Source organism: Oryx dammah, unplaced genomic scaffold (genome assembly GCF_014754425.2).
Source record: "Oryx dammah isolate SB20612 unplaced genomic scaffold, SCBI_Odam_1.1 HiC_scaffold_26, whole genome shotgun sequence".
In the NCBI taxonomy this organism is placed as follows: Eukaryota; Metazoa; Chordata; class Mammalia; order Artiodactyla; family Bovidae; genus Oryx; species Oryx dammah.
The window spans coordinates 58,461,431-58,533,519 of record NW_024070210.1 but is presented as its reverse complement, the minus strand read 5'-3'; the positions used below and the strand labels follow the sequence as shown (position 1 = coordinate 58,533,519).

The window sequence follows — 72,089 nt, the reverse complement described above, 5'->3', positions numbered from 1 at the left end:
ACGCACTGACATGTCGTCTGTGGAGGGCTGTTCCTTAACTTAGTGTCATATCGCATGAGCAGATATTTCACTTCACATTGTCCACCATTAAACACAAAACTCATGTGTAAATTACATTTATTAAAATTCAGGTCTTTCTGAGTAAAAATATAAAGACTTTCCCAAGTACTGATTCTTCTTTCTCCATGAGAGAAAAAAAAGAGAGAGAGAAAGATGTGTGGAATAATTGTTCTGCAAGTTTGGAGGTCAGATCTTAGAAAATGATCACTGATAAACCAATCACATCTATTTCACATGGAGCAACAAAAACTCCCACGGGAGTCTGAAGAACTAGCAAGAATGACAGCAGTAAAAACATAACTAGACTTTGTGCTAAATAAATATATGCTAACAGCTGTGTTTTCATTGGATGAGGGGTTATAGATTCTAATTAACCTTTGAAGCAAGTCAGGAAATAAAATTTTAGTTGCTGAGGAGACTTCTAAATGCCTCCCATTATCTATCCTCCCCATTTTCTACAGTCATAGAATTTGAAGCTGGGTACATAGTCTCCCCTTGTGGCTCAGGTGATAAAGAATCCTCCTGCAACGCGAGAGACCTGGGTTTGACCTCTGGGTTGGGAAGATCCCCTGGAGAAGGGAAAGGCTACCCACTCCAGTATTCTGGCCTGGAGAATTCCACGGACTGTATAGTCCTCGGGGTCGCAGAGACAGACACAACTGAGCGACTTTCAGTTTCACATGGTCTCCCAGTTTGTCTGCATATCCCAGGCTCCCTTATAAGCCAGGTGTGACCTATGGCAAATTTCTAATCAAAAAGCAGGGAGAAGTGATTTGTGCATCTTCAGAGCTGTGCCCTTAAAGAAAAGGGGCATGCTCTCCACTTCCTGTGCCCGCTCTCCACTGGCTCAAATGTGGATGAGGATATAGGTTCAGGTGAGGGCAACACCTTAGTGACCAGGACTAACAAGATAGAATCCTGGGTCCTCGAACTGTGGTGTTGCCCAAGCAGCCCCTGACTGCTCACATACAATTAGAGAAATAAAACGATCTTGTTTTGGACTTCCCTGGTGGCTCACACGGTAAAGAATCTTCCCCTAGCGTGGAGACCTGGGTTTGATCCCTGGGTCAGGAAGATCCCATGGAGAAGGGAATGGCACTCATTCCAATAGTCTTGCCTGGAAAAAACCCAAGGACAGAGGAGCCTGCTGGGCTGCAATCCATGGGGTCGCAAAGAGTCAGACAACTCTGACTGAGTGACTAACACACAACACAACACATTTATATGATCTTTCACAGAAGTTAAATGCATATTCTAATAAATGCAAAGTATGTTTGTTAATAATGAAGAATATAGAACTTCCAATCCTCTACAAACAGGGTTAGTAAATTTCAGGCATAGGCCAAGTCTGGCCTGCTGCTTGTTTTGTAAACAAAGTTTTATTGAAACACAGCCATGCTTATTCATCTGGGTATTGTCTCTGGCTGCTTCACACTCTAATATCAGAATGGAGGAGCTGTGACAGAGACCATATGGCCGACAGGGACTAAAATATCTATTATCTGGTCCATAACAGAAAAATTATCCTTGCTATAGAGGGAAAGAAAAAGAAGACTCCATTCAGAATAAGTCAAGAAAGAGGGACAAACAAATCAAATAGAAAAACATGAAAAAGAGAATTTAACATATAAAGTCAAAAATATGACTAAATATACTAGTGGTTAAAATAAATGTGAGTGGGATAAAGTCCTCCACTAAATATGTTAACATTTGTCAGGTAAGACAATGAGTCAAGCCTAGAATTGTTAGGGAATTTGGGGCATTTAAATAAAAAGTGGGAGAATATCAGAGGAGCAACAACAGGAGAGATCTGTTGTGGATTAAATTTTCCCCAGAAAGGGAGGACTTGACTTTCAAGAAATTGTACAAAATTCCAGGTAGCTGTTAGGAATCTATGAGAATCAGAAATCAATTCAGCTAAGAAGGAAGAGACCAAGAGAAAGCAGCCTTGGGCCAAAGAGCACATGATGAAACATCCCCAGAGCCACGTGGTTGTAGGAGAGGTAGGGGTGACCTACAGGCTTCCCAGGTGGCACTGGTGGTCAAGAACCTGACCGCCAATGCGGGAGACATAAGAGACCTGGGTTTGATCCCTGGGTCCGGAAGATCCGCTGGAGAAAGGAACGGCAAACCACTCCCCTGGACATTGGGAATCCAAAGGACAGAGGACCCTGGCAGGCTATACAAGTCCATGGGGCCACAAAGAGTAGGACATGACGATAGCGACTTAGCAAACCCAGGTGACCTAAAAGTAGAGTCCACCAAAGAACACATGCCAAATTCAATTGCATGGGTCCAAGTGCTTGTAAGTCGTCTGATTAATATATACTGTAGACTCTACCATTCCCTTACATTTAATACAAAACTGTATGCTTCAGTATCTTATGGACACTGAGAAGGATATTAGAGAATTATAGAGAAGGACCCATGATTCCAATGATGAGTAAAGGAGAAACTTCCATTCTCTGATTCTGTGAGGAAGCCTTCAGTCTTTGAGCTTCTCTGAGCTTGTTCCATTTTTGTGCGGCCGGAAGGAACATGCCAGCATTCTTGTCACTCACTCCCGTCTGCCATGCCTTCTTTCGGGGGCCACTTGGCCGGACTTCCTTGTAATGCCAGCACCTGTTATGATGTCATCTCCCCAGCCTCAACCACTTCTACCAGAAAGGATTACACAAACTCCCCAATTATCCACAGAACTAAATAAGAGGATGCTGACATGAGCTGAGCAGCTGCTGAGGAGGGCATAGTGAGGAGGATGGGGATGCAGAGATGAGACTTCACCTCCTCTCTTATGTCCCTGTTAGACAAAGCAAAGCTCTTCAAATCCAGTGCCAGGGTGAAATTTTTTCTGGGATGTTAGAGGTTATACTTTGCGGAAATGGTCTTATTATCAGTTCATTCAATATGTCCTCAGTGTCACCTGTATGTAAGCTATTGTGTTTGGGACTGGGGATGTAAACGTGGATAAAAAGTGTCCCCTGTCTTTGATGAATCTACATCTAATGGAGAGAAAAAAAACTTCAAGAATAAGATGTATTTTGACTGTAATATGTTTTATTGCACTACCTTGGTAGCTTCACTGAGTCTTACTTTGAGGTTATAACCTTAGATTTTATCAAAGGTCAATATTATAAAATGGTTCTGGGGTGAATGATTTTGTATCTTTTCATAAGTTACTGTTGAAAAAACTTCATTCCTCTGTTTCTTACATAGAAGTATGTCTTTTAAGAATTTAGTATCAGAAAAATGTTTTCTGACAAACTGGTATCTTTCAACAGGTGATAACTATATAATGAATCATAATTTAAAAACTCATTTGACTTCAAGAAACTTGTAATTCAATCAATGTTTAAGCATAGTTTATTTTTTCATTTCTGTGGCTCTGTATTAATGGTCTGAGGATAAATGTCTTTTTTAAAATTATGGACCACATAATGTTTTCCTAGAAGCAAACAATATAAAATATAACTTTGATCAGAACATCTTATTCCTCCTAGAAGTATAAGTAATTTCCTAGAATCAGATGGAAGCAAGTGACAACACAAAGCAGGGGTTATTATGATAATCTGGGACAGAAAATAGCCTTGGAGTAGATTATTTTGGTTGGGTGGTCTTTTGGAGTCCACCGAAGATCATTCTCAGGGCACAGCTTTTACAGGCCTACCCACTGGCCTGGCCAGGGGTCTCTATCTGTTTTGGCTGTGGCAGGAAGACAGTTTGGCGAAAATCTCCTAGAAGCTTGGATAGTTATTCAAGATAAACATGAAAAGTATGTCATTTTATAATCTTGTCTAGCCTGGAAGGTTATGCAGGCTAGACCCCATAAGGGGAAGAGGAGGGGGAAGGAGGACTTATCAACAAATACCCTGGATATAAATATTCAAACCTAGTTTTCATTGGTCTAAATGCTATTTCTGTATCTAAAATGATGCCCTGAGGGAAAAAAATCAGGGCAACTAGGGCATGCCTGTGAACACCTGGGACTTTATAAGCGTTCTAGGTCTAACTAAAGGTTCTGTTTCTTTTATTCAGCCACCCCCCTCCCAACATAATTCCTGGCTGATTCCCACTTAACTTAGAAGAAAACCTGCATTTAAAAAGCACCTTCATTTTGGATCTCCTTTACGTGATGTAAAATGGCCTCTTTTAGGATTTAATTCTTGCACAGCTGGACAAGCAAGGGGTGGGGGGTGATGCAGGTTGCCACAGAAACTGCTGTTGGTGCTAGGATTCTTTATACTTTGCTCCTAAAAATAAGATGTAAAATGTACCGAGGGTGTGATTAGCGCAGCACAGAAGGGAATTTCTAAAAGGAGAGCCAAACCTCCCGCCCCCACGGGAACGGGGGTGTTCTTCATAGCTGGAGGCCAGGACAGAAAACTGGGAACAGATGTCCAACATGGTTCTTCCCTCAAAAGGTGCAGGGAAAGACAAATGGGAAAACTGGCTTTTGAAGAAAAAAACAGTCTTCAATCAGGCATAATTCATATAAATTTCAAGGTTGAGATGTCCTGAGATTACCCAGGAAAGAAATAGAACTGTTCTCTGTAACCTACATAAAAGCTATAGAGCTGCACATAAAAGCCAAGAGACAGGGTGAGACATTGTAGTCTGGTATCTTGTCCAGAAGAAGATGCTGTCACATGCGACCTTCGTCAGGTGGTCCCCCAGTCAGCTTGGACACGTTCAGTGATCTTTACTTCCTTTGGAGACGTCTGACAACTGGACTTCTCTCTCTAAATGTTGTTGCACTCTGCCTTTCTGTAACTTCCACCCATTTGCTTTTGTTTATTTTCTGCAGCAACCAAGAAAAGTCAGCTGCCACCTTTTTTTTTTTGGTCTTCATATGATAATTCTTCATTTACTACTAAATGGAGCAATCAGCCACTGGTCCACTCACAGCTTAGGTAGGCTGACTAAGCTGACAATCAGTCCACTTCATAGATCTTGGTGCAAAATGAAATGTCATTAAAACTAGCAACTCATGGTCACATACAGAAAATGTGTATGTGTTTCTAAGCACATTCAACAGCTACGACGGGCCAGGCACCAGGCTAAGTGCATATTCATCTCATTTCATCCAGTTATATGAGGTAAGTAGCTTTATCATCCCTGCTTCATAAAGAAAATCCAGTTTAGTCTGAATGGCAGCAGCCTCATGGGTGTGTGCAGAGTAGAATGGAGGGCACAGACTTCAGAGTCAGAGGGGGTTGAGCTTGAATGCAGTTCCTCCAGTTGCTATATTTGTGATATCCTGGAGAAGTTATGTAACCTCTTTAAACTGGGTTGCTCATCTCTGAAAACTAGGATAATAAAATGTCATGAGTTAGTAAATGGAAAGAAAATTATATGCTTAAAATGTCAAGCACACAGTGGGGGCTCAATAAACCCTAGCTTTCCTTTCTTTCCCCTGCAACCCTGGAGGTCTCTACTACTGTGATACAGAAGGGCTGTCAATCAGAAGTCACCATATGCAATCAAGCCTGGAGAAGCAACCTGTATAGGTATTCAATCGTCAGACTGAGCAAATGAACCATTAAATGACTAAATCCTTTGCAAGCAGAACATTGTGAAATGATATGAGCTGTTAATATATAAGAACTACCTCCCTCAAATAGATGATAGGGAGATCTCATTAACTATTAAAATGGAGGGAAAAATAAATATGTACATACTATCAGTTCAGTTCAGTTCAGTTGCTCAGTCATGTCCGACTCTCTGCGACCCCATGAATCGCAGCACGCCAGGCCTCCCTGTCCATCACCAACTCCCGGAGTTCACTCACACTCACGTCCACCAAGTCAGTGATGCCATCCAGCCATCTCATCCTCTGTCGTCCCCTTCTCCTCCTGCCCCCAATCCCTCCCAGCATCAGAGTCTTTTCCAATGAGTCAACTCTTTGCATGAGGTGGCCAAAGTATTGGAGTTTCAGCTTTAGCATCATTCCTTTCAAAGAAATCATACTATCAAGGCAAAGGCTTAAATGGTCTTTACGCTTGGTCCAATATACCCTGTTGTGACTGCTATTTCTCATCCTTCTGTCTTTCTCAGTCTTCCCTGTGCTGTGTCTACTGTTTATATCCCTAGAGGGACAGATGGCTGGTACCTGGGCTCAAAGCTCCTGGGTCCTTCTGTCCTCACTTTCTTCCTTCCTGGCTGGACCCCATGGAAAGCCTGTTCAGTGAGACTTAGACTCCTTCTCTCATGATCACTTCCCTGGACCCCAACTCTAGAGACAGTGTCATAAACCTCCTACTCCCCTGATGGACTCATTTCCCTGTTAATAAGAGGATAAGGGAAGCCTGGGATAGAAAGGCCCCCTCCTGACCTTCAAGGGAACCTAATGTATGTGAATTCTCAGGGATGACAATATGAGTTAGGACCTTGTTATTTTTATGTAAGTGTGAAACTTGTCTAAATAAAAAGACATTTAAAATTTGAAATTTACACATCATTCTATTGTAGACAGATTGGGTTAAATGCTAATTCTAACACCTTGAGTGTAGCCTTGGGTCAACTGCTTCATCTATCTAGGCTTCAATGTCTTCACATAAAAAAATAATGGGTCTAATACTAGCAAAATGTATACAGTGCTTAAATAGTATCTTTAAGCCAGGAACTGTTCTAAGCTCAGGTTAAAAACATGTATATCTAATCCTTGTGATTACTATAGTATTTAGAGTAAAAGCTAGAGTTGCTGTGATAAAGAGCCCCAGTGATGCAGAAGCTTAAAAAATAGACACTATGATGGTTAATTTTATGTGTTGATTGGGCTAAAGGATGCTCAGAAACATTATTTCTAGGTGTGTCTATGAGAGTGTTTCTAGAAGAGATAAACATTTGAATCAATAGACTGAATAAAGAAAATCTGCCCTCCCCAAATGGGTGGGCATCATCTAATCTTTTGAGGGCAAATTCTATAGAGGGCAAATTCTCTCCTTCCCTTCTTGAGCTGGAATGTTTGTCTTCTGCCCTCCCACACAATAGCCTGTAATTCTCAGCTCCTGTACTTATACCCCTCATCATCTCTCATCTCCCAGCCCCTATTCTAAGGCCTTCAGATTTGGACAGAATTACTGCAAACTGGTTCTCTGCTTTGCAAACAGTGAAACTGAGCATTCTGCAGAACCTTTCTTGGGTACAAAAGCCTTGCTATGTCCCCCATTTCTTGCTAATAGAAAAAGGCTTTACTTTTGGAACTTACTGATAATTAATGATGGAATTTTGTAAAGAAATGAAAAGCTAATTCACCTATAAATAATGATATTAGTACAGAAAACTATTACACACTAGTGCATTTCTTGTATGCCTTCTCTGGCCCTTCAGTGCCAAGTCTTTTGTACTATGCATATCTACAGTCTTAATTCTTTGGGGCATCATTGTCATGTAGGATCATCTTGAACTATTCATATTTATGGAGAAAAGTCTGAAAGCCATTCACATGATACTTCAGCCTTCCTCCTCAGAGTCTTGCTAATATCTACTAGGCAACAAATTGTTAAAAAGGCAATAAGGAAAAAAAAAAAGAAAGATAAAAAGGTTTTAATCTCCCAGGTCTTCCCTGAGTTCCAAACAACAGACACAAGTATTTACTAATTAGGGAAGTGAGGGAATGCAAGCAAAAATAAGAACAATCAAGCAAGAAAAGCAATGAGAGTTTAAACAATTTCAGCAATAAAGCAGAATCACAGGACCCCTAGTTTCTCCTCAAGGGATATCTATAACAACCTGAAACATATCTTTGAATTGTTCTACAGAAATTAAGACCTCTACCCAGGTGGATGATAGTGAGTACATACTGACCACGAGCATGTAGACTTCAGACTGCTTGGGACCATAAGGATGATGATTAAGATTCCTAAAACATACACCAGTTACCTCACCACCAACCAACCAGAAGAAAGTCTACAAGTTTATCATGCATGCTGCAACCCTCACTCTTAATGTTGCCTTTCAAAGTCTTGCCGTGAAAGTTGCTGGGGATTTTGCATCTTTTGAGCATAAGCTTCCCATTCTCCTTCCTTGGCACCTGCAATAAATGCTGCCTTTCCTTCACCACATCCTGGTATCAGTAGACTGGCTTTACTGTGTGGCAGGTAAGTGGACCCAAGCTTGGTTCAGTAACAACAGCATTTGTCAGTCTCCATAATTGTGTGAGCCAATCCCCACAGGAAATTTCCTTTGACATATCTCTATCTCTATGTATGTATGTATGTATGTATCTTTCTGTTGGTCTATCTATCTATATCTTCTACTGGCTCTGTTTCTCTAGAGAACCTTGACTAATACAGACACTGATTTCTCTTACAACACTGCAATGATAGTAGAACGGTTGTTCTGCTCTGCAGTCACCAACCTAGGTGAGCAGGATGACCCATCCTCGACCTTAAATTTCACCATCACCTTTCATCACCTATAACCACCATTTTCAAACAAGAGAAAAGGGAATAAAGAGTCTAAGTCCAGAATAAGAAATTTCTTTTTAACCCAGCAAAGCCAGGGGAGTGCTCATTGCTTCTGCTTTCATTCCAATGGTTAACACTTAGTGACATAACTGCACTGAGTTATTTCTAAGGGAGGTTGAAAATATAATCTTTAGTTGATTGACCATGTGCCTCAAAAGGAGAGAATGTATGTAGGAAAATAATCAGGACTCTCCACAATAAAACCCTGTATGATAGTCATATTATTATCTCCATTTTACAGATAAAAAATCTGAGGCACAGAGAAATAATTTGTTCAATGAAACAAAGTTAACAATGGTGGGGCCCTGATTTGAACCCCAGGCAGTATGGTTCCAAAGGGTATGCTTGTACCTAAAATACTCGTCTGCCTTCTCAGAGTCTGCTGTACATTGTGGTCATTTACTTTTTTTTTTTCTTTCCACTGTACTGCATAAACTCTTTGAGGAAAAGATTCCATTCATCTTTAAATTTCCTACACTGTAGCTTTGCATATTTTAAAGGGTATGTCAGCTAGTTTTTAGTTGCAAGCCACAGTTGCAAACTCTAGCTTGTTTAAGCAGAAAAGAAATGTAGCAAGTGATTTTGGTAGCACACAGCCCCTTCCAAAGGATCAGATAATCAGCTTTGAGTTACATAGCTAAGAATGAAACAGGAGGGAAGAGGGCAGGATACAACCTTTAAAAGAATGACATAGCTGTTGAAGATACCACATAAACTTCCTGTAGACCTTGAGCCTCATTATATGCTCATTGTGATACATTAGCATATGCCAAATGACATATTCACAGGCACCACGACAGTTCTGAGGCTGACCATAAAAGGCTAAAAAGTGGACATTTCCCTCAGATTCCTGGAAATCTCTTCCCCTTTCCCTGAAATAGATGGAATAATCCTCCCACTCAATAGCCTATGAAATTACCCAGCCCATAAAAACTAACCACCCCTTATTTCAGGGCCACTCTTGCTTTCTGATATGGACCGCATGGTCTATATTTGTATCTCTCTCAATAAATCTACTTCTAACCTATCACTTTGCCTCTCACTGAATGGAAAAGGTAAGAGAGTTCCAGAAAAACATCTATTTCTGCTTTACTGACTATGCCAAAGCCTTTGACTGTGTGGATCACAATAAACTGTAGAAAATTCTGAAAGAGATGGGAATACCAGACCACCTGGCCTGCCTCTTGAGAAACCTATATGCAGGTCAGGAAGCAACAGTTAGAACTGGACATGGAACAACAGCCTGGTTCCAAATAAGAAAAGGAGTATGTCAAGGCTGTAAATTGTCACCCTGCTTATTTAACTTATATGCAGAGTATATCATGAGAAATGCTGGGCTGGAAGAAGCACAAGCTGGAATCAAGATTGCCAGGAGAAATCTCAATAACCTCAGATATGCAGATGACACCACCCTTATAGCAGAGGTTGAAGAGGAACTAAAAAGCCTCTTGAAGAAAGTGAAAGTGGAGAGTGGAAAAAGTTGGCTTAAAGCTCAACATTGAGAAGACGAAGATCATGGCATCTGGTCCCATCACTTCATGGGAAATAGATGGGGAAACAGTGGAAACAGTGTCAGACTTTATTTTTTTGGGCTCCAAAATCACTGCAGATGATGATTGCAGCCATGAAATTAAAAGACGCTCACTCCTTGGAAGAAAAGTTATGACCAACCTAGACAGCATATTGAAAAGCAGAGACATTGCTTTGCCAACAAGGGTCTGTCTAGTCAAGGCTATGGTTTTCCCAGTGGTCATGTATGGATGTGAGAGTTGGACTGTGAAGAAAGCTGAGTGCCGAAGAATTGATGCTTTTGAACTGTGGGGTTGGAGAAGACTCTTGAGAGTCCCTTGAACTCTCAAGAGTCCAAACAGTCCAAGGAGATCCAACCAGTCCATTCTGAAGGAGATCAGCCCTGGGATTTCTTTGGAAGGAATGATGCTGAAGCTGAAACTCCAATACTTTGGCCACATCATGCGAAGAGTTGACTCATTGGAAAAGACTCTGATGCTGGGAGGGATTGGGGACAGGAGGAGAAGGGAACGACAGAGGATGAGATGGCTGGATGGCATCACTGACTTGGTGGACGTGAGTGTGAGTGAACTCCGGGAGTTGGTGATGGACAGGGAGGCCTGGCGTGCTGCGATTCATGGGGTCGCAGAGTGGGACACGACTGAGCGACTGAACTGAACTGAATTCCTTCTATACTGAGACATAAAAAACCTGATCTGCATTAAGTCCTAAGACCAGATGTGTGATCTCAATTAAAAGGCAATGAGTCTCAGCCTATGGTTCCAGTTCCAAACTGAGTTTTGGCTGGGTTCAAGACCCATCTGAGGTGTGCAGTCTCAGGTGTGTGTGTGTGTATGTGTGTGTGTGTGTGTGCTCAGTTGCCAGTTGTGTCCTACTCTTTGCGACCCATGGACTGTAGCATACCAGGCTCCTCTGGCCATGGGATTTCCCAGGCAAGAATACTGGAGTGGGTCACCACTGCCTACTCCACGGCTCTTCCCAACCCAGGGACTGCACCTGCGTCTCCCCCATCTCCTGCAGTGGCAGGCAACTTTTTACCACTGTGCCGCCTGGAAAGCCCCCGTGGTCCCAGGTTGTGTTATTCAGTCATTCAGTCATGTCTAACTTTGCAGCCCCGTGGACTGCAGCACACCAGGCTTCCCTGTCCTTCACTATCTCCCTGAGTTTGTTCAAACTCATGTCCATCGAGTCAGTGATGCCAGCCAACCATCTCATCCTCTGTCGCCCCCTCCTCCTCTTGCCCTCAATGTTTCCCAGCACTGGGGTCTTTTCCAGTAAGTCAGCTCTTTGCATTAGGTGACCAAAGACCTTGGCATCAGGTGACCAAGTTGTGGTCTCAGGAGCAACATGTAATCCTAACACAGGATGGTCCTGTGGAGTCACCAGGCGGAGGCAAGACCACAGACCCTGGAAAACAAGCTGTAGCTTGCAGCTGATCCTCAGTTCTGGCTGCCACTGGAAGTCCATGTCTTTGTGATTCACTTTCCCCGGAATGAATCTGTGTAGCACTAGCTCAGGTGGTCACCAGTTTCTGAACTGAGGTGTTGCATGAATGTGTCTGGTGGGGGTGGTCTCTCTCACATGCTGGTGCCTAGTTACATGGGAGGTGGGAGAGTTTCTGGCTTGTCATGAAAAGGACAGGACTCAAAAGATGAAGAATTTCCCAACATAGGAAGGGTGATCCAGGAATAGGTATCCCCAAATATATCAACTGTCTACGCCGTGGGGGCTTGAATAAAGTGTCTCTTTCCTTCTAAATTTCTTAAACCCTTTCTTGCCTGAGAAGTAGAGTGCCTGAAACACTGAGATGGCTTTCCTGAGGCTTCTTAAGAAGAAATGTTTAGAGTTCAAAGAAACCTCTGAACTTTTAAAATCTAGTTTTCAGACATTGATTTAGTAGGTCTCCTAGTCCATTTAGCTGCTGTAGGAAGTAATGAGCAACTTAAATGATGCCAGTGTGTTTAGATGGACTTCATTCTCTTCTATGTCTGCCTCATCTCACCATTTTTTTAAGCACTTATGTTTTTTTTCTTGTTTCATTTTAAAGGCCTAGTGATCACTACCTACTGATAAGTAAAGTTTCACTTTTTTTAAAAAAATTGGAAGATAATCACTTTACAATGCTGTGTGTTTGTCTGTCTGCCATACAATGAAGAAATCAGCTATATGTATACATATATCCCCTCTCTCCTCCCGCTCCCCCTCCAATCCCACCTGTTTAGGTCATCAGAGAGCATCAAGCTGAACTTCCCATGTTTCCCACCAGCTATCTATTTTACACATGGTAGTGTATATGTGCAGAGAAGGCAATGGCACCCCACTCCAGTACTCTTGCCTGGAAAATCCCACAGATGGAGGAGCCTGGTAGGCTGCTGTCCATGGGGTCGTGAAGAGTCGGACACAATCGAGCGAGTTCACTTTCACTTTTCACTTTCATGCACTGGAGAAGGAAATGGCAACCCACTCCAGTGTTCTTGCCTGGAGAATCCCAGGGACGGGGATGGTGGGCTGCCGTCTATGAGGTCGCACAGAGTCGGACATGACTGAAGCGACTTAGCAGCAGCAGCAGCAGCAGTGTATATGTGCATGCATACTAAGTCACTTCAGTTGTGTCTGCCTCTTTGCAACCCTATGAACTATAGCCCGCCAGGCTCCTCTGTCCATAGGATTCTCCAAGTGTATATATGTCAATCCTAATCTCACCATTTGTCCCACTCTCCCCTTCTCCCACTGTGTCCACAGTCTATTCTCTACATCTGTGTCTTTATTTCTGCCCTGGAGATAGGTTCATCTGTACCGTTTTTTTAGATTATTTTACTAATTCACAAATTCATCTAAAAGAGAAAATATGAATGAATGAAAGAATATTGAATTGGCAATATATACATATGTTAATATATACATTATTTGAAAACATTGTGATGCAAATAGCAATTACTGTTATTATATACAGTAGTATATAATCAAAGTATAATAAAATGCTATTTATTAACCAAATGCACTCTAATAATCTATCACATTGATCAGAAATTTGGAGATACAACAGACTTCTAGAAATCTGACTGCCTTAGTTTGGCTACCCTAATAGCAAAGATCATGGCATCTGGTCCCATCACTTCATGGGAATAGATGGGGAAACAGTGGAAACAGTGTCAGACTTTATTTTTTTAGGCTCCAAAATCACTGCAGATGGTGACTGCAGCCATAAAATTAAAAGATGCTTACAAAGTTATGACCAACCTAGATACCATATTCAAAAGCAGAGACATTACTTTGCCGACTAAGGTCCGTCTAGTTAAGGCTATGATTTTTCCAGTGGTCATGTATGGATGTGAGAGTTGGACTGTGAAGAAAGCTGAGTGCCGAAGAACTGATGCTTTTGAACTGTGGTGCTGGAGAAGACTCTTGAGAGTCCCCTGGACTGCAAGGAGATCCAACCAGTCCATTCTAAAGGAGATCAACCCGGGGATTTCTTTGGAGGGAACGATGCTGAAGCTGAAACTCTAGTACTTTGGCCACCTCATGTGAAGAGTTGACTCATTGGAAAAGACTCTGATGGTGGGAGTGATTGGGGGCAGGAGGAGAAGGGGACGACAGAGGATGAGATGGCTGGATAGCCTCACCGACTTGATGGACGTGAGTTTGAGTGAACTCTGGGAGTTGGTGATGGACAGGGAGGCCTGGTGTGCTGCGATTCATGGGGTCGCAAAGAGTCGGACATGACTGAGCAACTGAACTGAACTGAACTGAATAGAAAATGATGAATCAAATGAAAATAGTTGATTTGGGAGGTGAAAAGACAGGCACTGATAAAAGAGTAAAGAAACGCAACAAAGAAGGAAAAGTAGCCAATAAAAGGTGCTGTACAGCTAGCTCTCCATGTAAATGGTGCCGTCCTCTCCTCTGTGGCTCCATCTTCCTTCTCCTAGTAGTTTCTTTCCCTCCTCTTCTGTTCTCGTCCTTTCTTATTTTCTTTTCTCTTTCTTCTATTTCCCTCTGCCTTAGTTCCTCCCTCTTTCAATCATTCTATCTCTTTGAGGGTTGGGATAGTCCCCTAATCTGTTTAATTTTTTCCAGTTAATTTCAATCCTGGTAAACACCTGGGAGAACTCCCAGCTTAGTGCCAGTTGTTTTATCTCGGTTATATTCTCTTTATTGAGTAAAGCTGTTGAGATTGTTCCATGGCTTGGGCTTCTCTTCTCATCTTGGGTTGCTAGATAGAGCAGATAAACATACAGAACATGCTGTTAAATTTAAATGTCAGATAAACAGCAAATACGTTTTTAGTATAAATATATATCCCATTTAATATCTGGGACATACTTGTGCTGTAAGTATCCACTGCTTATCTGAAATGCAAATGTAACTGGACAGCCTGTATTTTATTTGGTGACCTAGTCTTAACTCACTTCAAAATTTGCTCTTGCTTTTATTCCATGACTGACCTAGCAGCGATAATTGTAGTTCAATGTTCATTTCCAGCTCTTAAGGCCAAGGAGATATAGGCATGATTTCATCATTTATGGTGACAACACAATTATTACAAGAAGTACTTCATTTGAGAAAGTTTCCCTCTGTCTTTGTCTTTTGAAACTGAAGCATTTCCAGGATTACATGGAATAATAAAATTAAGAGTACAATTATTATGTTGTTAAGTGGTAGACAGAAATTAAAAAGCTGTTACTCAAGGCAGTTCTCATCTACTGCATATGGCCTTTGTGATTACCTGGTAATTTGTTGATGTGAATATTTTGACATGCATTCAGGGAGTTCTGTACAGTGTCTGTTGCAATAAAGAGAATTGATATGTCTCATACACTGGCATACAACAACGATACATCTACATTTTCCCATTTTTATCTTGATATCTTTATCACTTTTGGGGCCTAATTTAGAAACTTAATAGTTGAGGGTACTGGAATTCTCCAGTTCTCCCCTGCTAACCATCCTGTCCTCTGGCCTTGTCCCTCTCATGGGTGATTCTAGAGAAGGACTTACACAAAGAAAAAAAAAACAAACAACAAGGCAATACTATCTCACTACCTGAACCAATGTCCCCACTGTCAACCTCTGGGACATTAAATTGACTAGTTTCTCTATCTGATACGCATCTCATCATGATTATTTTCTGAATTGGTCAGACTCTTAATAGTGTGTCCTATTTGATCACACAGAGTGTGGAGAATCTAGAAACCATGTAGGGCACAGCAACAAAATTGACTGCAGTACAAACGGGAGGATCTGTGTGTGGGGGAAAGATTTTTTGAGGGGAGAGGAGTATTTTTTTCAGGGAGGAGATTTTTTGACATTGTTTAGAATTGTCAAAGAATGGTGAATGATGATAACAAAAAGTAGACAGATTTTTATTCAGTTTTATAATTGTTTAAAAAATGTCTACAGAAAGCACAACTTCCTATTGCGTGCACCCAGGTGGTACGTTCCCATCTCTCTGTTCTTAGAAGATCAGTGATGCACACACAGGGCAAAACTTCGAGGTAAGGTAACAAGAATATTTGAGAACAGTGCTGTGCAAGGTAGGCATGGGCTATGTACTGGGACTGATTTGTGACAAGTACAGAAATTGAGCCAAGCCTTAGATTATTTTTTTTATAGCAACTTAAGACGCTTACTCCTTGGAAGAAAAGTTATGACTAACCTAGATAGCATATTCAAAAGCAGAGACATTACTTTGCCAACAAAGTTCTGTCAAGTCAAAGCTATGGTTTTTCCAGTGGTCATGTAGGGATGTGAGAGTTGGACTATAAAGAAAGCTGAATGCTGAAGAATTGATACTTTTGAACTGTGGTGTTGGAGAAGACTCTTGAGAGTCCCTTGGACTGCAAGGAGATACACCCAGTCCATCCTAAAGGAGACCAATCCTGGGTTTTCATTGGACAGACTGATGTTGAAGCTGAAACTCCAGTACTTTGGCCACCTCATGCTAAGAGCTGACTCATTGGTAAAGACGCTGATGCTGGGAAAGATTGAGGGCAGGAGGAGAAGGGGACGACAGAGGATGAGATGGTTGGATGGCATCACTGACTCAATGGACATGTGTTTGGGTGAACTCCGGGAGTTGATGATGGACAGGGAGGCTTGGTGTGCTGTGATTCATGGGGTCACAAAGAGTTGGACACGCCTGAGCGACTGAACTGAACTGAAGGTAACAGATTAGAACCAGATCACCCCTTGGGAACAGTGCTCACCTTATATTCCTTTTATGGTGCAGAATATAATTAATTGGAAAGCTATCAGGAATAAAATTAGTACTATATGGATGGCTGTGTGCAGAAAAGAGTAGGAGGGACTCAGGGATCAATCCCAGAGCAGTGGTAACTGGGGTGACTTCAGTTCAGTTGCTCAGTCGTGTCCGACTCTTTGCGACCCCATGAATCGCAGCACACCAGGTCTCCCTGTCCATCACCATCTCCCGGAGTTCACTCAGACTCACGTCCATCGAGTCAGTGATACCATCCAGCCATCTCATCCTCGGTCGTCCCCTTCTCCTCCTGCCCCTAGTCCCTCCTGGCATCAGACTCTTTTCCAATGAGTCAACTCTTCACATGAGGTGGCCGAAGTACTGGAGTTTCAGCTTTAGCATCATTCCATCCAAAGAACACCCAGGACTGATCTCCTTTAGAATGGACTGGTTGGATCTCCTTGCAGTCCAAGGGACTCTCAAGGGTGTTCTCCAACACCACAGTTCAAAAGTATCAATTCTTCAGCGCTCAGCTTTCTTCACAGTCCAACTCTTAGGCAGTGTATAATTGAATGCATTTTTGACTGAATTAGAAGATGAATGAAAGCGTCAGTCTCTAAGTAGCAGGGATTTCTTTCTGTCCCAGTTTTAGTTCTGATTCTCCCTCAATTCTTCTGTTGTTGAAATCTTAAAATGGTTTGGCATTTCCTTTTCAAAAATGCCACCAGTCATGATTCAAGTAGCAGCTTAACTCCAAAATGCTAACTTTCTCTATTTTAGAACACAGAGTAGAAAGAAAAAATATTTATCTCAGGGGATTTTAAACCTGTGACTTTTATCATTTCAAATGTAGATATCATGAGTTATAATTATTATCTTTATTATTCATCCATTCACTTCATACTTTATGGTTTATAGGAAATAATCCTTTGGCAAATGAATGGACTAGATGGATAGAAAATAGATTGGTATATATTTAATTCTGAGGAATGCAAGATGTTCTTGCCTGTGGGAAGGGGGGATTTTTTCCCTCCTCCTTGAATTTATTACGCTTGGAAACATCCATTGTTTCACCTGAGAAATCCATTTTTCTGGATATTCCAGCAGTCAATGGGCTAAAAAATGTAGGTATTTTGAGGTCCAAATGCTTTATACTTACAATGTTTCTTATGAACACAGGCATGTTTTACTGGGCTTTCTGAAAAAGACAAATCAGAGATATTTCTTACATAATCACAGGCACTGTAGAAAACATTTTGAACTGATAATCCATTATCCAACATTCTGCCTTAGTCAAATTGCTACTGTGTCATAAAGCAGACTGCAATATTTTAAATAAAAGTCATATTAAGAAAGATCTTTTTATTAGGTAGCTATCTCATGACCTTGTTCAACATCCAGATCCAGTGTATAATCAATCTTGCCTCCATGAAATTCTTTCCATGTCTAGCTTGAATTTTTCCAGTAATCATCAAATCCCTCTTTAGCTTCTTTCAAGAATTACTTTGGTAAAACATGGCTGTAGGACAGCATGTGGGACCCACACTCACAACCATTTGATAGTTTTTGATTGAACTTGAAATTTGGACTTTTCTTACCCATTTGTCTGATACAGGAGGCAAAGAGGGACTTTCTTCATGGCAGCAAAGCAGAACCTTAGGGAAGAGACAGAAGGAAATAAAGATGGTAGAGGCGGCTGTGCCTCCTGGAGCTTAGTCTGCATGGAAGGTTTTACATCTCCAAGGTTTCCTATGCATAATCCCCATACTCGCCTGGAGCTAATCACTTCTGCCTATTTATCATGTATTATTTCCAAAGGGAACATTGCTCTAAATAAATTCCAAAATTTATTAAAAGAAAGACCCAGCAAAAATGGCAAGTGGGTATGAATGTAGAACTTACTAATTACTCCTGGTGAGGTGAACTGTGGGTGAGCTTAATGAAGTCTTTCAACACCACATTTCAAATGGCTGATAGACTTCCACAGGCTCTGTGAACACAAATGCACATAGTATTTTCACTGATCATAACTCATGGAGCTCAACTTTGAAAAGCATGCAGTGCAATCCACTGAACATAAAACACAGGCTCCTTTCTTCCCGTGAACTAAGTTAGAGCTCTTTTATGCACATAGCCTTAATAAAGTATTCTAATTTTGTGGCATTAAATGGAACAATAAGCTATTATACAATTTTCCTTCTCTCCCCAAAAGACATTGAATGTTAAGTTATACCAATATTATTGATAGTTGTCACCAGTGAACTGTTGGTTTGAGGCTCTACAAAACAATTTATGTGAGATTTCTCTCCTTGCTGCTGCTACTGTTGCTAAGTTGCTTCAGTCGTGTCCGACTCTGTGCGACTCCATAGATGGCAGCCCACTAGGCTCCTCTGTCTCTGGGATTCTCCAGGCAAGAATACTGGAGTGGGTTGCCATTTCCTTCTCCAATGCATGAAAGTGAAAAGTGAAAGTGAAGTTGCTCAGCCGTGTCCGACTCTTAGCGACCCCATGAACTGCAGCCTACGAGGCTCCTCCGTCCATGGGATTTTCCAGGCAAGTGTACTAAAGTGGGGTGCCATTGCCTTCTCCAGGGGATCTTCCCAACCCATGGATCTAACTCCTGCATTGGCAGGTGGATTCTTTACTACTAAGCCACCTGGGAACCAGAATTCCTAAATAACTGCACTCAATTTTGACATGTAAAATCTCATTTAATCTTTGTGTTATTACTTTTTTGTTACCTCTATTTTTGTTCTTGAAAATTCAACCTTTAAGTCCCCTGTGTACTTGGATTAAAACAATATGTAAATATTATATTTTACTAAAGATACAGTATCTTCAATGATATCTCACTAAAGGATGATTACCATACATATATTTCTTTTGATAAATTTAACCGCTGTCTGTCACTATTGGTATTTTGTAATAGGTATAGAGACATTATTTTATTACATTTGTTGTATTTATAGAAAATGGTGCCATTTGTATTAGAAACTTCTGAAAATTTTAATGAAATGAATTTATAAAATACAAAATAAATTTCACTTCTCTATGAAAATTCCAAACAGAAAGAAGTATCAATGAAAACTGAGTTTAATCTGGATAAATTTCCTTTAAGAAAAATAAGTCCATGCATTTATCACATTTGAAGTCTGGTGCTTTTTTCCATAATGAGAAAGAAATAGTACTTATTTTTCTTGGCTAAACAATTTTGCATACAGTACTCCTTTAAAAAAAATACCAGAAAGGCTGGCTTCATGGGCATGCCAAGCCTCTGGGTGGTCAGCTTATAGCTACCTGTATGTGTTCCCTAGTTTCAATGGCATTTGACCTCAGCAGTCCCCTCTCGGTGAAAATATGGAAAAGTGAAGACTTCTTAAAGCCATGGAGGGAAAAATGTGCATCTCTCCTGGGATGAAAACCTCCATGCATCCAGCACACAAGACAGAAGGCTGGGAGGCCCAGAGTCACCTGCTGCCTTGATCCAGCCAGTCTCCCTCAGAAGGAGCTTTGCCAAAGGCAGCTCAAAAGTAGGGGCAGATCCTATGGCAAAAGCAGCTTTGTTCCATTCTCTGCTGGAGCTAGTTCCTTCTTATTCTTTGCTGGTTTTTTTTTTTTTTTTTTTTACTTTACAATATTGTATTGGTTTTGCCACACATCAACATGAATCCGCCACGGGTGTACACATGTTCCCAATCCCGAACCCCTCTCCCACCTCCCCCGCTACACCATCCCTCTGGGTCATCCCAGTGCACCAGCCCCAAGCATCCTGCACCCTGCATCAAACCTAGACTGGCGATTCATTTCTTATATGATATTATACATGTTTCAATGCCATTCTCCCAAATCATCCCACCTCTCCCTCTCCCACAGAGTCTTTGCTGTTTTTTAATCAAGTTAACATATGCTACACCAGTGGCTATATGGGCTGGTGGTAGCAGAGGAGAAGGCTGAGACAAGGGAGGATGAGTGAAGTGATGATGAAGGATTACATGTCCACTCTGTCCAGGAAATTATCTCCAGTGCCCTACTCAAAAAACAGGGATAGGCTCTGCCTTTCCTGGTAAACTGCTGATGCAAGATCAGAGACAGAACTCTGTGCTGCCCCAGAACTGAGTGCCAAGGGATGGTATCTTCTTGATCTCAGAATCCAAATTCCAGATTAAGAAAAATTACCATGTCCTTGAATCAATTCATATGACTCAATTTACATGTCTGCAAACTCGAAAGTTCCGGGTGGCTCAGAGACCTCCTTTGAGTGAGTGAATTTTTTTTATTGTTTTTCTTAAATATATTGAAAACATACAACGACAATATAACTTTAAGTTTAGGTCATTGGTGGAATTTATGTATGTTGGGAAAACAAAAGGGTAGAGAATTAGTTATGGTCATCTGAATACAAAGAGCCTGAGATGAGTATCGAGGACTTTAAGGTATCTTACCTATTCATCTTTCACTAATGTTTCAATTTGAATTGGTCTGGCTCCTGAATTTTAATTGTCACCATTTTCAGCTGTTTCATTGATTGTCTCTCATTTGTTTTCCAGAAGCCATGTTTTCTTCAAAAACACCTCATAAATCACTTTTTCCCATTCTCCTTTCAAGCAGGGTATGATCTTTTCTACCCATAGATATTGTGGTGCCATTTGTTCTGAATCCAAATGATATAAAATAGGCTGTGAGCCACTGCTAAAATTTCTATTTTTGTATCTGCCCCTGCTTTTTGTAAAAGATACCTCCTTTGAACACAGCTCAGATTTCTGTTCTTAGATTCATGCAACATCTTAAGCTTAATTTTTTTGTTGTTGTTGGAAGTATTTTTAGTTTATCTAATTTTCATAATCCTTGCATTTCATCAGGGTGAACCAGAAGTTCTGCAGAATCACATTACTTAACAAAGGAGTAGCTAACAAACCCTTAAAATGTTATTTTACTTCTTATGGAATGATAATTATCTTCAACGTTGATTGTCAGCATAGGCTGATGCCGCAAGAGGAAGCCCACTGATGCACTGGCAGACTGTTGTTGCACTTTATAAAGATGAGCAGGTCTTAAGTTTGGGAGTTTGGGTTTTAATTTATGCAGGGAGTGGCTAATGTGTCAACATCCATTCTATATACTGGCCAGTAAGAACTGCCCTTCCCTCCTGTGTGGGATCAGGATGGACTCTTGCCATGGATGGTGGCTGCTTGGCCCATGCTACCTGTCTCCTCCTTATCCTCCTCTCTCTACACCTCAGCTGCTGCTCCCTGAAGGCCCAGACCAGCTGTGTCTTGCAGTGGTGGTGGTTTAGTCACTAAGTCGTGTCCAACTCTTGCGACCCCATGGACGGTAGCCCGCCAGCTCCTCTGTCCATGGGATTTTCCAGGCAAGAATACTGGAGTGGATTACCATTTCCTTCTCCAGGGGATCTTCCTGACCCAGGAATTGAACCCAGGTCTCCTGCATTGCAGGCAGATTCTTTACTGACTGAGCTATGAGGGAAGCCCAACTGTGTCTTGAGGCCCATACTAATCAGATTGGAGCCCACAAAGCATTTAAATAGATGGACAAAATACTCTTCTCAGTTTGCCAGAACCCCAGGGGTCTAATCCCAGTTTCTAAGTCCTTTGCTAGGGGGAGGAGAGTCCCAGACTATGACTTGAATTTTGAGATGGATCTTGCAATAGATGTTCACAAACCAACAATATAACCAATGATGCTTCTGGTGTCTAGGACTATGAGCACATTATTACAATTTACCTACGTAATTCCTATGACAACTGGAGAGATCCGACAATGGAAAACACAGAAACTGTGCTCTATTTTCATGGAAGACTTCTATCACAAAGACATTTTCTAATCACACTGAGGATTACCAAAAGCTGTCAATGTATTAAAGATCCAGTTGCTCCTAAGCTCAATTTATATTTCCCAGCCTATTTCCTATGTCTAAATGGTATTTTCCCTTCAGAAAGAAAAATTATAATCCAATTATAAGATTTTCTCTGATATTTGTAAGGTGTTTCCTCCAGTTTCTGTCACCTGTATTTCAAGATGGAGAGAGCTACTAGTAATTTTCCAGCCTGTTTGAAAGACATAAGAGTAGCAGACAGATCACTCAGATAACACACAACATACTTCAAAAGCTATATAAAGGCTGCAAATGGTTCTACACCTACTCCCTTCAAAAGTATGAACAAGAACTTCTATGAAACAGAAATGTCATTCAAAGGAAGTCAAGACAAAGTAATACACTTTAGATATATACTACATTTGTGAAAGAATATTAAACTCTGGTAATAATACTCTTAAAATATTCTGGATTAGGATGGAAGAATCTTTTACTAATGAGATAATCTGATCTTTGGGAGATAGGATTTTGAGTAGAATATTGTCTGACTGTATTAGATTTTGTAGAGAAGATATTTTACATTTTGAAAGAATCATTCCATTGGATCTTATTGGTATAAAAGAAGAAGTAGCAGGTTTTATAGTTTTACTAAGTAAGTGAATGAAAAGCTTATCATACTCCTAAATATAATATACTTAAATCTCACATTAGACCACACCAAGCAGAATAAACAAGTTACAGATCTTCGATTTTAATTTCAGCTTCATACCACACTGGCTACCATTCCCTACGAGCATGGTGTTAATGTATTTTATGTGAGGTATTAATCAATGACACCCTGATGTGTCAGGCTTCCAGTTACACCCAGCAGGTTCCTACAGCCTAGCAGATGGCCCACTATTCAAACACATTGCAACACCTGTTCTTTAGGGGACTTTTCACCCAGGCTTTCTCCCTAAACTCAAAGAAAACTTCTTTCAACACTTGTAGAAGTCATTCCATTATCTTTTATTACACAAAAAGATAGTTTATATTTCAGATCTCTGTTGGTTTGGGGAGGCAGAAGTGGAAGAGCATATTCTTGAGCCCCCAGTAGAGAGGTTTTCATTTGTTTCTGATTCTGAAAGCTTCAGAGAGTTGTGTTGTGGCCTGTAAGCAGATGAAACCATGGGGTGGGTCCCCAATAGCTACCCTCTGCTCACTGCACCATCTGCTCTGCAGCTGGGACAATATCAGGGCGGGTTAGACAATTAACTTACCCTGCCAAAGGCCACCTTTAACCTAAAAAGCAACTACTAAATTGTCCCAGATGGTGGATTAATGCCAGTCCATGGCCTATTTAAGATGATATGGGCAGCAAAATCTTGAGATAAAGTGTTTAATTGATTTTTGGAACAACAACAACAAAAAAACAACTTTTAAGGGACTAGTCATTAAAGGTCTTACTTTAGAGTTTCATTTTTAATCTACAATTATTTGAAGATACAGCTGTACATATTTAGATAAAGTATTCCCAGTGGCATAGATAAAAGAGCCAGTTATAGAACCTTAAATTATTTTGATCATGAGGAGCACTAGGAAGATCCCTGGGGGTTGTGGCAAAAGTCAGGCATAAAAATCCCTTGGAGGAAAAAGTAATCCCTTGGATGGTTCTCTAAAATTTAGACTCTATAACTGACTCTGTTTACCAGAAGTATAATCATAGACAGTAATTATTTCATTGGTGTAGCAAATCAGTATTTTTACATGTTCAACTGCAACTCAAAATTCAGATGTTACTGGTAGTTTGATTTAGGGCAAAATGGTAACCTATACTTTAAAATAGAATGCAGCCAAGACATGGTAAAATTAAATCTCAAAGTTCGTCACTAAAAGGCAAATTAATGAGAACAGAATTAGGCCACGAGGCAGAGGGATATCTAATTGTAAAATGAACCAAAGCAGGCCATTAAATTGACAAACAGGATGAATATCTGGTTCTCAAAACCAGAGCCCATTTGACAACAATCGCCACATAGGAAAGCTCTTGACTAGGCATATAAAAACAGAGGACAAAGGGCAAAGATGAAGCTTCCAGAACTGGGGACAAATTAAAATCTTAGTAACATTATTATCTGCATACTTCTTCACAGGATAGTCTACTGCTGTTTACAGCTGCTTGAGCTCATTTAATCAAATATATTCTCCAGAAAATGTTCTAAACCCTTGTAGTGGATTGTAGGAGTGGTCTGAGAAGGGCAACAATGTTGAAGAGCAGCAGTTTGTAGCTGTAGCTTTGACTTTCTAGAACCAAATGGGTCATGAGAGAGTCAGAGTGAATGGAAGGAAGACTGAAAATATATGGGGTTCTGGGGAACCAGTGTTAAGTCAGATGTATCCAGTCAGTGACCTGGTGGGGGTGGGGCCTAAAGTCAAGTCAATAGAGATGAAAGGAAAAGAAAAAGAAGCTAGAATGGTTTCCAGTTATTGTCATCAGTTCAGTTCAGTTCAGTTCAGTCGCTCAGTCGTGTCTGACTCTTTGCAACCCCATGAATGGCAGCATGCCAGGCCTCCCTGTCCATCACCAACTCCCGGAGTTCACTCAGACTCACGTCCATCGAGTCGGTGATGCCATCCAGCCATCTCATCCTCTGTCGTCCCCTTCTCCTCCTGCCCCCAATCCCTCTCAGCACCAGAGTCTTTTCCAGTGAGTCAACTCTTTGCATGAGGTGGCCAAAGTACTGGAGCCTCAGCTTTAGCATCATTTCTTCCAAAGAAATCCCAGGGCTGATCTCCTTTAGGACGGACTGGTTGGATCTCCTTGCAGTCCAAGTGACTCTCAAGAGTCTTCTCCAACACCACGGTTCAAAAGCATCAATTCTTCAGTGCTCAGCCTTCTTCACAGTCCAACTCTCACATCCATACGTGACCACAGGAAAAACCATAGCCTTGACTAGATGGACCTTTGTTGGCAAAGTAATGTTTCTGCTTTTCAATATGCTATCTAGGTTGGCCATAACTTTTCTTCCAAGGAGTAAGCATCTTTTAATTTCATGGCTGCAGTCACCATCAGCAGTGATTTCGGAGCTCAAAAAAATAAAGTCTGACACTGTTTCCACTGTTTCCCCATCTATTTCCCATGAAGTGATGGGACCAGATGCCATGATCTTAGTTTTCTGAATGTTGAGCTTTAAGCCAACTTTTTCACTCTCCTCTTTCACTTTCATCAAGAGGATTTTTAGAAAGAGATGGGAATACCAGACCACCTGACCTGCTTCTTGAGAAACCTATATGCAGGTCAGGAAGCAACAGTGAGAACTGGACATGGAACAACAGACTGGTTCCAAACAGGAAAAGGAGTAGGTCAAGGCTGTATATTGTCACCCTGCTTATTTAACTTATATGCGGAGTACATCATGATAAATGCTGGGCTGGAAGAAGCACAAGCTGGAGTCAAGATTGCCGGGAGAAATATCAATAACCTCAGATATGCGGATGACACCACCCTTATGGCAGAAAGTTATTGTCATATTCCCCATAAACCCTACTTTGGGTGTGGGAGTGGGGGAAGGGAAAGAGGGAGGGGAAAAAGAAATAGAACTCAAGCAGAAAGGGAAGAAAGAATATAAATGTGAAAAATGAAATAAACATACCTCAGAAATACTAATGGCTAACACATTTTGAGAACTTATAGTGCCAACCATGCTATTTTGGTTTTAAATAGGTACACACGTATTTAACACACTTACATTAATATATATTATAAATTGAACTTATTCTTTAGGATGACTAATCATAAAAACAATATGAACTGGTGATGTACTCATGTACTAATTAATGTTTAACAACCAACACTCAAAAAAAAAAGGGCCTGAGTTGTAGTGTTTGCCCATTTCCCCGTGTACATACACTCCACCATAGCCAATTTCAAGCTACCAATCTGATATCACTGAATATGAGACTTGGTCAGAAATTCACAGAAGCCCACCCTTATATGCTATTTGCCCCATATAGATTAAATAACTGTAAATAATCTTCGAAATATAGATACATGTAAAACTTAGTAAAATAATTAAAAAGTAAGAAGTTTTGAGTATTTGCTACCATTGATTTAATATGTTATTTATTACATTATATAAAACTTTTTAATACAGGCTGTCTTTAACAATGACTTGCAAAATTTCTGAAAATGTAACAATTGGTTTTTTCACGCCATTGCTTATGAAATAAGTACTCTTATTATCCCTGTTTTATGTTAATAGGAAAATGAGGCAGAGAGAAGTTTAGCAATTTGTCCAAGTTTCCATAATTTGTGAATGAGTGAGCTGAGAGGTAACAAACTGGCTCCAATGCTTTTCTGCTTCTCTGCTGGGGAAAATGTAGACAAAACAGTTCCCAGTGACCCCAAATTCATCTCTATGTACATGCTAATTACTGGTTGTGGGAAAAATTATTTTGTAGCTCTCTAGTGGGGAGGGTAGTTTTAAGAAGGGTTGGATGACTCTCCACCCTGGATGATTAGAAGGTTGGTGAGAGGGAATCCCCAACTAGCTAAAAAGGACTGCTGCTTTCCTCTGCCTCCAGGAGCAGGCTGCATCTGAACCCAAGCTATGATGCAGAATATTGTTGAATATTCTTTGAGGAAAGTAGCAAAGTAAACTTACTTTTCTTTTTAATTTAACGTAAACATGAGATGTCATTTCTGGCTAAGATGAATGAATTTATAGTATTATAACAGTCTTTTAGGCTAAAGCCACATTTTCTTCAGAATCCTCACAGAGATTTCTGAGAAGGTCATAATTCTCAATGAGAAAGACACAATATTTAGGGGTGAGTGAGGAAATGTTATCATTTGAACAGTTTGTTATGAGAATTAAGTAAACATAGATGGTCATCACTACTACCAACACTAAACTGACAACAGTAAATTACTTTCATTCATGACTTTTGATGATTCTCATTTTGTGTATATATTTTGAATTTATAATTATTATTTCAAAATTTAGAACAGAATAATATATATCTTATAGAATAAATCAAATACTTTAGAATAAAGCTCTAATATTAAGCTTGATATTATGTATAAGATTTTCTTTTCATTATAACTGTACATTTTAATGATTTGTAGCTCATAAAAGCAATTTATATTATTAAACTGCTTTTTTGCTTTGACATCTTATGATGAAATAATTAATAACTTTAGACTCATAAAGTGAATATGTCAGTGAATTAATTTTATATTTATAACCTATGATCCTAGGCTGAATATTTAGGAAACTTAAGCAAGTTAAAAAATCCATATTCATTTTTTGACAAAAATATAATCACTTCAAAAATTATTTGAAGTGAATACATACATAAAAGCATTCATTGCTTGAAGGATAATTCATTTGCATTATGAATTTATGAAGATTGTGCCTTCTGTGGTTTCCATGGTAACAATAATAAAACAAGTTAACTGAAAAAGGTTTCTCTTAATCTCCATAAAAGGGGTTAAGGCCCTTTTATAACATATTGAAGTTTGAAGTCATCAAATCAAATTTACATTCAGTCAGCTTCAAAGATTAAAAAGGTGATCAATACACTTGAATGTGATTTTCAATAACCAAACAACACAATTATCAAATTCAGCACTAGGCATGTGTCCTTCATAGTATAAGGATAAAAACAATGTTGTAATCTATTTCAAATATCACTAAACTATTCATAATACGTTTGCTTAATGAGTCTATAGCCTCATTAATTTTCTTATTCAGGTTGTCAGTTTTCATTCTACTAATGAATATTGGCCACATTGATTGATCATGAGTTCTCTGGCTGCCAGAGGTGGAGGCCAGGTCATGCTAAAGGCAATGGAAAGTGAACTCAAAGGAGAGTTGTAAAGATGGGAGAAGAGCTCTCATTGTGGTATCTAGGCAGTGCCATCAGCGGACTCAGGTAAATCTTAGCCCCTGCTTCAGCTACAATATATCCATTTTTCCTCTTTCAAGCCTATCCACAGCCAGTGTCTGCTCTAAAGCCTTACAGAGCCACAAAACATTTTAGACATCTCAGTAACAGAATTCACTAGCCAGGCAAGGACTGTTTCATGATCAATGAAACCTTTTCCTTTACCTCCTGGTCACATGACTAAGCCACAGTTCCCTGTCTCCCTAGCACATGACTGAGCTATGGCCGAAAGAGGGCAAAACCATGCTGACCATTTCTGGGCCTGACCTGCAAACTTTCTACGTGATCATCCGTACACATTTCTATGTGAACAGAGAAATCAGATACTAGTACGTCATAGCCACGTGGGGGAAGCAGACCCTGAATGACCACACTGAAGGCCATCTTCCAATCCAGAATGCCCTCATTAGATTTTAAAAGAGAGCAAAAATAAACTTTTCTTGTGTTAAGCCATTGACATTTTGAAAATTGACTGTCATAGTAGTTAGCCTTATTTACTCTAGTGCAACGGAGAAGGCTATGGCACCCCACTCCAGTACTCTTGCCTGGAAAATCCATGGAGAGAGGAGCCTGGTAGGCTGCAGTCCATGGGGTCGCTAAGAGTCGGACACGACTGAGTGACTTTACTTTCACTTTTTACTTTCATGCATGGAGAAGGAAATGGCAACCCACTCCAGTGTTCTTGCCTAGAGAATCCCAGGGACGGGGGAGCCTGGTGGGCTGCCGTCTATGGGGTCGCACAGAGTTAGACATGACTGAAGTGACTTAGCAGCAGCAGCAGCAGCAGCAGCAGCAATGAGGAAGGGGAAGTAGTTTTATACAATATGAAATTTTTTATTCTTGATGCCTTTGGCAAGGCTGCCCCTTTTTTGTTAAAGCTACATTATTACTTTCAGTGGAGTAATGACCCATGACACTTAGCTAACCAATAGCTATTTTTAGTAGAAAAACAAAAAGTATTACAAAGGCCCAGTGAATTGGAAAAAAGTACAGATAAAAATACAAAACATCTGACTTTTGTGATTGCATTGCATAATAATACATATAAAAATCATAAAAAACATAAAAATACAGGCAGTAATCTCTTTTTAAATAATGAACAGATAAATAGAATCCAACATTTAGCTGGTAAAATTTCCACACAGAAGTTGCTGCGATGAGTTCACACTCCTTTCCAGGGCTGAATATACCATCTAACTCACAAGATTCTTGTGAGTCCCTCAGACTGCAAGGAGATCAAACCAATCAATCCTAAAAGGAAATCAAGACTGAATATTAATTGGATGGACTGATGATGAGCCTGAAGCTCCAATACTTTGGCCACCTGATGTGAAGAACTGACTCATTTGAAAAGACACTGATGCTGGAGAAGATTGAAGGCAGGAGAAGAAGGGGACGACAGAGGATGAGATGGTTGGATGGCATCACCGACTCAATGGACATGAGTTTGAGTTTGAGCAAAATGGCATCATTTTCTGATAGTGAAGGACAGGGAAGCCTGGTATACTGCAGTCCATGGGGTTGCAAAGAGTCAGACAAGACTTAGCAACTGGACAACAACAGAATATAGAAAGGAAACACAAGTAAAAAGATACTTAGGAAAACTTTATCAGTTAGGAGGTCCAGCCCTATGAGATTTTCTATGAATCATGTAGCCCTGTGATATTTCCACATGATCACTGCCCGATTTCAGATATATATAAAAGTCACACACTGCCACAGAGCTTAACATTAACCAGTATTGCCTCCATAATCTCTCACTTTTCCCATTATATCTTTCAGACTGTTTAAAAAAAAAATTTTTTTTTTAAATAAGGAAAAATGCTTGTTAGGATGGATGTCTTCTGCTACTTTGAGGCTTTAGATAATGGCATCATTTTCTGAAGATGAGCACTTTGGATTGCAAAAACTAATTTTTTAATGACATTTGATTTCACTTTATTTTCCACACACGTACTTTGACACCATTATAATATTATTCTTGTCAATTACACAGTGGCAGGGGACTTAATTTTCTTTTGACTAGAGAAAAGTGTATAAAATACTGGTGAAAATTTGGCTTTCATTCATAAATTATCTTTTCTTGACATACAGGTACAATGGAAAGAAGGTTTTGAGAGAATAAACATGATAATTTGGAATTAGGTTGAAATGGTGACTAAATGGGGAAAGTGATAAGAGGTTGGGCCAACACATCTGTTAAGTCCTTAATAAACTATTTCATAAGGCCTATAAGGACTAAGCTCATAGATATTATAACATCTAAACCATGATATCATAGAGTGGTTAATTCTTCTAAAAAAATTAAATATTTTCCCAGTTCTGACAGTCTGTGGAATGAAGTTGTTAATCCCCAGGTGCTAAAATCCAACAGACCTGGTTTGCATCTGGTTTCTGCTGCTTATCTGTGTCTTGGGCATTTTGTTTCTTCTCTTTTCAAGACTCAGATTTTTTTTTCTGCAAAAAGATTAACAGTGTTTGCTTCCTCTGCCTGCTGTGAAAATTAAACAGCACAATATCTGGACATCTCTTCATCTGATGCCTTGTACACAGTTACCATACAATAAATAGCTGTGGTTTTGATATTATTATTGTTGTTGTTATTGTTACTATAATATAGGCAATAGGCCAAAATTGCTACCTGCAGGGCCATTGGATACTAGTGTAACATATTAACCTATGAAGTGAAGCTTTTTATGTCTTCTAAAACCTGTTTCCAACTGAAAATATTTTTCAGGCTTTCTCATTGTGATAAAAAGAAGCATCCTCTGCCACCTAGTGGCTCCTTGTGATCAGTCAAGAAAAAAACATAAAAAGACACCCTCCAATCCCCACAAGAGCCACCATATTTATTTTAACAAAGGAATCACGCTGTAGATTTTCAAAAGAAGCAAAACATAGTAGAAAAAATTTAATACATTAAGTTGAATTTATTTAACATATTTTTTTTCTTAATAATTTTCTATTGATCAAATTGTGTTTCATTATTTAATTACTAACAGCATCCCTGCAGAATGACTGGGAGCCTTTATAGTTTTTAGGGGCACAAGTAAATTCCTGGTTTCTTCATGATAGAGGTGGTACATAAACATAAGGATTTCATCTTCAATGCTTTTAAAATACAAATATCACAAATGCTGATTTTTTCTTAAAATGTGGAGATCTCAGGGGCCTTCTATTTCTTAACCTGTAAGAACATGTTTTTTTAAATTAGTATTCTTTAACTAAATGTATCTGTTTTACATAAGAATGATCGTTCACTGGCAAAGGAAACAAGAAGAGTCATCCAGGGAGAGGGGACGCTGGAAGCAAAGGCAGTATATGTGTCACAGCAAGTTCTGGAAACTGCAAGTAGTTCTATATGTTTGGGCTGTAAGGTTGGTGGTGAAAGCAGTGGGTTGAAAGGTAGGTGAGGCCAGATTCCCAAAAGCCTGGCATGTGATGTATCTGGATTTACATCTGTGGGATATTAAGATACCACCACAGATCTTTACAATAGAAATTGTTCTTGTTGTTTAGTTGCTAAGCTGTGTCTGACTTTTTGTGACTCCATGGACTGCAGCACTCCAGGTTCCTCTGTCCATGGAATTTTCTGGGCAGAGTGGATTGCCATTTCCGTCTGCAGGAGCTCTTCCAGAACTAGAGATTGAATCCACGTTTCCTGCTTGGCAGGTAGATTCTTTACCACTGAGCCAGATGGGAAGCCCCACAACAGAAATTAGATGAGGCTAATAGAAAATATTGATAAAGACAAAAACTACCAGTGAATAACTACCTCCTGTATACCAGACACCTTTTATTCTAAATGTTGTCTCAATCCTTAAAATTACGCTTGAAACTCTCCCTCTACACTCATTTTGCTTTGTGGAAAACTGAGACTCATGGAAGTTAAGTAACTTACTTGAGATTACACAGTCAATAAGAGGGAGTTTGAATTGAAAGATAATCTATCTCTAAAGAATGAGTCCATTCTAGTAAACTAGAATATGCCTTGCATCCTGAATATGGTCACATTTATTTTAGGACAGTAATTAGTGTTCTCTTAGTTTGATTCACTTCTTGAGAATTGGGGAATATACTTTTGAGGTGAGGGTAGTGTCTTTAAATGTGTCTGTCCACCACTGAACACAGTAACTGTTCAAATGCTTGCTGGATGACTCAATGCTAGTCTCTAACTCTAGAAAGGGCAAGTGGAAGGCATCAGAGTGAAGCATTCTCAGATGTTACTGTATTTTCATCCAGTTGCTCATAAATGCACAAGGAGGCATTGTTTGAACAAACTTCCTAGGCTTTCTGCCCCCCTCATATAACAAATCATGTGTTTTGAGTATGTATTACATATATTAACTCATATAAACCTCACAATAGTCCAAGACTGAAGCACCGAGAGATTGTATAACTTGCCTACGGTCTCAGGTCACTGACTGGTAGAGATAGGATTCAAGGTCAGGAATCCTGTCTTTCAAACCCTGACTCTTAAGCACCTTGCTATGCAGTCCCCACTGTGCTAGACTGCCTCTCAGTCAAGACTTGTTCTACTCAATAGGATTCAGCAGGAGAGTCATCTCCCAGAAGGACAGCAGAAACATGGTGGCCTGTGGGCAGCACAAAGGAAGCAAAGACTTCCACTGCTCACCACTGTGCTCCAGGATTTCCAGCCAAAGGCTGAGTGAGGCTCAAATTCACCTTGCGTCCTGCAGAACATAAGAACCCGCTGTCTCTGCCAAGTCAAGACCCTTGCAGGGCTTCTTCTCCCAGGAGGAAAGGTTTTCTTTTCCTAATTTACAAGAAAGCACCAGACAGGCCAGCAGGCCAGTATGAGAATCTGACCTGCCAGGGAACAGTGGGTATGGACAGAGGTTGGGTGAGTGTGTGGAAGAAATGACTAACCTTCCAGGAGAATTCCAAAAGTTGAGAAGTCATAAAACCTGATCCTCTGCTTCAAATCTGGCCTAGAAAGATCCAGGGCACTGCTCAACCATTAAAGGCTCTTTAAAAGTCAAATCTTGAATGAGCTTAAAATGACCAGTTTATAATACATTCATCTGTCCTGAGGAAAGCCTACTCATTTGGTGGGGAAAGACCAATTTTCAGGTAGGGCCCTTTGGAAAAAAAAAAAAAGTCATTTATAGGCGACAAATCCTCCCCTTGCACTTCCCAGTTTTATTATTGTCAGAACATTTCAATTATAGCTCCACAATTACAGCTTTGCTTTAAAGTATTACTGCCAAAAAAAATAAAAATAAAGTATTACTGCCTATTTCCTATAAATGACAAAAGAATTTGAGAACAGTCAAGTACCATATTCCAGGTGGTGCTGTGGTGAAGAATCTGCCTGCCAATGCACATGATGCAAGAGTCTTGGGTCAGGAAGATCCCCTGGGGTAGGAAATGGCAACCTGCTCCAGTACTCTTGCCTGGAAAGTTCCATGGACAGAGGCGCCTAGCAGGCTATAGTCCAGGAGGTCACAAAGAGTCAGACATGACTGAGGGGCTGAGCACACACACACAAAGTCCCATATACATGTGAGATATTAAGGTGGTCAGGGATGATGGGAAGGGTGTAGATGATGATGAGATTGACATCAGCTAAGATTTACTGAACTCATGATGTGGTGGGTCAAGCAATGTGCTGAGTAACTTGCATGTATTCTTTACTTTTTAAACAAACATTTATGAAACATGTACTCTAAGCCAGGCATAGTTCTAAGCACTAAGGATAAGGTAGTGAAAGAAATATAGTATTTATGGACTCACATACTAATGAAGGAGAGCCACATAAATCAAAATAGGCAAACAAATATATATAAAAAAATGTCAAATAGGGATAAGTGCTATAAACAGAAAAATAAAGAAGGACAAAGGAATGAAAGGAATGGCCAGGAAGGTCTCTGGGGAGGTAATATTCAGGTAGGGAATCTCAATGAAGTGAATAAATGATCCATGAAAACATACAGGGAAAAGATGTTTCATGTAGAGGTAACAGCAAGTGCAAAGGCTCTGAGATAGGGGAGAACTTAACATGGGTGAGCAGAAAGGAGGCCAGTGGATAGAGCATAGTGAGGAAGGGAGGCAAAGAAACCAGATCAGAGCTAGATTAGGTAGTGGTGGTGGTGGCAGTAGTACTGGCTAAGTCAGTTAGTAGGTAGGTCTAGATCTGATAGACTAGTTAAATTCCAAGTTTATGGGAAGCCACTGGAAGACTTTAAGTTATAAAATGACATGATCTGACAGAAAGGACTATTCTATGGTCATTAACTCATTTAATGCTCATAACAAACATATGGGATGGATCTACCATTTCCATATAACAGATGAGGAAACAGAGGATTAGAAAGAGTAAGTAGGTAGGCAGTGCAATTAAAAAGAGAGTGCTTGTTTTCCAACCCCAGAACCAGGTTCTTAGCCATGAGATTTAAGCCATTATGACCATGAAAGTGGAGCTATTAGGTATGGTAGTCAGCCTCCACAATGGCCCCCAGTGATCCTTGTCTACGTGTATCACTGTCTTGTATGATTCTCTCTCACTATGAATAGGTCTGTCCTTTAAGACCAGTGGTATATTGCAGAAGCAACTGATGGTTAGTGGTCTCTAAGGCTAGGTCATAAAAGGCATCACTGGTTCTGGCTTGCTTTCTTGGATGGCTTGCTCTGGAGTCATGAGTTTATGGACAGACTTATGTGGAAAGATGGTAAAGCCCCTCACCAGTCAGCACCAACTTGCCAGTATATGAGAGCCACTTGAGAAGTGGCTCTTTCAGCAGCACTTAAAACTTTCAGATGACTACCATGCTCAACAGGTTGTCAACAACCTCATGAAAGACTGAGCCAGAACCACCAGGAATTAAGCCACTTATGAATTCTGAAACTGTGAGACATACACAGAAACTGTAAGAGAGCATGTTTACTGTTTTTAAGTTACTAGTTCAGTTCAGTAGCTCAGTCATGTTCGACTCTGAGACCCCATGAACTGCAGCACGCCAGATCCTCCCGTTCATCACCAACTCCCAGAGTTTACTCAAAATCATGTCTATTGAGCTGGTGATGCCATCCAACCATCTCATTTTCTGTCATCCCCTTCTCTTCCTGCCCTCAATCTTTCCCAGCATCAGGGTCTTTTCCAATGAGTGAGCTCTTTGCATCAGGTGGCCAAAGTGTTGGAGTTTCAGCTTCAAAATAAGTTCTTCCAATGAACACACAGGACTGATCTTTAGGATGGACTGGTTGGATCGCCTTGCAGTCCAAGGGACTCTCAAGAGTCTTCTCCAACAACACAGTTCAAAAGCATCAGTACTTCAGTGCTCAGCTTTCTTTATAGTCCAACTCTCATACCCATACATGACTACTAGAAAAACCACAGCCTTGACTAGACAGACCTTTGTTGGCAAAGTAATGTCTCTGTTTTTTAATATGCTGTCTAGGTTGGTCATAACTTTTCTGTCAAAGATTAGCATCTTTCAATTTCATGGCTGCAGTCACCATCTGCAGTAATTTTGGAGCCCCCCAAAATAAGGTAAGCCGCTGTTTCCACTGTTTCCCCATCTATTTGCCATGAAGTGATGGGACCAGATGCCATAATCTTAGTTTTCCGAATGTTGAGCTTTAAGCCAATTTTTTCATTCTCCTCTTTCACTTTCATCAAGAGGCTCTGTAGTTCTTTACTTTCTGCCATAATGGTGGTGTCATCTGCATATCTGAGGTTATTGATATTTCTCCCGGCAATCTTGATTCCAGCTTGTGCTTCTTCCAGCCCAGCGTTTCTCATGATGTACTCTGCATATAAGTTAAATAAGCAGGGTGACAGTATACAGCCTTGACATACTCCTTTTCCTATTTGGAACCAGTCTGTTGTTTCTTGTCCAGTTCTAACTGTTGCTTCCTGACCTGCATACAGGTTTCTCAGGAGGCAGGTGAGGTGGTCTGGTGTTCCCATCTCTTTCAGAATTTTCCACATTTTATTGTGATCCACACAGTCAAAGGCTTTGGCATAGTCAATAAAGCAGAAATAGATGTTTTTCTGGAACTCTCTTGCTTTTTTGATGATCCAGCGGATGTTGGCAATTTGACCTCTGGTTCCTCTGCCTTTTCTAAAACCAGCTTGAATATCTGGAAGTTCAAGATTCACTTATTGCTGAAGCCTGGCTTGGAGAATTTTGAGTATTACTTTACTAGTGTGTGAGATGAGTGCAATTGTGCGGTAGTTTGAGCATTCTTTGGCTTTGCCTTTCTTTGGGATTGGAATGAAAACTGGCCTTTTCCAGTCCTGTGGCCACTGCTGAGTTTTCCAAATTTGCTGGCATATTGAGTGCAGCACTTTCACAGCATCATCTTTCAGGATTTGAAATAGCTCAACTGGAATTCCATCACTTCCACTAGCTTTGTTCATATTGATGCTTCTTAAGGCCCACTTGACTTCACATTCTAGGATGTCTGGCTCTAGGTGAATGATCACACCATTGTGGTTATCTGGGTCATGAAGATCTTTTTTGTACAGTTCTTCTGTGTATTCTTGCCACGTCTTCTTAATATCTTCTGCTTCTGTTAGGTCCAGACAATTTCTGTCCTTTATCGAGCCCATTTTTGCATGAAATGTTCCCTTGGTATCTCTAATTTTCTTGAAGAGATCTCTAGTCTTTCCCATTCTATTGTTTTCCTCTATTTCTTTGTATTGATCACTGAGGAAGGCTTTCTTATCTCTCCGTGCTATTCTTTGGAACTCTGCATTCAAATGGGTATATCTTTCCTTTTCTCCTTTGCTTTTCACTTCTCTTCTTTTCACAGCTATTTGTAAGGCCTCCTCAGACAGCCATTTTGCTTTTTTTGCATTTCTTTTTCTTGGGGATGGTCTTGATCCCTATCTCCTGTACAATTTCACAAACCTCTGTCCATAGTTCATCAGGTACTCTATCAGATCTAGTCCCTGAAATCCATTTCTCACTTCCACTGTATAATCATAAGGGATTTGATTTAGGTCATACCTGAATGGTCTAGTGGTTTTCCCCACTTTCTTCAATTTAAGTCTGAATTTGGTAACAAGGAGTTCATGATCTGAGCCACAGTTAGCTCCTGGTCTTGTTAAACCTTAGGTAATCTGAGGCAGCAATAGATAACTAATATATTAGAGAAAGCCAGGGCAAAGCCAAAAATAAAATTAAAATAAAGCAAAACAAAACAGATATTCCTATGCTACTGGGTCCAAATATTATCTAGAATGGCAAAAGAAAAGCATATTGGCATATTGACTTGTCTTAAATTTTTTTAAAAAATGACAGTCCTAGTCTATTCAGGCTGCTGTAACAGAAGACCAGAGACTTGATTTAAATATTAGGCATTACTTTCTCACAGTTCTCGAGATGGGGAAGTCTAAGATTAAGATGACAACAGTCTGAGTTCTTGGTAAGGACCCTTTTCCTGGTTTGCAGATGGTTGCCTTCTTGCTGTTATCCTCACATTACAGAGAAAACAAATTTCAATATCTCTTCTTCTTCTTATAAGGGCACTAATTCCATCAAGGGGGTGGGGTTCCATCTCCATGATCTGACTTAAACCACTTATTTCACAAAGGCTTCACTGGTGGGTGGGGCAGAGTGGGGTGGGTTAGTGCTTCAACATATGAACTTTGGGGAGACACACTCAGTCCATAACAACCAGTGGCCATTTCCCATAGTTACTGAATTTCAAAGTGAGATTTACATGTAAGTATGATATTTCTATGTACACATATGAAATTTGATACTTACTATAATTAATATAATAGGTAAAAATATGTTAAGAAGTAACATTGCTCTATATTAACTGCCAACTCTCACGGGCAGGGCAACTGTGAGATCCATGGTATGCTCAAATAACCATTTCTTTCCTGGTTCAGTTCAAGCTTTTCTTGTTGTCCAGAACTGCATTATTTATGATCCTTTCTATGCCTTGAGCCATCTGTGTGGGAAAAGCTGCTACTTGTGTCAGAGATTTTCATGCTAAGTGAACATACTTCTTTTTTTCTTACTCAAATTAGCCAGACTTCAGAGTTTAACTCTGGTTACCTATAGCTTTAGCTTTCCTTGTGCTTTTGGACAACTGCAATAACATATATTAAGCTAACCTTGAGCTACAAATACTCTGCGACTTGCCAAGTAATTATGTCAGTGAATAGTAATTCCTTAGGTGGCCAGATCTTCATTTGTTAACTCTAATTTAGGGTTTCACATGATAGTACCCCTTTGAAAAGCTAGAATTTTCTCTAGCTAGATTGAAACATTTTATGCATGGACATTATAAAATATTTAATAAGCTTCTTTAAAGTAAAATTTTAAGGCCAACCTCATAAATTTAGAATGATCCTTACTTTTGCCTTTCTGTATCCAGATGGGAGAGGAGAATAATTAATCTTCTTAATCTTGACTTAAAGAGCTGTCAGATCATCTGAGGATGTTAGCTCACTGTTAATGTATCAGTAGTTGTTGGAGAGTTTGGCTAAGCCACTCTATAATATTGCTACCTTGGCATCCATTTTGGGTAACCCAGCAGCCTGCAGGGGCCTTGAACTAACACCAGCCCCTCCTGTGAATGCATGCCATAGATAACAACCCTGAGGGTCACAAGTGAATGTAAGTTGCTGATATGAACCCCTCCCGGTGGCCCTTGTGATAAGTAGTCCCCCTCATCCTCTCAGGGGCTTCACTGTGTACCTCTTAGATAAGACCCTTGTGAAGCTTACCAAAACCCTGCTCTTCCTAGTTCAAACTGCCCAGGAATCCCAAAGCACTCTACCCGCTGATCCTACTAAAAGCACGTGCCCCCAAGTCCTGCTTCTCTTTGCCTACACCCTGCCTCACCCTTCCTGTGCGGGCCCTCAAGGCATGTTGCATACTTCCTTCAGGACTTGTGAGTAATAAACTTCTCTATTTCCATTTCCTTAGTGGTCTTTGGTTGCCCAGCAGCTATCCACCCAACACCCCAGAACTCTAATAACAAAATCACAGCAAGTGGCTCTACTAATATTAGATAAAACAGACTATATAAGAATGCTGGTAGATATAAAGAGGAAAGTTTTATAAAAGAGGAGTCAATCCATCAGAAATACATAACAATTATTAAGATATAGAAAATAGGCCCACAAACACATGAAATACAACTCTCAGAATTGAGGAGACAATAGCTGGAGACTTTAATACCCCACTTTCAGTAACAGAAAGAACACTATTAGGCAGAAGGTCAGCAAAGAATTAAAAGACTTGAACAACATTATACACCATCTTGACCTAACAGACATCTGTGGAGCACTCTGCCCAATCACAGAAAAATGCAAATTCTTTTCAAGGGCTAGAACATTCTCTGGGATAGATCATATACTAGGCCATAAACCAAGTGTCAATAAATTAGAAAGAAGTGAAATTACACAAGTATGCTTTTTGATCACAATGGAGTGAAACTCTAAATTAATAACAAAAAAATTGGGGAAATTCAAAAATATATGGAAAAGAACAACAAACTTCTACATAAACAACAAAGAGATATCAAAAGGAAAAATCAGTAAATGGTTTGACATGAATGACATGAGGGACATAATATAACAAACATAACAAAAGTTATGGGATGCAGTTAAAGAAGTGTTGAGAGGAACTCAGAGGTTCAAAGCCTACATTAGAAAAAGAAGAAACGTTGAAAATCAATAACTTAGTCTTCTACTTTAAAATACTTTAGGGAAAGAAGAAAAGCAAAAAAAAATGAAAGCATGCAAAAAGAAGAAAATAATGAAAAAGAGAACTTTAAAAAATAGAGAAAACCAACAAAACTAAAAGTTGGTTCTTTGAAAACATCAACAAAATTGACAAACTTTTAGCTAAACTGACCAAGAAAAAAGAGAAAAAGCTCACATTACTAAAATTAGGAATGAAAGAAGAGAGATTAATATTGACCTTGCAGATATTAAAATGATTATAAAGGAATACTATGACCACTTGTAGGCCAACAAATTAGAAAATTCAGATGAACTAGATATAGTCCTAGAAAGACACAAACTACCAAAACTGACTCAAGAATAAATAGAATATCTGAATAAATCTATAAGAGATAATCCACAATGAAAAACCCAGCTCTAGATGACTTCACTGCACCCAACATTTAAAGAGGAAGACAACAGAAATTTTTCATGAATACTTTCAAAGAATAAAAAAGGAAGGAACATTTCTCACCTCATTCTATGAAGCTAGTATTAGCCTGATAACAAAATGAAATTAAGACATCACAAGAAAACTACAGATCAGCATCTTTTGTGAATACAGATATAATGATTTTCAACAAAATGCTAGCAAACTGGATCTAGCAACACATACACACACATATCCCCAAACCCCTAAATGCCACACCTAAAACAGAGATGAAGAAATCTGACTCCATATTGGTTCTGCCTCTTTAACCTTTGTATTCTATTGCTTTTTCTACAAAGTTAATCACTAAAGGGATTTTGCTGATAGCTTAAAGTATACGTAATGGCCCATCTTCAGGGACTGAAACTCCCATGCCTGAAGGTCAAGCTAAAATTCCTTTGTTTGTGTCCAACTCTTTCTGACCCCATGGACTGCAGCACGCCAGGTTTCCCTGTCCATCACCAACTCCCGGAGCTTGGTCAAACTCATGTCCATTGAGTTGGTGATGCCACCAATCATTTCATCCTCTGCTGTCCCCTTCTCCTCCTGCCCTCAATCTTTCCCAGCATCAGGATTTTTCAAATGAGTCAGCTCTTTGCATCAGGTGGCCAATGTATTGGAGCTTCAGCTGCAGCATCAGTCCTTCCAATGAATATTCAGGACTGATTTCCTTTAGAATTTACTGGTTGGATCTCCTTGCTGTCCAAGGGACTCTCAAGAGTCTTCTCCAACACCACAGCTCAAAAGGATCAATTCTTTGGTGCTCAGCATTCTTTATAGTCCAACTCTCACATACTGGAAAAACCATAGCCTTGACTAGATGGACCTTTGTTGGCAAAGTAATGTCTCTGCTTCTTAATATGCTATCTAGGTTGGTCATAGTTTTTCTTCCAAGGAGCAAGCATCTTTTAATTTCATGGCTGCAGTCACCATCTGCACTGATTTTGGAGCCCCCCAAAATAAAGTCTGTCACTGTTTCCACTGTTTCCCCATCTATTTGCTATGAAGAAATGGGACTGGATGCCATGATCTTAGTTTTTTGAAAGTTGAGTTTTAAGCCAGTTTTTTCACTCTCCTCTTTCACTTTCATCAAGAGGCTCTTCAGTTCCTCTATATGTTCTGCCATAAGGGTGGTATCACCTGCATATCTGAGGTTATTGATATCTCTCCCAGCCATATTGATTCCAACTTGTGCTTCATCCAGCCTGGCATTTTGCATGATGTAGTCTGCACATAAGTTAAATAAGCAGGTGACAATATCTACCCTTGACATACTCCTTTCCTAATTTGGAACCAGTCCATTGTTCTATGTCTGGTTCTAAATGTTGCTTCTTGACCTGCATACAGATTTCTCAGGAGGCAGTCAGGTGGTCTGGTTTTCCCATCTGTTTAAGAATTTCCCACAGTTTGTTGTGATCCACACAGTCAAAGGCTTTGGCATAGTCAATAAAGCAGAAGTAGATGTTTTTCTGGAACAAACTCTCTCTTTTTCTATGATCCAACGGATGTTGGCAATTTGATCTCTGGTTCTTCTGCCTTTTCTAAATACAGCTTGAATATGTGGAAGTTCACAGTTCACGTACTGTTGAAGGCTGACTTGGAGAACTTTGAGCATTGCTTTGCTAGCGTGTGAGATGAGTGCAATTGTGCAGTAGTCTGAACATTCATTAGCATTGCCTTTCTTTGAGATTGGAACGAAAACTGACCTTTTCCAGTCCTGTGGCCACTGCTGAGTTTTCCAAATTTGCTGGCATATTGAGTGCAGCACTTTCACAGCATCATCTTTTAGGGTTTGAAATAGTGCAAATGGAATTCCATCACCTCCAGTAGCTTTATTCGTAGTGATGCTTCCTAAGGCTCACTTGACTTCACATTCCAGGATGTCTGGCTCTAGGTGAGTGATCACACCATTGTGGTTATCTAAGTTATGACAATTTTTTATATAATTCTTCTGTGTATTTTTGCCACCTCTTCTTAATATCTTCTGCTTCTGTTAGGTCCATACCATTTCTGTCCTTTCTTGAGCCCATCTTTGCATGAAATGTTCCCTTGGTATCTCAAATTTTCTTGAAGAGATCTCTAGTCTTTCCCATTCTATTGTTTTCCTCTATTTCTTTGCATTGATGGCTCAGGAAGTCTTTCTTAACTCTCCTTGCTATTCTTTGGAACTCTGCATTCATATAGGTATATCTTTCCTTTTCTACTTTGCCTTTAGCTGCAAGAAAGAAGTTAACACATTTCCTCTGGATTCCAGCTGGACCCAGGAAATATTTACAACTTATTTGTATTGCTCTTTTTTTTTAAGTTTACTTCCTTACCTCCTAGTCTTTGTTCTATAAGAGAAATTAGCATCCAAACCTGGGCAAGATAGTTCTTAGGGGCACTAGTTCACCATCTTCTTGGTCTGCTGGCTTTCCAAATAAGTCACTAGTCCTTGCTTCAACAATGCATTTTGAAGTTTACTAGCCTGTCATGTGGCAAGCAGTATGAGCTTGGACTCAGTGGGATTTATATAAAAAATGCAAGGTTGGTTTAACATTCAAAAATCAATTAATAAACCATATCAATAGAATAAGGACAAAAACTACACGATCATCACAATAAATGCAGAAAAAGCATGTGATAAAATTCAACATTCCTTCAGGATAAAAATATACAACCACCTAGAACAGAAGGAAACTTCCTCAACCTAGAAAGGGCATCTTTAAAAAACCCACACTCACATCATACATGTCACATTCATCATACAATAAAAGGCTAAATGCTTACCCCCTAACTGTAGGAACAAGACAAGGATGTCTTCTCCTGCTGCTTCTATTCCACATTGTATTGGAGGGTCTAGCTAGGGAAATTATGTGTGTGTTTGTATATGTTTTAGTCACAGTCGCCTCTAACTCTTTGGGACCCAGTGAGTTGTGGCCCATCAGGTTCCTCTGTTCATGGAGTTTTCCAGGCAAGAGTACTGGAGTGCGTAGCCATTTCCTTCTTCACCCAGGAATCAAACCAAAGTCTCCTGCATTGCAGGTGAATTCTTTACTGTCTGAACCACAGGGAAATTAAGTAAGGAAATTAAATAGAAGGCATCCAGGTTGGAAAAAAAGAAGTAAAACTATCTCTATTTGTAGATCACATAATCTCATATATAAAAAATCCTAAGGAATCCACTAAAAATTATCTAATAATTTATTAGAACTAATAAACACATTCAGCAAAGTTTCAGGATACAGACAAATACCAAATTCTATTGTAATTCTATACAGCAGCAATGAACAAAACAAAGAAAACAATTTCACTCACATTAGCATCAAAAAGAATACTTAAGAATAAATTTAATTAAAAAGGTGCAAAACTTAGAACTTGAAAACTATAAAATATTGCTGAAAAAAATTAAGAAGACCTAAATAAATGATACTATTTCCCATGTTCATGGGCTGGAAGGCTTAATACTTTTGAGGGCAGTATGCCCTTTGTTCTACAGACTGCAAAACCCCAGCATGCTTTTTAATAGAAACTGACATAAAAAATTAAAATTTTTTAATTGATTAAAAAATTTATATGGACAGTCAGGGATCCCAGAATAGTAAAAAAAAATCTTGAAAATGAACACAGTGGGAAGACTCACACTTCCTAATTTCAAAACTAGTGAAGACAGTGTGCTGTTGGCATTGAGAGACACACAGATCAATGGAATAGAACTGAAAATGCAGGGGAAAGTTAAACCTCCTCGGACATCTGTGATCAATTTTTGAAAAGAGTGTCAAGACCATTCAATGGTAAAATCATAGTCTTTTCAACAAATGATATTGGGACAATCAGTTATTCACATGCTATGGAACGAGGCTGGACCCCCATCCCACACCATATATAAAAAGTAACTCGAAATGGGTCAAAGCACAAATGTATGAGCTAAAACTATGAAACTCTTATATGAAAACATAGGTTATCCTGGATTAGGCAATAGTTTCTTAGCTATTGCACCACAAGCATTTCCATTTCAAGGTGTGAGCCTACGAGAACATTATGTCCCAACAAGAATTTGTATATGAATGTTGACAGTAGTATTACTCATTATAGCCAAAGAGCAGAACAAATCAAATGTCCACCAGTTAATGAACTGATAAACAGACATATTCATAAAATGGAATGTGACTCAGCAATCAACGGAAATAAAGTACTGATACATACTACAACACGGACGATCTTTGAATACATTATGCTAAATGAAAGAAGTTAGTCACAAAGAATCACATATTAAAATATTCTATTCATATGATGTGAAATATCTAGAGTACACAAAACCAGAGGCAGAAAGTAGCTTGGTGGTTGCTTAAACCTGGGGAAACTGGTGGTTGGGTAGAAATGGGGAGTGACTGCTAATGAATATGGGTTTCTGTTTAGGTGATGAATATGTTCTAAATTTGATTTGGTTGCACAACTCTACGAACATACTAAAAACTGTTGAATTGCACTCTTTAAGTAGGTGTCCTGTACGGTATATGAGTTATATACCAATAATAATGTTACAAAAAAAAAAAAACTCTACAGACTCCAGGAAAAAAAGATGATGACATATATCCAAGCTGTGATAACAGAGTTGAGATCAATTTAGGAGTTAGCATGCACAGGACTAGATGACTTAGTTGATTAGTTAGGAGGGTTAATCTGATTTTAGTGACTCAAATTTGATATATTTCCTTGAGGGCTTTCACGGTAAGATGGAGCAATGAAGGTAGATCATCAATGGCTCCTCCCCCTAAACCTAATAAAACAGAACAATGAAAAACTAGTTGGCAGAGATAGTTATTCAGTTATATTGTGATAATAAAGTTACACCAGTTGCTAAAATACTGAAATACTTCCATGATGGTTGGTGAATAGTTGCTATGTGGAGCCACCTACTTCCTCCCTCCACACCTCAGCTCCTATGAAATATGAGCTCATTAGTGTGTGATTTTTAAAGAGTAGTTCATGTGCATAGAAAGTTCTGAAATTATACAAAAGAAAATGTTAACAGCAATTGCTTAAGAGGTACAGAATCTGGCAGGAGATCTAAACAGAATCTAGAATTTCTTTTCACTTTCCAACCTTTTGTACTTTGCACTCCTTAGTCATAAGTCTGCATTTCTTTTGTAATATAAATGAAATATTAAAATAAAATTGTCATAATAAATTTTCATGAATGATTTAGTGTAAAAAGGATATTCATGAACATAATTCATTTTATCATTTTACCAACTCCATGAGGTATAAATGGCAGGTATTGCTCCATATTACATATAAGAATATATTTATGTACTTTTTACTAATGCAGCCCATACATTACAGTAAAAGCACAGCATATCTATAATTATAATTTTCCTCATTAATTCATTCATTCAACAAATATTTATTGGACATTTATTATGTGCCAGGTTCTAATGTGGCTTGGCATTAAACCTTGTAGATTACAGTAATGAACAAAACAGAAGTTTCACATCTTATTGGGTGAGAAACGAAACTAGAGAATAAACACAGATGCAAATCAGTTTAATACTACATAGAGAATTAGCATGGACAAATATGATGGATAATGTGATTCACAGGGTGATCAGTTCGAAATCTATTATTGAGGCAAGAGATGATAGAAACTTGAACCAGGCTGTGGAGATGTAAAGTAGAGAAGGTAGAGTTTATCAGACTTGTGAAATATGTGACTATGTGAAAAGAGAGAACAATAAGAATTAAAATGTAAATTTTTGTCTTGCACAACCAGGTAGACCTTGGGGCTCTTAACTGAAATGTAAAACTAGGAGGAGAATCTAGAATTTTACTTTTTGAAACTGTTATATTTAAGCTACATATTAGATATCCAAAAGATGTCCAGCAAAGAATTGAATACAGTTGAAAAAGAAATGTCTCAAAATGGAGTTATTTGTCCCCCATGACAGCAAACCAGGCTTAAGGAGGCAATCTCATGATAAAAACCTTGCCAGTTCTTTTCCCCTCAGAAAGACCAGAAAAATAATACTTTCTTTACTTTTGTTAATAACTCCCTCCTCTCACCCTTCTTCCTATGAAAGCCTTCCATTTTGTACAACCTGAAGGAGAGCTCTTCTAGCTGCTGGATGGGATGCTGTCTGATTCAAAAATCACCTAATAAAGACAGGTGGATCTTTAAATTTATTTGGTTGAATTTTGTCTTTTAACAATATACATGTCTGAAGTTCCAAGAAAGGTGAGAGCTGCAACGACAGGCATATTGATGGCTTTTAAAGCCAGAATTAAGGTTATCTGGAAGAGTGTGTGGATATAAAAGAGAGGGGGCCAATACAGCATACCAGAGCAAGCCAATGTCTGGAAGTCAAGTACAGAAGGACCGCCAAGAAGTTTCAGAAGGAGCACCTATGAGAAAAAGAGAGGGTAAGAAAAAAAAGCAAATGAGGCACCATATTGCACCTTTCAAGAAAAGTATGTGACAGAATGCTGCTGGCAGTCAAGAAAATTACCAGTGTCCTACGAAGGGCCTTGCACCGAAGCGGTGGGGAAATTAGCCAAATGAATTGAGTTTAGGAGAGAATGTGAGGCCAGGAGATGTAATGGCAATTATTCAATTATTTTCATTTGACTGATTAATACTTTTTAAAGACAGCGCTTATTTTGATTTGCATTTGTATTTACAAGTGCTTGGGAAAAAATCTTAAGTATTTATTACAAACTATGTATCTTGTCCCATTTTGAATTTCTTATCTAGTTATTTCTGTAACTAATGATTTACAAAAAACTGAGGGATAACATACATCCTAAAGTGCATACAAGTGGATGAAACACGTACAGGTCGATGGTTTTTTAACATATGTGTAAACCCGTGTAACTACTTTTCAGACCAAGATATACAATATAAAGGGAACCCATGAAGTCTCCCTTATGGCCCTCCAGGCTCTCTAATCCTCCAGAAGTAAACCGATATTCTGACTCATATAAACATCCATTAGCTTTCTTACGAAAATTTCCCAATGAAACAAAAGAAAACTCTGACGAGCATTTAATTGGAATCTGCTTTAGAGTAAACTTACCAACTGTATTCAGTAAGTATAAATGTCAAACATTTGGCGCCAAAATTCTGATGCAAATTTTTAAGCCTTTCCTCTCCAAAGTCCCGCCCCATTTTGTTCACCACGCCCTCGGTTCATTCTTCTTGCAAAACGGCTCTGGAGCAAAGCAGAAAGAAGGAAGAGAAGCGTCTCTGTCATGCGCACTAGGGGCGCTCCCTTTTTCTTTCCTCAACCAATCCACTAGGACCGGCTTCGTTGTGCGCATTGCGCGTCCTCAAGGTGCGCGCGTGCGCGCGAGCCCTGCCGCGCTCATGCGCACAAACTGATCAGCGGGCTCGGGCGGAAGTGAGGAGCTGCTGCGCGGAGGTGGGGGCCGTCTCGCTCGCGGTGGGTGGGTGAAACGGCCGACATGGCGCCCTCCGGGAGTCTCCGGATCCCGGTGGCAGTGCTGCTACTGTTGCTTTGGGGAGCTCCCTGGGCCCACGGGAGGCGGAGCGACGTGCGCATCATCACGGACGAGAACTGGAGAGAGTTGCTGGAAGGAGAGTGGATGATAGAATTGTGAGTGCAGGGCTGTGGTCTCGGGGCCCCTCGGTGGGCTGGGGTCCTAGATCCAAGTTTGGACCCCCCCAGTATCATCTTCACTCCTCTCGTGCGGATCCCAGGCTGCCCGGGACTGCGACTCTGAGCTGTGGGGCAGGAGCCCCCCGACTCCTCGAGATTTCCTGACTCCTGTTGGGATCCTCCACTGTCTTGGTCTCACCCTCTCCTCGTTTCTTACCGGGGGAATGCTCTTAAATTTCCCCTAAAGTGTGCGTCTTGGTGTGGTTGCTCGGGCTGAGGTTCGCTTGTGAGGTTACGTTCAGCTTTGAATTCTCTCAACTTTTCTTCATGGCCTTGGGGTTGGGGGAGGTGGGTCTCTCTACTTCCTATATAATTATTTATTTGGGAATGAGTCTTCAGAGACTCACAGACTTTCTTCATCAAACTATAAAAGAGGGAATGGAAGTCTCCTCTCCTTTTCTCTAATTACCCTTTAAAAGTAGTCCACTTAGAATGTTACAGTTGGAAGCTTTTATTTTAAATTTTATTTTATGAATTAGGCATATTTTAAATGCCAAATAAGTTCAACTTGGGTTATTTTTATTAAAAAATCCTCATTTCCTGTATCATTGTTTTGTTTTGTTTTTTTTTTTTTTGCTTTTCTCTGCCAACATCTTACCCTTGGGTGTGTGTTTTTGCAACGTACTGAATGTTATGGGTTGTTAATCTTATGTTTCCTAAGTGTTACTGCATTAAACAAGCTGTTCGAATAAAGTCATGTCTGTGCTAATTCTGTTATAATGTGTCCCTTTTGTATCGGTAGATAATAAACTATTTGCCTTTGTTTTTGTCGCTAAATTGGTGGTGGCAGTATTACTGATATCAGTGGTATTAGTGATATTAGTAGAAAACACCCATTTTGAGTGTTAACTGGTGATGGACAGGGAAGCGTGGCCTGCTGCAGTCCATGGGGCCGCAAAGAGTGGGACATGACCCAGCCACTGAACCAAACTGAAACACTTCTAAGCACTTTACATACATTATCATATTAAATTCTTTACAAATTCTGTAAGATACGTCTTATTTCCTGGATTTTACAGATGAGAGACAGAGCTTTAATTAATATGTTCAGGTATTGCGGTAGTGGCTTTCTTTTTGTCTCCAGAAACTAACGCAGTGTAGATACGCAGAGGTTATTAGAACAACCCCCTTCCTTAACAAGATTCAGGTGGGTGTTTTCCTGTATGGTTGGGTTGCCAGTTAGGGAGGAAGGTGAAGGTGGACAGCCCCAAGGGAGAACCCAGAAGGCCAGATCAATAACTCCAGTCATAAAATCAAACAAGGCATAGAACATTAGGGGAAATGTTTGTATAGTATGCATATAGTTTGTAACTCAGTGAAACAATTTTCAGAAACTGTTGAAGATGCAGGAGTGAGGAAATACAACCAGGGACAGCATTTGGTTTTCATTGTCCTCAGTAACTTGTTTTGGATTGTGCCCATAAGATACTCAACAATTTCGTAAATAATGTGTTGAGCAATCGTGATTATGAATTCATATGTAAATTACTATCCCGTATTACTCAAGGAGATTTTTTTAATCAACTTAATTGATCAAACTATATCAATATAGCAGTCAAAAGTGAAGTATTAGGGGATTTGAATTAGAGCATCTGTATGAAATTAAGAATACATATACCATAGTATTTTTTCCCTTAGCTTACTGAATATGAAGTTAACCTTATAAAAAGCACCTAAGAAACAAAAGCAACTTGAAAAAGGGTCTAATATTTCTAATACTAGGCTGCTTCTATTACAAGGTAGTTGTCTTATGTTAAACTTATTTTAATCAGGAATTATGTTACAGAGATACTTTGATTGCAGTTCAAGTTATTGTTGTGGACTTTGGCTTTTGTGTGTGGTACTGGTCTCTTTCCACAATGCCGATTACTTTTAGAAGTTTTATTTTCATAAAATAAGAAAACGGAAAATGAAGTACAGAAACTGTATTATGTTTAACAGGTATAGGTTTCATTCTGACTGGTTCCATTAAAAAAAAAACTGCGGTAAATTATGAGATAATATACAATATGGGAAAAGTTGAAAGATTCAGGGCCTTTCAAGGGAATACCGGAAGAGTAATTAAAATGCTTAGTATGCTTGGCCACAGATTTGAAAACCCAACGTTGACCAAGGTCCGGCCAAAGAATTTCATTTGGCCTGCCTAGTGTTTGTGTCTGGGTTAAGTTTTGGGGTAGCATTTTTACATAAAAATGAGGATTTTCAGCTCCTTTTAAATTAGAATAGCCTGCAGCCCTGGGCCAGCTTCCCTGGGGCCAGCTGTTCCCCTGACAGTCAAGCTGGGTAGTGTTTCCCTCTTTAAGATGAGGCGCGTGTTTCCTATTCACCACAGCGCTGGGTGCTTCCTTTTTTTCATACTAGCACTTTGCATTTGTGACTCTTGCACATAAAATTATTAAAACTGATGAACCCCAAATTCGGCTTTGAGCTTTCTGGCCCCATTATATAGAGAAATCCAAAGGTTTTTAAAGAGCTGTTTTGCACATTAAAAAGTCCCCTTGTGTCTTAAGAACTTACTCTCAGAATTACTTTTCTGTAATTAGCATTATCAATACATAGTTCTTGATTTCCAGAGTGTTAGATTCATATTTAAAACCTTTTCGTCTTCACAAAGTTAAACCACTTTGCTATCTTGTTTTTAAAAGATGTTCTTTACAAATAATACATTTTAGAATTTTTATCCCCAAATGCTCATATTAGAGTGTTTTAACTTGTCTTTTTAAACTGTATTTCTTAGTTATGCTCCATGGTGTCCTGCTTGTCAGAATCTTCAACCAGAATGGGAAAGTTTTGCTGAATGGGGAGAAGATCTTGAGGTTAATATTGCAAAAGTTGATGTCACAGAGCAGCCAGGTACTGTAAGTCTCTGGTTCATTTTGTTTCTTTGCAGGTTGGGAATGTGTGTTGACCCTGTTTTCCACATTACATGGTCTTAATTCTGCCTTTGATTGGGTTTTATGAACAGCTGGATAAGCTGATTTACCCACTTCCTTAATAAGGGTTCAGTGTGAAGTGTGTTCCCTGGTTGTGACCGGCAGCTTAATTCTTTTCTGTATTTCTGTAAGGGAACTTGGAGGCATCTCCCTTCCCTCACTCTTCCCCACGTAACTTCCTCTGATCTTTTTTCCTCAGCATCCCAGGCCCCAGACAAGTACGTAAGACATCTATGAGAAGCCCTACAACCTTTGGCTCAGGTGAACATTGGTCACCCCAGCATTTACATCTGTACCAAGCTTAGAATAAAGAACATGTGGTTGAAATTCTTTGTAGAGTCCAGGTCACATTCCCCGACAAATTATCTAAGTCTCTGCAGTTGGGTTCCAAATTTAATCTGTTAATAATGATTTGAGAATATGGGCTCTTAATTACAAAGCCCTTATGGTTGTGGCCTCTTGACTTGGCTCCCTGGACAGGTGTCAAGCCATGCCCTTACGTGACGCTTCTTACCTGTTCTTGGCCATGGTAAACTTGGATTCTTGACTCTGCCCCATCCCAGATGGGAATAATCTCTAGTATTTGGTGAGTACTCACTGTTATAGGTACGGCTCCAAGTGTTTTGCATTTATTTTGTAGTCCTTACACAACCTTGTGGGATAGATAATATCCCAGTTTTACAGATGTGAAAGCTGAGCCATAGATTGATCCTTTATCATTTTCATGTTTAACACATGGTTAATGTTAGCTGATATTGTTACTCCCGACCTTTTGAAAGAGTCAATTCGTTTTTAACAATACTTTAGAAACTCTGTGCTTGTTTTTTGGTTATCAAATGCAATTTCATTTGGTTTTAGACATAAGACTACAGTTATATTGTGCTGCCCCATGACTCATTGCTAGTAATCTTATAGTAGTATAATTGACCAAATGTTTATATGTATATATGGGAAATAGATGGGGAAACAGTGGAAACAGTGTCAGACTTTATTTTTTGGGGCTCCAAAATCACTGCAGATGGTGACTGCAGCCATGAAATTAAAAGACGCTTACTCCTTGGAAGAAAAGTTATGACCAACCTAGATAGCATATTCAAAAGCAGAGACATTACTTTGCCGACTAAGGTCCGTCTAGTCAAGGCTATGGTTTTTCCAGCGGTCATGTATGGATGTGAGAGTTGGACTGTGAAGAAGGCTGAGCGCCGAAGAATTGATGCTTTTGAACTGTGGTGTTAGAGAAGACTCTTGAGGGTCCCTTGGACTGCAAGGAGATCCAACCAGTCCATTCTGAAGGAGATCAGCCCTGGGATTTCTTTGGAAGGAATGATGCTGAAGCTGAAACTCCAGTACTTTGGCCACCTCATGCGAAGAGTTGACTCATTGGAAAAGACTCTGATGCTGGGAGGGATTAGGGGCAGGAGGAGAAGGGGACGACAGAGGGTGAGATGGCTGGATGGCATCACTGACTCAATGGACTTGAGTCTGAGTGAACTCTGGGAGTTGGTGATGGACAGGGAGCCTGGCGTGCTGCGATTCACGGGGTTGCAAAGAGTCGGACACGACTGAGCGACTGAACTGAACTGAACTGATGTTCACAAATATCTTCAATATTCAGATTTTATGTACTTTTACATTAGGGTAATATATAGTATTTTTTCAAGTTGCTTTAAGTATGTAAATGAAATTTCTTTCATTGTTTATGTTGTACAGCTAAACTGTTTTTAGGTCTAATTTCATATTCTTTGCCTATTAGTATTTAAATAATCGCGTCAACTTTTAAGTAGTAAAAGATTGGCTCATGTAAAACCTTTATGTTCTTTCTTGTATTTAGTTCTAATCTTTCTCATTTGTAGGACTAAGTGGACGATTTATCATCACTGCTCTTCCTACTATTTATCAGTAAGTATTTGAAGATTCTGTAGTTACAAGGGATGCATCATAACATAATCAGAATAGTAGCCTCCAGCCTTGATCATGTGTAAAGAGCATTATATTCAGTAAGTTTATTAGAAGGTTTGTTTTGCTTAGTGCTATCTTAGGTGCCTTTAGCTGGGTGAATGAGGTATGAAATAATTCGAGATCTCAGGGATTTCTAATTGTCTTAGAAAATGACGTGCACAAGAAATAGTGGCATAAGTGATTATGAGCTCAGAGTTGTGGTTAAGTACTATAGGGAATTTGCTAAGGGGGAAAATCACTGCACTGGACTGGTTCCTGGAGAATATGGAGATTAAACTCAACCTTGGAAGTAGAATTGTTAAGCGTGCAGAGTTAAGTGTTCCATCTGAGGATTGTCTCATAAACAGTCATAAATAGGAGCATGGAATGTCTGCACATTAGCTCAGAAAGTGCTCTAGCTCAGCCTTGGGAACAGTGGTGGGTGAAACAGTTAAGTTAGAATAAATACCATTATGTAGTCTTCAGTGTAGGCTCTTTAGTTTGTCTTTATCTTCTAAATTAGCCATAAGAAATCTTAAATCTCTGTATCTGCCCTGAACCTTAAGCTGATGCGTTGACTGCCAGGAGGCACTTGTCTCCTGAAACAAGAAGTCAGTGATTCTGTGTGTATCTTGATTTTCCTGTCTTTTTTTTTCATATTCATATCTGTTTCCCTTTTTTATTTCCCCTTTGTATCTGTTTAAATACCTGTTCTCTATAAGTGCTTCTCATCCTTTCACGCAGTCCTTTTCTCCACATGCCCCTTATTAGTCTCCCAGCTTTCTCAACACTCCTTGAAATTTTCTAGAATTTCCTGCCCTTTTCTTTTAATCATATTGTTTATCATGCCCATTCCCCTAAGTTTTGCCTGTTGAAATCGTACTTATCCTTCAAAAATGTAGGATGCTCGTTTCTCTAAAAATCTTTGGTTTTTTGAGTGGGAGTTAACCTGTAATTTTTTGGATGGATAAAGGGTCCTGTAATCTTACTATAAGTAGTGGGGAGTTTTTGCCTGTAAGTGATCAAAATAGAAGTGTTAAGTAAGTAGGCCTAGACTGGCAATTGGAAATGATGAAGATACAGGAACAGGGAGAGCACTTACGATCCTATGGCAGAGCTCCATACATTGGAGAGGAGGAGGAGGGTGTCAGGAAGAACGCAGAGCAGATGTAAAACAGAATCACTGCACTGCACCAGATGCCTCCAGTGACTTAAAGCTTGATGGCTGAGGTGATGTGCTTATGATTGAAAAGACCAGAAAAATGCCTCAAATTGTTCACCTCTAGTTCAATAGTAGCTAATAAATAGTAAATGTTAGATCCTATTCTAACCACTTTTTCCTGAAGTCATCTTTTTAATATGTGTATTGTGGCTTAAAAGTAATTTTCTGAGCTGTATCTACATACCGAATTTCTTTTTCTCCTCAGTTTTTTACTGAGATATAATTGACGTGTAGGGTTTTCTCTGGTGGCTCAGCGGTAGAGAATCTGCCTGCCAATAGAGGAGATGAGGGTTTGTTCCCTGGTTTGGGAAGATCCCCTGGAGGAGGAAATGGCAATCCACTCCAGTGTTCTTGCCTGGGAAATCCCATGGATGAAGGAGCCTGGCGGGCTGCAGTCCATGGGGTTGTAAAAGTTGGATACAACCTAGCGACTAAACAACAACAAATTGACATATAACTATTAATACTTATTCTATAGTTTTATTATTTGGAAGAGTGTAATAAAGTCTGAAAGCTTATGACTGTTCAAAAATAGAACCTTGGTGGTTAATGAAATATGGGGCTAAGATGTTAAGGGTAGGTAATTAATGTAATTTGCTACTTGTGTATTGCTCATTGCTGATTTTGAGTACAGGATTGATTGTAAAATGAGATGATAGAAATAGCAAAACAAGGTTTATTTATTCAGTGCTAATATTTGCTTCTGATCTTCATTAGTTGTAAAGATGGTGAATTTAGGCGATATCAGGGTCCAAGAACTAAGAAGGACTTCATAAACTTTATAAGTGACAAAGAGTGGAAAAGTATTGAACCCGTTTCATCATGGTTTGGTCCAGGTTCTATTTTGTAAGTATAAAGAGTTTTTCTCTTATTTATTTCAGAATTAATTGGATCATGTATTTCATGTAAATAAGCATTTATATTTCATTTTAATTCTAGGACTGTTAAAATATGTTCAGATTTACTCTGTGATATTTTTAGTTTAGACTTTTATCTTCTAAGTCCAATGGATAGTGTGGTCCTTTTTTAAGGTAGAGAGAGGCATTCTATAGAATTAAGCTGAAAGTCTTGTTAGGAATATTTTGGCTCTGTAAATATGGTCATTTGTATCATCAAAATAATTCCTCTAGAAGTGACATAATGGGTAAAGCTATCATTGGAGCTTAATATTTGAATGAGAAGCCTCAACCATATACTTACTTGTGCTACTTTTAGATTTTACTTCTTGTTTTAATGTGATTGAATTATTCCACCTGTCTGATAACTTTTTTTGTGAATAGTATGGATGAGCAATGTCTTTGGGGCAGTAAGGATTGGGCGTAGCAAGAAGGTTTTTTGTTACTTTCTTGGGGAGCAGAGCCTCACAAGTCATTTGAGAGACCTCTGGGAATATTGAGTTTTTCTGAGGCCATCGTGGACTCACCCTAGTCCAGCTAAGTTATTTTTTCCTGTCCTCTTACCAGTTATGTCTTTGGAGGATGGAGAATTGGAAATACTAGTATATAAGAGAATGCTCTGGATTCTGGGAGTGCAGGAAAGTTTATCCCTAAACAGTGTTTTAAAATAGAAGTTTATCTGTAGGACCTTTTCCTTATACCTCTGAATTGAACTGTTAGAATTCCCCCACTGAACCACCATGCCCACTAAACCCAAGCAAGGTATCTAATGTTCTTGATAGAATCTAATTGAATAGATAGAATAGATAGAATCTAATCTAATAGAATCTAATTAGCACAGGCTGCAGTGAGCCTGCACGGTGATTTATGTTTTGGTTCCTTGTTCCTATTCCCATTTTGTGTTTTAAACCACAGAAGCAACATGATTAAAGTACGTTTCTCTGTTGGAGTGAAAATGTAACTGATTCTGTTTGAAATCTCATGTCAGTAAATGATGCTTGCTCTTTCTGATGGAAGAGTAGGGGTTGCTTGGAAGTCTCTGTTGACTCCTCAGGGCAGCAGTTCATACCTTTCTTGTTAGACTGAATAAAGGGTACTCCTAGGGTCGGCTTGGCAGGGGCACATCCTCCCTGCCCCACCCCAAGACTGGTGATTGGATTAGGCCATTCTGAGTACAGGTGCTCTGGCTTATGTGTGAATTAGTATATGTTGGTGGGTGCCACTTATGCTAGAGAGAACCCACAAACCTAATTTTTGGAGCATACCTTTTTTCTGACTGCCTGTTTAATTGAGTTTAATTATGTGAATATAGTTATTTTTACTTCTGTGGTGACTTATTTCTTAGGTAATTATTTTGTTGTTATTAAACTGTATCAAACTAATACTATTGTAAGTTCTATTTAATTTTAATATGAAAGGAGGGTAATTCTTAGGTGAGAAGGATCAACTCAGCAAGTGCTCCCAGTCTTCCTTCAGGCTCCCTTCCTTATGTGTTTTTTGGAGGATTTTAAGGGTGAATAAGAGTTTCCATTTGCTTATAGTGTGTCTAACATCAAACTATCTGGTTCCATAGAGCTCAACCCATATTCACAGTATATTGGAGAAACCATCAAGTGAAAGGTTAAAGGCAAAACAACAGGAGAAAAGGAAAAAAGATCAAGTGTTCTGTTTGAGGATATTATGTAGTGGCAAAAATTCTGAAACTGTTGATTTTTGCTAATAAGCCTTCTTATGGGCTTGAAATCAGTGATGTATCACTAATCTTGAGTAATATCACCAAATAAATCTGTTGTGTTGGAAATTATAGAGTAGAAAATAGAAAATATAGATAATATACACTCTTCTACTTCAGAGCTGCATATATGAGTTGGTTTTTTCTTTTTATTTTAGGATGAGTAGTATGTCAGCACTCTTTCAGCTCTCTATGTGGATCAGGGTAAGGGCTCAGATTTACTTCTATTTTAAACATTTTGACACTGTCACTTTTTAAAGAAATGGCTATGATTTTTATTTTTTTTCCTTTTGATTTTAGACTTGCCATAACTATTTTATTGAAGACCTTGGATTACCGATTTGGGGATCATATACAGTGTTTGCTGTAGCAACTCTGCTTTCAGGACTGTTATTAGGACTTGTAAGTTCTTCATTTTTGGAGTACTAGGAAGAAAAATATTTTAGAGTTTTGCAATTTAATATAATTACTCTAGCTTTTTATTATACATTCAGATTCTTCCGTTTATTTTTGCAGTTCATGATATTTGTGGCAGATTGCCTGTGTCCTTCAAAAAGGCGCAGACCCCAGCCATACCCTTCCAGTAAGTATATTTTTAAACTTTTTTGTTTATTGTAATTCCATTCATTTCTGTAATAAATACACTCACACACATAACAGGTTGCCTTTCTAGCCAGGGTTTCTAAATTTGGAGTAGTGGCAGAAGAGAGATATATATTTCATGTAAGAATGACATGACAGCCCAGTGCATTTAGGAACATAATAGTCATTATTTTGGCTTTTATATTGTGGAGAAATTTAACACTGCATGTACCTTAACAGATATTTGATAACCATTGACATGATGTCAAGTTGTTTGAAAATTCCATAATATTCAGGGATCCATTTGAGTATATTTGGGTCAAAAAAAGTTGAATATATTCCAGTCTTGAAGTCATCTCATTGGTATAGTGACCACATTTGAGGATTTTTCTTTGTGTGTTGGTCAAGTCTAAGTTTTTCTGTTAGGATATTGGGGAAAGCAATTCCTGTCATGGCTTTAGGAGTCTCATTGAAAAGTGAAAGTGAAGTCACTCAGTCGTGTCCGACTCTTTGCAACCCTGTGAACTATAGCCTACCAGGCTCCTCTGTCCATGGGATTTTTGAGGCAATAGTACTGGAGTGGATTGCCATTTCCTTCTCCAGGGATCTTCCCAACCCAGGGATTGAACCCGGGTCTCCCGCAATGTAGACAGGCGCTTTACCATCTGAGCCACCAGGGAAGTCCCATTAGCTGTGTATTTTACTACAAGATGGGAATTAGAATATTCACTGTATTTGTCTTAATATAATTTTACCTACCTATCATTTATTTTTAATTTTGAAAATTATGCTGTTATGAAGGCCTTCTTACTGTTTGTAAAGAACTTTCACTTTCTGTCATCCCGTTTGCTTTTCAGCAGCTCTTTAAAGTAGGCTGCATAAGTGATACTCTTCCCATTTTGTGATTCCCATTTAGTGTGAGTAAACTAAAGCTCTGAGAGATGAACTGTGTTTCCAGGTTCACGTAGAAATGAGAGCTGAGAGTAGAACCTAAGTTGAACTCTTAGCCTGACATTTCTGTTCTGCTGCCTTCATGACTTAGGACTTACTGAGGTCAAAACTTCTGAAATGAAATAGAGCAAGTGCAAAGTCATAGAGAACTGAGCAATTTAGAAACATTTCAGTGAAGATGGCAGTTAAGTATTCATTGTTGAAGAACTGATAGGGTTTTTAAAAAATTTCTTAGATAGTTGCATTGATATCAAAAGTTGCATGCATGGAGGGGAGGGAATAATTTTATTCACCAAGGGCCACTGATCTGTAGGAAAAGTATAACAAGCACAGATTACTTATTGGACAGTTGAGTCGGTAAATGTACGTTTTATTTATATTTTTTGCTTAGAAAACCTTAAACCTAACAACAGATTTGTCTTAGGTAATCTGTTATATTGCTGATGTTAATCCATACTTTAATGTGATATTGCCCCTTCTATACCAGGCTTCTGGATTTGAGTTGTTTTCCATTTTGTGTTTTTGGCTTAGATTTTAAGTTGCTGGGAAAAGACCCAACTAAGTCTAATTTTAAGCGAAATAGGAATTTATTGGTTCATGTAGTGAGGAAGCCAGAGGACAGTTGACTAAATCCTAGGGCTCAAATGTTTCTGAATTGCTCAGTTCCCTATGACTTTGTGCTTGTTCCATTTGGGGCTCTTTTTAGTCCTGAGCATAGCATAACTACAGAAAGCTGTAGCTCATAATTCCAGAGTAAGCTCCCTATACTCACCTATCTTTTGAAAAAATTCTGGTGTACTCTGCTTGTGTAGAGGCCTCACTTTTTTTTTTAAAACTGTAAATCAGAATTTCTCAGCATTGGCTCTGTTGGTCTTTTGAGCTGGGTAATTCTTACTTGTGACAAGCTGTCTTTTGTACATTATTGAATCTTTAGCATCATTCCCCTGGTTGCCAGCAGCACTGCCCCTCTCAGTTGCAGCAATCAGAAATATCTCCAGACATTGCCAAGTGTTCCAACAGAATCACCCCTGGTGGAGAAGCACTGCTCTTAACTGTTGTTTATACTCAACTACAGCTGCATGGGATGGGGCATAGGGAAGGAGTTAACCCAATAGAAAGAGATATGCCAGACAGATCAAACAACAGATTGTCCACTGTATGGGAATTCCTTCCTGTGGCCTCTTCTACATTATACCCCCTTTTCTTCCTGCTCCATTCTGCATTGCCTAGGATTAGGGATGGTCTTGGACCACTGAACAGAGAAAAGCTCGTTAGCCAGATTCTGTGTTCTGTATCTTAGTAACATGGTATGTTCTAAGTGTTCTAAGTTTAAGTTAACTTGCAGTAGTTCCTATTAACAACTGGGGTGGGGGGATAGTGTGCGTGTGTACATACTAAAAAAGTAATTGAGCTGTATACTTAAGATAGGTATATTATGTTGTTTGTAATTATGCCTCAGTAAAAGTATATATGTGGAGAGGAGGAGGCACATTTATGAATCCACTTAAAAAAAATCATGTCTAGGAAAAGAGCTTTCATCTGATTCTTGTTTGCCTGGGAGCTGAAACAAGGGTACTATTGAAGTTTGTCTTATTATCTTTATTAGCTAGAAGATTTAATAGTAAATTAATATAGTTTTATTTAATGCAGTCTATTTTCTTATAGGCATCCATATTCACAGCATTAATTCTGATTCATTAATTTCAGTTCAGTTTATGAATAGGTGGGTAATAAGAATGAATTCGGTAAGTAAAATGGATCTTCCAAACCAGTTATTTTTATAGTGTCATTTGTTCTTAAATACAGCTTTTTTCCTTTTGGAAATCCAAACATGATTGATAAATCATTGGAAAGCAGTTTATGGGCATATGAATTGTGTCTTGATTGTACTCTAACACAACTCTTAATACATCAACAACAAAACACTTCTGGTTTTTATGTTTAAGGAAAATTACTACCAGAATCTTCCCAACCTTTGAAAAAAGTGGAGGAAGAACAAGAGGCTGATGTAGAAGATGTTTCAGAAGAGGAATCTGAAAGCAAAGAAGGAAAAAACAAAGACTTTGCACAGAATGCTGTAAGACAACGTTCTGTGGGTCCTTCACTGGCCACAGATAAATCTAGTTAATTTTTACAAATATTTTCATATGATTTTGGCAGAAACAGAAGATCGAGCATTTGTTTTGGTTTGAAGTGAACTATGACTTGCTTGTACATTGCAAGGTTCAGCCTGGATTGTCATTAGGTTGAACAGTCTACCTTCGGAAAATAAAAGTAGCACTGGAAAAAATAGGATTTGAAAACAGTATGGTGGTTCAAACAGTTCTTTCATTTTTGGAAAATCTGGTGCCAAGCAATAAAATTTCTGTATGTTTGTTTCATAATAACTTTCAAGTCTGTGTTGAAAAATTACATTTCCCAAGTATTGCATTATTGAGGTATTTAAGGAGATTACTTTAGAGAAGAAGATTTCTCATTTGATATAATTTTTGTCAGTTTCACTGTGTGAAGAGAACATATTTCCCATTAATGGGAACTTTGCCCATTGTCTCAAGAAATGTGTATTTCAGTAACAACTCTGAAACCTTTTATCTCCTTTAAAGTCCAAAATTTATTCATATTTTTAGATTATGCGACTAATAAAAACTACCTTACTTGAATTGCAGTTTTCTACCCATGATAATACAGGATATATTTAGAAAGTTTATAAAGGTTGGTTGCCTTTTTTGTTCTCCTGTGTTCAGTGTATGATTTGTATTTTTCTTACCATGGGTTGCATTTTTTATTTTCCAAATTGGACAATTTCCTGGAAATGTCTTTCATGTTTTAATAAATTGTTTCAAACTGAAGTTTACTGAAGAATACTTAAAGTGAAGAGCCATCTGATAACTTAAAATTTTAGCTACTTGTTTCAGATTTTACATCATTTTTGTTGAACCTATACTTGAACTTCTTTTTTTGGGTGTGAAGGTGAACATTCCTGATTTTTATTTGATTTTGTGGAAGAGCCTTGGTATTTTCTGTTTTGAAAATTCACAGAAGCTTAATATGATATAAGGTTAGTATTCTACTCAGGAAAAAGCATCTTATAGTTTGTGTTTTCAGTGTATATTTGTCCTCATCCAAAAAAGTTCTTAGTTGATTGTACCAAGTCAACATATGTTTGATGATTTAAACTCATAAAGTTTTATGTTTTTGAAAAGACAAACTATTCTGTACTTTCTGTTGTGATATTTCACAGATGGGTATCAGCAAGATGGGACATTTAATATATTTTTACTCCTTCAAGAGAATAGTTTTCACCTTAACAGCAAAAGAGGAAGTGGGTGGAGCCGTGGGGCAGCAGTAAAGAAATGTATTAGCTACAGTAAAAGGAAAAACCATAGATACTCTGAATGGATCACTTCTCTGTTATGGTAATAGACAGTTTCTATAATGTCCCCTTTAAAGACCTCTCCTTTAGAATATTAAATATTCTACCACTGAAGAGTTTGGATGTGTAATAAGTTTGTGATGCTTTAGAAAAATCTAAGCACAAAATAAACTTTTCTAAGTGCTTCACTGAAGCTGAAGGCAAGTGTGATTTCTAATTGATCTTAATTACTACTTAATATTTAAATATTTAATTGATGCTTAATATGTATTTAACAGTGTTCAAGTGAATAGTGGTGTCACTGTATATGTACTTGATAACATGTAATCAAAAGGCTAGAGTCATATATATCTCTTTGTTATCTGAGATGGTCAAGAAATGCTGCTCATTAATTAAGCATTCTATTTTTTTAGTCTTACACATCATATATTTTTAAGTATTTAAGTGATTAAAAAATGTAATATGTGCAGAAAGTTATAGGCAGACTGAACATGTAGACTTGATATTTCAGAAAAGATATGTATCTTGTATTTCTTCAGGATTGTCACTGTAGATACCTGAATAGTCCATTTTCTCTCACACCAGAGGCTTACTTACAGAAACTATGGGGATCATTTTACATTTAACAGACCCCTTTTGTTTCTGCATTGGTTTAAAGGGACTCCACATGGCAACTTAGCTCCAGATCATCTCACGAGTGAATAAGATGCAGGAACAGCATCCTGGGGAACCCTGCTCCCCTCCCTGCCCTAGGCATTCAGCTCCATCATTGAAGTATTGAAATCTCTGATCACTAGAAAATACAGCATTTACTATGTACTGCCTAAATACTTAAATGAGCGAGATGGACAAGAGTTTAATGATTCCATAGGTAACATTTTTCATTCATTGAGTATTGGAGTGGTGCTATTTTTCTGTGATTATTTAGTCTACTGCGGTATGTGATAGCTGAGCCTTATATGTGATTCAGTTGAAGGCTCAGAGAACTGGCAGAAATAGGTAAAATTTGAATCTACAAGATTTCGAGTGTTATGCTTTTCTTCAGTGTGAGTACTGCGTGTCTAGCAATTTATATATGAAAATACAATTTAGAATTTGACTTCTATCAGAATATTGCAACAAATGCTATTAAGAAATAACCAGAACTCAGTACTTACAGTCCTGTGTTATTGGGTAATATATAAAGAAGGTTATTAGAGTAAATGATGCTCTTGAAAGAAATTTTCTCTCAAGGCAGTTGTGTCTTTATTGAACCCAGTGCATAAAAATGCATAGTTCTGGACTTGCGATGAGAGAGACATTTTGAATGAACATTTTAACTCATTTTAGAGTTACCTAGGATATTCTGATTTATCGTGGTAGTTAGAATTCAGTAAATTTTTCCCCCAGCTTTATTGAGGTATGATTGACAAATTACTTTTGATATGAATCTTTTATTAGTAATTGTTAGGGTTTAGAATTTAAATGAATGGTAATATTGAGTATAATTGTATAATCCTAAAAGTAAATTTTAAATTGACTATCCTACTGCAGTTTTAGATATGTTGGTATTGCACACCCAGCAACTTTTGTACCTGTTTAAAACTACTGAAACTAGAAAAACATTAAGTTTAAATTGGAACTTTGATAATCTGTAGGTAGTAAGATTGAGTTACACACTTGAACTAACATCTAAGCTGTTCCTTCTCCTTTAATGATTTTTTTTTAATGTTGATTCATTCATTACAAATGGTGATAATATCAGTACTGGATTGTGGCCATTAATGGAATCAGCTGTCCTTCCTTTGTACCCATTTGACTATGTGTGACATTAGTTATAAGCTTGTTTTCATCATCATATCACAGCTCAGACTGGTTGAATCTTGAAAATGAAATGGGTTGACCAAGATTTGATATATCCAAAACTTCTTTTAAAGTGTAACTGAGAAAGTCCTGTTTTAAATTCATTGAAAGTATGCTTCACTTTGAAGAATAACTTTTTTTTAACTGTCTAAGCTTCAGTGTTTTAATAAAGCATATAGTAGAGATAAGGTTGTTAGTGGATTAGACTATATCAACTGAAATAAGTACTTAGAAAGTTTCAACATACTGCTACCAAGGCATTCCTAAGAAGCTTTCTTTAAATTTAGTCTTTCTGTGTCACCAGAATCAAGTATATACTTGGTTGGAAATTTTAAATGCTCTCATCTCTGTCTCTCCTGCCCCAACCCAACTAATGTTCCTGAAACTACTTGAACAAGTGAAGCTATTGTTCTGTGAGGCTATCTCATTACATGTTAGTTCAAGAGTCAGCTCAAATCCTGTGAAACCTTTCTGGCCCATGGTCATTTCTTTCATAAATAAGCAATTTTGCGATTTTTACCATTTTAAATGCCATACTACTTTCTAGTATTTCTTCTCTTGGATTTATTTATAGCAATTAACTGACATTGAGTAAATCATAATACATCTCTAGGCCTCAGTTTATGAGTAAAGTGATTTCTGAGGTTCTCTACCCTCAACAAAATAAACATTGCTGTCATTGGGGGTGAGTCTCTTTTTAATAAACAAAACCTTAATAAGTATTAGAATATTTAAAAAGTTATTTATTTTGCTAACTGGTCTTAATTGGGTTTTGGGCTGAGAGTTAGAATCCTTACTGTATACAAAGCACTAAAATCATGGTCCACCCTCAAAGCATGTGTGTGTGTTAAATCACTTTGTTGTCTCAAAAACCTGATTGTTACCTCTTTGAGGCCTGACACTTAGTTTGAGACAAAATATAGTGTTGTGGGGAGAGGCAAGAGGCAGAGGTCAAGGAACTTGGCTCCAGATCTTGTCTCTGCTCCACATCATCAAGAGATGTGACTGCTGCCTCTCTGGACATTGATTTTCGTGTTTGTGAAATGAGGGTGAGTTGAGTAGTCTAGTATTCCCATAAATGACTTGGGGAAATTCTTGAACATTGACGTTATTTGTAACTTTAGCTTCCTGGGCAAGTTTCCTAGAATATTAATGCCATTTGAATGAAGACAGTCAAGTAGTAAAGCTGTTACTGTTGACTGTAAGCTGTGTGACTGTCACTAGGAGCTAACTTGGGCCCTTAGTCTACTGAGATGGGGGAGTAGGAAAAGAGAAACACTCTCCTGCCTTTTTACTCTCACAGTTAACACTGATGTCATCCTTCACACCAGAGCCCAGATTTAAAATTCTCCTTTTCTTTGCATCCCTTTTCTTCAGAGGAAGCAACTCCAGCCTCATTTTGGGCAAGTTTAAATCCTATTTTATTTGGATTTTATGTTTAGTGAGCAAATTCTTATGTCATTTTTGACAGCAACTTGGAAACAGTGTCAGAGTTTATTTTTGGGGGGCTCCAAAAGCACTGCAGATGGTGACTGCAGCCATGAAATTAAAAGATGCTTACTCCTTGGAAGAAAAGTTATGACCAACCTAGATAGCATATTCAAAAGCAGAGACATTACTTTGCTGACTAAGATCTGTCTAGTCAAGGCTATGGTTTTTCCAGTAGTCATGTATGGATGTGAGAGTTGGACTGTGAAGAAGGCTGAGTGCCAAAGAATTGATGCTTTTGAACTGTGTTGTTGGAGAAGACTCTTGAGAGTCCCTTGGACTGCAGGGAGATCAGCCCTGGGATTTCTTTGGAGGGAATGATGCTAAAGCTGAAGCTCCAGTACTTTGGCCACCTCATGTGAAGAGTTGACTAATGGGAAAAGACTTTGATGCTGGCAGGGATTGGGGGCAGGAGGAGAAGGGGACGACAGAGGATGAGATGGCTGGATGGCATCATGGACTTGATGGACGTGAATCTGAGTGAACTCCGGGAGTTGGTGATGGACAGGGAGGCCTGGCGTGCTGCAATTCATGGGGTCGCAAAGAGTCAGACACGACTGAGCAACTGAACTGAGTCTTCTACTGAGAACGGGAGCAGTGTAAGTTTGAGAGTGATGAAAAAGAATTACTTGGGTTTCCCTGGTGGCTCAGACAATAGGGAATCCACCTGCCATGCAGGAGGCAACACACCGCCTTGACGTACTCCTTTCCCGATTTGGAACCAGTCTGTTGTTCTTATTAGTATGTTGTTAAAATATTGTTATTAATAACCAGTCTGTTGATAGCATAATAACTTTTCCTTTATCATGCTACTCTAGTATGGGGGTTTTTTTGTATGATACCTTATAATTTAAGCTTCCTACTCTATTGTCTTATGCTTGCTCCCTGAAAATACACCAGAATCATCCTATTGATAAACCAAAGCTGAGCTTATTGCATTTGTTGAAGACAGTCATTACATTGATAAGTCTTAGTAGTGTCTCAGAGTCGGGTTATGGCGTTCTTTTGGGATTTTCTTTAAGGTGTTTATGTTGTATTTGAGGGCTTGTTTATGATTGGACATATTAGGGATGATTTTCAAAGTGAATCTTACAAAGTAAACAGTCATTCAGTGCCATTGATTGTTCTGAGAAGGAAGAATATACTGTGCTGAGGGTAAGTTGAGTAGTCTAACATTCAGATAAATGACATTGAGGAAGTTCTTGAACAATAAAGCTATTTGCAACTTTAGCTTTCTGGGCAAGTTTCCTAGAATAGCAATACTATGTGAATGAAGATAGTCGAATAATAAAGCTGTTGATGGTTAACAGTAAGTTAGTTGTTGGTTTCAGTTCTCAGTATGGTCCCCTTATTGCCGTTCTTTGGCCTGAATTGAAGGGTTCGCAACTGCGAATGTGATCTCATGATCTTAACGGCAGAACTTAAAAACTATCTGCAGCATCATGGTCACGTGTTAAGTTACCCACACGGTTGTTTCAACATCCATAAATGTTACATTTTTTTGTTCTTTTACTTGATCATTTTTTAAATCGTGGGGGATGACAGCTGCATGTCATCTATTTCATAGATAAAACTTGTAGTCTGTAAAACTTGTAGTCCCCCATCTGAGCCACTATATAACGAAAACCAAGGGAAGGGTTAATGACCAGAATTTGTAGTGCTAATGCATGAGCCACATGCTTGCTTCAGCAGCATATATCCCAATGTGTGAGCCAAGAGTGCCCCAAATTAAGCTGGAAGAACAGATGTCATTTCTGATGTAATGAGCCTGCAGTACCAGATACGGGATTATTAGCCAAATTACCCAATTTTGTAATTTTTTCATTAGTTTACCAGATCTCTTAAGTAGTAATAGTGATGCTAGAAAGTTTTACGTGGATATAAGCTGGCTGTTGTGCCCTGCCTGTGCCAAATAGGACATGCTCCTCCTCAAGACACCAGTTATATATATCTGATGGGCTAATTCCATTCAATTTCCTGAACCTTTTGGATGGTGAGTTCCTTGGTGGAACTTTATAGCCTTGGTGGCTTTGTTTAGCTCACCTGTGTCTGCTTTTCTCTGAACCATAGCATGTAAGGTGTCTCCCTTTCTAGGCCTTTTAGAAGATGAGGTAAAGAGTCTAGAGGAGAAAAAAAGCAATCCAGAATTCCCCAGGAGTTGTTAGGGTTTCAGTTCTCCAGTCAAGGCCTGATTCTCCTCTTTATTAAGTTATCTAATCTCTAAGAGGGAAATTGATGAGTCAGTGAACCCTGGATGATGTCACACTATCCTTAGGGCAGGCTTCCATTTACCAAGGTAACTATCCCCATCCATAGAATGCAGGTTGTAGCCAATAGGCTTTTTTGTGTGTGTTTAAGAAGTAATTGTGTTACAAATTGAATTTTGTGTTACAAATCTAGTCCTTGGTGGCTACCCAGTCATCTGTTTTCGGTCAAAATACCCCTATGAGTTGTCAAATAGTTTTTTATGGTTTGGAGGCCACCTAAGAAGACTAGTCTGGCTCCAGGTGATATAAGGGTCAATAACGTTTTCTTTTTCACTTAAAGAAGATCCTTTCAGTTCATTTCAGTTCAGTCGCTCAGTCGTGTCCGACTCCTTGCAACCCCATGAATAGCAGCATGCCAGGCCTCCCTGTCCATCACCATCTCCCGGAGTTCACTCAGACTCGTCCATCAAGTCAGTGATGCCATCCAGCCATCTCATCCTCTGTCATCCCCTTCTCCTCCTGCCCCCAATCCCTCCCAGCATCAGAGTCTTTTCCAGTGAGTCAACTCTTCACATGAGGTGGCCAAAGTACTGGAATTTCAGCGTTAGCATCATTCCTTCCAAAGAAATCCCAGGGCTGATCTTCAGAATGGACTGGTTGGATCTCCTTGCAGTCCAAGGGACTCTCAAGAGTCTTCTCCAACATCACAGTTCAAAAGCATCAATTCTTCGGCACTCAGCCTTCTTCACAGTCCAACTCTCACATCCATACATGACTACTGGAAAAACCATAGCCTTGACTAGACGGACCTTAGTTGGCAAAGTAATGTCTCTGCTTTTCAATATGCTCTCTAGGTTGGTCATAACTTTACTTCCAAGGAGTAAGCGTCTCTTAATTTCATGGCTGCAGTCACCATCTGCAGTGATTTTGGAGCCCCAGAATAACACTTCAAGTAAGGTCAGTATCAATAAACTCTTGTTTGAGAAGCTCTTTATCTTTCCTTCAATTCTGAATGATAACCTTGCTGGGTAGAGTATCTCTAGTTATAGGTGTTATTCCTTTAGCACTTTAAATATATCATGCCACTCCCTTTTAGCCTGCGAAGTTTCTGCAGAAAAATCAGCTGATAGACTTATGAGGGGGTCCCTTATATGTGACTCTTTGTTTTTCTCTTGCTGCCTTTAGAGCTCTCTTTAACTTTTCCTGTTTTAATTATGATGTATGTGCTTCCTGTGCCTGGGTATCTGTTTCCTTCAAGTTTGAGAAATTTTCAGCTATAATTTAATCAAATACATTTTGACCCTTTTCTCCTTTTTGACCCCTATATATAATGCAATTGTTAGTGTGCTCGGTGTTGTCACAGAGGTCCCTTAAAGTTTGTTTTTCTCTTTGCTGTTCTGATTGAATGATTTCTATTCTGTCTTCTGGATTGCTTATGCCTTCTGTATCACCTTCTGTATCACCTATTAATTCCCTCTAGTGTATTTTTCATTTCAGTTATTGTACTCTTTAGTTCTGACCAGTTCTTTTGTTTTCTAGTTCTTTGTAAAATTCTCACTGTGTTCATCTACTGAAGTAAAATTATCATTCTTATTATAGTTGCTTTGGACATTTTATTACGGAAATTATCTCTGCTTCATTAACTTTTTTTCCTCTGGGTTTTTTTCCCTGTTGTTTTGCTTGAAACATAGTCCTCTGTTTTCTCATTTGAACTTTTCTGTCTTTGTAAAATTAGTTAAAACAGTTGCATACCCCAGTCTTGATGGCATATCCTTGTGCGGAACCTCCCTATGTAGTCTTCATGTGCCCAGTGGCTTTAGTGAGGGAGCTGAACCTGCGGTGAACACTGACTGCATCTCCCCCTAGGCTGTGGTGGCAGCCACAGTCTCGATGGGAGGTAGGGCTAGTGTTGGAGGAGCTAGAACTAGAGCCAGGTGCAAGCTGGGTTTTCTCCTAGGCCATCACCATCCTATGGAGGAAGGGGCACTGATCAGGGCCTGAGGTTCTGGAGCAGGAGCCCTGAGGGAGTTGGGTTTCTCTCACTTGTGATGGCAGCGTCTGCCGTGGTTAGGGGAGTGACAGGCACTGAGGGCTTGGGTCTGCATTTCTGTGCTGGTTTCCTTTACCCCCCAGTGGACGTGCCTTGGTTAGAAGCCGGATGGGGGCTGGAGGGGTTGATACTACTACATTACTGAGCTGGTTTCACTCCTTCCCAAGTATATTCACTGATGCACACACTGGCAATGGCTGCCTCCGTCCTGGTCAGAGGCAGGGCTGGGGTGCAAGCAAGCTTCATTTTCTTCGACTACACACTCTCCCTGGCAGCCTCCACCTTAGTGGGAAGCAGGAGGGGCTGGAGTAGCAGCCCGGTGTGAGCGGGGTGTATGAGAGGGTGGTCCTGGGAAGCAGACGAGAGAGCTGCAGGCAGTTTTTAGTTTCTTGCATCCACACTGTGACTGTGAATAACCAAGTCTGCACATGCCCTTGTGGAGTCTTGGTTTTTTACCGTCCTCCAGTAAGTCCCACTCATTTTCAAACCAGATAAGGGGCTTGTCTTCCTGGTTTTGGACCTTGTGGCTGGGACGCCTAACATGTGGATCGAACTTCTCACCATCTCCCACCCCACCAGGGAGGATCCTTGAGCCTGTGATATCTCTCTCCTTTTCTATGTCCTGTACTAGGGGTGTGAGTCTCAACCAGACCCCTTGCCCTTCCTGTGAGACTCTGTGTAGATCTTTCTTTACAGCCTTGATTGTAGAAAAGCTGTCCTGCTAATCCCCAGGTAGATTTTGGTGAGAGTCCCTCTATATGTAGTTGTAGTTTTGAGGTGTTCGTGAGAGGAGGTGAGCCCAGTGTCTTCCTACTCCACCGTCTTGATCTCTCCTATAACTCTACATGTTCTACTGGTTCTGTGTCTTTGGAGGACTCTGACTAATATAGGAACCAATGTTGATTCAGTCCAGTGGCCACAGTGGCCAATATTTCCTTACTTTGGTGAGTAATTTCATGTAAACTTTACAACATTCCATGGGGAGTGGGCTGCTGTCTCTGGGGTTGCACAGAGTCAGACACAACTGAAGTGACTTAGCAGCAGCAGCATGCTGGGGATACCAGAGATGATCCTTAGTTCAGTTCAGTTCAGTCACTCAGTTGTGTCTGACTCTTTGTGACCCCATGGACTGCAGCACACCAGGCTTCCCTGTCCATCACCAACTCCTGGAGCCTACTCAAACTCATGTCTGTTGAGTCAGTGATGCCATCCAACCATCTCATCCTCTGTCGTCCCCTTCTCCTCCCACCTTCAATCTTTCCCAGCATCGGTCTTTTCAAATGAGTCAGTTCTTCCCATCAGGTGGCCAAAGTATTGGAGCTTCAGCATCAGTCCTTCCAATGAATATTCAGGACTGATTTCCTTTAGGATTGACTGATTTGATCTCCTTGTGGTCCAAGGAACTCTCAAGAGTCTTCTCCAACACCACAGCTCAAAAGCATCAATTCTTTGGCTCACAGCTTTCTTTATGGTCCTTTCACATCCATACAGACTCCTGGAAGAACCATAGGTTTGACTAGACACACCTTTATCGGTAATGTTTCTGCTTTTTAATATGCTGTCTATGGTGGTCATAACTTTTCTTCTAAAGAGCAAGTGTCTTTTAGTTTCATGGCTGTAGCCACAAAATCTGCAGTGATTTTGGAGCCCAAGAAAATAAAGTCTGTCACTGTTTCTCCATTTATTTGCCATGAAGTGATGGGACCAGATGCCATGATCTTAGTTTTCTGAATGTTGAGTTTTAAGTCAGCTTTTTCACTCTCCACTTTCACTTTCATCAAGAGACTCTTTAGTTCTTCACTTTCTGCTCTAAGTGTGGTGTCATTTGCATATCTGAGGTTATTGATATTTCTCCTGGCAATCTTGATTCCACTTTGTGCTTCAACCTGACATGATTTGTGTCCAGATTTCTCCCAGCACCTCTTTTCGACTCTGGTCTAATTGCTGGCATTCTGTAATAGCTTCTTTGAGCTGCTCCAAAAATTGTGTCTTTGGGGATTTCATGGACGCTAGGATCTTAGCAGGAGATGCCTGTATCACACACTGGCCAGCTGGGGCGTTTTGTTGAGGGTTAGTTATTTTGGAGATGGGTCCCACCTTTTTTAATAACCAGCACCTTAAGAAATTTTAGACTACTTAAAAAGTTACTTATTTTGCTAACTGATCTCAGTTGGATTTTGGTCTGAGGCCAAGAACACTTATTGTATCCAAAGCACTCTGAAACATGGTCTACCCTCAAAGCATGTGTGTGTGTTCAGTCGTGTCTGACTCTTTGCAATCCTCAAAGCATATCTGCTGTCAGTTTATATATCAATGCTCTCATCTTTAAATAACCAACAAGCTCTGGTGAGTGTAATGAGTTCTGCCATCTAGGCAAATTTTGCCACTTGCAAGAGGTCATATTCTAGAGATGAAGTGAGACCTATTATGGTGTATCTCTGTTGGGTTTTTTTTTTTTTTTAATGTAAGTCTTAAGACATGATCCATCAACAGAGAAAGTTTAAGTTTGGATTTTCTAATGAATTAATTTGGAGAATAGATCGTTCACACATAGAGATTAAATAGTCATGAATTTCTCCTTCTCCAGGTAATAGAAGAGTTTTGTTGTTCAGTTGCTAAGTTGCAGCCTCATAAACTGTAACATGCCAGGCTCCACTGTCCTTCATTATCTCCCAGAATTTGCACAGATTCATGTCAGTTGAGTAGGTGATGCTATCCAACCATCTCATTCTCTGCCATCCCCTTCTCCTTTTACGAAAGTACAAGGCATCAGGATCTAGCATCGGGATCTTTTCCAATGAGTTGGCTCTTCACATCAAAGTATTGGAGCTTCAGCTTTAGCTCCAGTCCTTCCAATGAATATTTGGGGTTGATTCCTTTGGGATTAACTGGTTTGATCTCCTTGTAGTCCAAGAAAATAAGAGCAGCATCATTTAAAATATTGTAACAATGGAACTCGTGGAAGAGAAAATAATAGGATTTCATATGGAATAAGCCCACTTGCTCAGAAATGTGTGTTTTCAGCAAGCAACAAAGATTATGCAGCATAAGACACATCA

At 39.3% G+C, this 72,089-nt stretch overlaps 1 protein-coding gene and 1 long non-coding RNA gene across 2 annotated transcripts; one reads left to right on the top strand and one right to left on the bottom strand.

Moving 5' to 3' along the window:
* Positions 1-46,301: 46,301 nt before the first annotated feature.
* Positions 46,302-47,407, bottom strand: LOC120853115. The gene is made up of 2 exons (XR_005718714.1): positions 47,214-47,407; positions 46,302-46,542 (listed from the first exon to the last, which is right to left on the bottom strand). It is a non-coding gene; the product is annotated as an uncharacterized LOC120853115 (long non-coding RNA).
* A 2-nt stretch (positions 47,408-47,409) lies between these two features.
* TMX1 (thioredoxin related transmembrane protein 1) lies at positions 47,410-61,642 on the top strand. Its single transcript, XM_040226771.1, has 8 exons — positions 47,410-47,753; positions 50,554-50,669; positions 52,603-52,648; positions 54,627-54,755; positions 56,696-56,741; positions 56,838-56,939; positions 57,054-57,120; positions 60,017-61,642. Exons 1-8 carry the CDS (start codon positions 47,602-47,604, stop codon positions 60,196-60,198), a joined length of 840 nt encoding a protein of 279 aa, XP_040082705.1. The 5' UTR covers positions 47,410-47,601; the 3' UTR covers positions 60,199-61,642.
* The last annotated feature ends 10,447 nt before the right edge of the window (positions 61,643-72,089 follow it).

Excerpts from the sequence above, each read along its gene's own strand:
- TMX1 (XM_040226771.1), top strand. The coding sequence starts at position 47,602 with ATGGCGCCCTCCGGGAGTCTCCGGATCCCGGTGGCAGTGCTGCTACTG. Across the intron at positions 50,670-52,602 it reads TGATGTCACAGAGCAGCCAG|GACTAAGTGGACGATTTATC; the intron begins GTACTGTAAGTC and ends TCTCATTTGTAG. Across the intron at positions 56,742-56,837 it reads AGCTCTCTATGTGGATCAGG|ACTTGCCATAACTATTTTAT; the intron begins GTAAGGGCTCAG and ends TTTTGATTTTAG.